This window comes from Cryptomeria japonica, chromosome 10, assembly GCF_030272615.1.
Source record: "Cryptomeria japonica chromosome 10, Sugi_1.0, whole genome shotgun sequence".
In the NCBI taxonomy this organism is placed as follows: Eukaryota; Viridiplantae; Streptophyta; class Pinopsida; order Cupressales; family Cupressaceae; genus Cryptomeria; species Cryptomeria japonica.
The window spans coordinates 823,982,040-824,054,128 of record NC_081414.1 but is presented as its reverse complement, the minus strand read 5'-3'; the positions used below and the strand labels follow the sequence as shown (position 1 = coordinate 824,054,128).

General features: G+C 35.2%; 1 protein-coding gene across 1 annotated transcript; it reads right to left on the bottom strand.

Moving 5' to 3' along the window:
- Positions 1–45,834: 45,834 nt before the first annotated feature.
- On the bottom strand, positions 45,835–62,964 carry LOC131859624 (glutathione hydrolase 1-like). The gene is made up of 7 exons (XM_059213592.1): positions 62,908–62,964; positions 61,686–62,041; positions 60,759–61,274; positions 60,427–60,662; positions 49,839–50,103; positions 46,335–46,472; positions 45,835–46,233 (listed from the first exon to the last, which is right to left on the bottom strand). Exons 1-7 carry the CDS (start codon positions 62,945–62,947, stop codon positions 45,976–45,978), a joined length of 1,809 nt encoding a protein of 602 aa, XP_059069575.1. The 5' UTR covers positions 62,948–62,964; the 3' UTR covers positions 45,835–45,975.
- Positions 62,965–72,089: the final 9,125 nt, after the last annotated feature.

The window sequence follows — 72,089 nt, the reverse complement described above, 5'->3', positions numbered from 1 at the left end:
ATACAAAGTGAGTCAATTCAGTTGCAGAGAAGATTCTTTCGAGCTAAAATCAGGTTTTCTTGTACTCTTGTGTGGTAATTGCTTTGTAGTGTTTTAATTAAGGTCTTGATTTATCGCTGAACCATTTGGGGGTAGTATTTTGATTGCTTGCATTTTCAAAATGGCACCTAAGAGAGAGTTCTCCAAGAAGGTTAATTATCAGGAGAGGGCCATTTGTGATGATTTTCTTGAACAGTTGATGTTGTCAACTAACCAGGCATCAAAAGTAAAAGAGTTAGTGCCTAGAACTCCTCATTTGAAGATAGGAGAAGGGCTATATGATAAGGGCAACTGGTTAAGAGATCCATAGGTCAGATTATCTGGGTTGGGGTTATTCAAGATTGGATTTGGAATGACGAATTCTCCAACCCCACAAAATAGCATCTGGGAGTTAGATGTAGGGAAGTTGGTAGTTCCAAGGGTATTCATGGACATGGATCTATTGACTCAAATTGCACTTAATTATGATCCAGTTACAAGAAGCATTAGGGATATAAATGGAAAAGCCCTTATTGAAATTAATACTGAAGAGTTCAGAAGTGCCTTTGGGCTCAATGAGTTTACAATTTTTTTTGAACCCATAAACGTCAAATCATTAGTTCAAATATACAGCGCACAAAGGAATCACCTTAGGAGTGGGCCTCTTAAGGAATGTTTTGTAAAGATAGGTGGGTTGACAGTTGTAGGACCCAACATAGAAGAGCCCTTCTCATTGAATCTGTTCACCCTCAGGGCTAAGGGAATGTATTGGTCACTCTGCCAAGTTTTGGGAGAAGATGCTGAAGCAAATATGCCCAATCACTACTTGCTAATGATTGCTCAAATTTTAAATCCTTCCCTTGCAGTAGCTTTTGATTATGCTTCTTTCATTGCTGATGTTATCCATGGAGGGTTAGTAGGAATAAAAAATGGAAAGGTGGATAGGCCTTTCAGATGGTATTCACTCCTTATGCATCTATTTCTATTCAAAGGAGGTCATTACTTTGCCCGTGGATTGGACCTCATCAAAGAGAAGGAAGGAGAAAATATGCAACTGCAACTATGGAGTACTATCTTGTCATGGGATAGAGAGGATGCCAGTTTCTTGAAATTTGATAAATATTTTGCATCCAAGATTAGGACTCTCCTCTGTTCAGAGAACCCAAGAATCCCCAAGGTTCTTTTGGAATTTATTAGACCAAAAGAATTTGCAGAGAATATAAAGATTGTTCATAATTGGGCTAACATTTATCTGTACCCAATCTCAACAGTTTTTAGAGTTTTTGGTTTTAAAGGCACTCCATTCTTGTTGCCCTATCAGGTCCCTCTCAAAGTGGGAATTGCAGAAGTCCTCAGGCAGATTGGTAGTGTACAAGAGGTAGAGCTGATAGGTAGGGGTAAAGGGACTATTTTCCCTACGGTTACCATAGCCCATGAATTTATAATAACCAAGGGAGGTTGGAATTGTTTTGAAGACTTTCTCAAACACTATCATTTGTCAACTGCAATATCCAGGTGTGTAGATCCTCAAGACTTCTTCAATGGCATATTCAGGAAGAGGGTAGTGTGCAGAGGAAGACCCCATCAATTTCAGTTTCCTGAGGACCTCACTAGAAATGAGTTTGATTTGGATGAACAGGAACTGAGGAAAGAAAAATGGGTGGATTATAAGAAAGCCTTAGACTTTGTGCATCATTTTGATGCCAACTATGACCCATTGTCTAGCTTTTTCCCTCTGGAGGAGAAAATAAAGTTTTTAATTGTTTGATTTGAGGATGTGATGCAAACCCTGAAGGAGAAAAGGGAAGTTGTGATTAAAAGCAACCCTGAAAAGGCAACAATGATTCTAAGTAGGTCTACCTCCACCAAAGCAATCCCTCTTGGTGATTACACACTATATAAGAAATCTAGTTATAGTGTGTTGATGCCTACAATAGGGGAGCCCTCTACCTCCAAAGGAAACAGGAAGATACAAGATGTCATTGACATCCAAGAGAGCCCTAAAAAGCAGAGAGTAGGAAAAGAAGTACAATTTGATACACCTTTTTACTCTCCATCCCAATCCCCTATCCACATAGGAGATGAGCAAGCAGCAGCTGAGCAACTTTTACAGTTGGGTAGTTTAGGGGAAATTGCCTACACATATGATGAGGTAGAGGAAGGAATGCCAGAAGAACCCCTTGCCATTGAAATGAATATTACTACCACTAAACTTAAAGGCCAGGAGTTGGATCCTGAGATAAAGCAAGCCAGTGATGACTTATTGGCTGACAACAATTTTGTTACTTCAGAAGCATTTATGCAGTTTGTATGGAAACAAAACATAGATAAATACAATGCAAGATGCGAGAAGAGTAAAGGTGAGCAGCCTAGCAAAGGTTCAACTCTTGTAGAGGAAGAAATAAAATACTAAATGATGGAAGAATTTAAGACCATCACTCTTGAGCAAGGAAGAGAAATGGTGGCACAAGATGGAGTGCTTATTCTCCTTGAATGGGACATAGCAGATGCCCTAGTACTAGAGGCTATGAGGAAAGAAACTAAGCCCATGGAGGGAATCACTTTCAGAAAGGATAATGCTGCACTAGTCATGTGGTCTCTCAAGAGAGATGAAAATAAGAAAAGCAAAGATACCCAAGGGTCAAGCTACCTTGGTGGAATGATAGTAAAGAGAGTGCAAAGCACAGGGGTAGTAGAAGCTACTAGCACTGTGCTAGAGACTGCAAAGTTTAGTGTTGCAGTCATAGAAAAGGAGGCCAAGGAGAAAGCAGACCTCCAAGTTAAGTTGGAGATAATTTTGAAGGCCTATAACAGTGTTAAGGAAAAGGTAAGAGGTAGAGATGGTATCATTGCTAAGCTGTAAAGCCAGTTGACAGGACAGTACCATCAAGGTGAGTCTTCAACACTGATGATCTCCTCTTCTCCTGCAAGACCTCCACCTAGAAGTCCTATCATTGACTTCCCACCATCTCTAGCACCCTCCAGCTCCCAGATGATTGAGATTACTCCTCAAGAGCTAGAGAATTTGAAACAGGCTCAGGCCCTGTGTGCCAAGAAATATGAGCATAAGGTAAGGGCTACTATTTCAAGTTTTGCAGATACAATGAGTGCCTCATTGCTATATAATAACATAAGCAAGATTTTGGATATGAAGAATGAGCTCAATGGAGATAAAGCCATTCTGACACCTATTTTTGACAAATGGAGGCCTAGAGAGCAGGACTTGGAGTCTATTTGTGCATCTTATGATGAAGCAGGGGCCAATCCTATCATCAAATCCACTTGTGATACCACCAAGGATCTAGTGAAATTAGCAGAAGGGGTGGATAATGCTGATAGGAAAATTAACTTGTACAAAAAGGAGTATACTGATCAGGTTTTTGAGTTGCTCCCAGTTGTTTTTGCTAGCCCAGATCAACTGAAGGACAAACAAGTGTGGCTCAAGGAATTAGAGGCCAAACTGTCAGCCAAGATTAAAGGAATTGTTGATCTAGATGATACTTCCTTCTTTGTTGTGACAATTCAAGAGATAGAGAAAATCAAGTCTCATTATGGTTTTCCCAATTCAAAAGTAAACAAGATGAGAAATTCCTGGAAAAGGTTGACCAAGGCTAAGACAAAAGTGATTAATTTCACATGGCCCACTGATGATGTGTACAATGAATGGACAACAAAATATGCCATGCAGGATGCAGAGCAGTTAGAGGGCACTCCTGAATAGTTACAAGAGGTTGCAACCGAACATCAAGTTGAAGAAGCTACAGAGGTTGAAAAGGACTTGTAACTATTTTTGCAAAAGGTTTTGTAACTTCTTCTTGAGAAGCAACAATTGTAACAAATTCTCCTAGGAAAGTCCGAAGCTATGTGCATCCATATTGTTATAAATGAATACCAAGACTAAGAGAAAGGAGATCGCAAAGAATTGTAAGAAAATGCTGCAGAAATTTATCTGAGCTTTTCTAAGTTTAATGGAGAATATTCAAAAGTTTTTGTAATACTTTCTTGAAAATATATCAATATACAGACCATCGGTTTTGAGTAAAACTTTGTGTCATCTTCAAATGTGCTTGTAGTTGTTTATTGTTTCATTTTGTATAATCCGGGGTTATTTTGTTTGAATGGGGATTGTAAGGCAATTTTCAGTAGATGTGCTTGTTAGCTTTTCTCTTTAGGAGGGAAATTAAATATGCAGGGATCGCCTCTGCCAGTAAATTCTTCATAGGATATTTTGAATCTTGATGAGCATAGTTTGATTTGGTGGGCATAAATTCTCATGTATGTTAGGCATATATAGGGATTAACAGAAGCCGAGCCAATGGGATGTGTAGAGATATTCTGTTTGAGGAGTATTGTTTGAATTTAGATGACTCTATGACCTTGGATAAGGCACTAATATATAATTTTCATTCCTTTGTTTCAGTTGGTTTCAAGGTGATTAGATCCGCTGGTTTTCTGGACTAGTTTGCTATGGATTTATCTTTTGAAAGTGTGAATTTAGTTCACAAAGATATACCCACCTAGGTTCTGAGTAAGTCCGAAGTGTAGAAGGTTAAATCAAACCTTGACATATGTTGTCCTAAGAGTTTCCTTCCCTTTAATATCTCTTTTGCACAGAGTTTAATCATTTTATTATAAGGATGTTGAGGTGAATTAGATTTTGAAGACAACAAAAGTGGTGACTCTACTGGGGAGAGTCACATTAAGGATCCAGACGTAGATTTGTGCTTAAGTTTGTAAATAAAATCATTGTGTTTGTGGATTTCCTTTGTATTATTATAAAAGATTGCTTTCATAATTCCCATAGTCTTGTGGGTGGCGACTCTGTTATATTGGAACCAGTCCTTGTGAACTGTAAATCTTTTCAAAAGAAGACAAGGATAATGCAAGGAGGAAAAAACACCAGGTCATTCATGAAGAAGCATCCTCATGAAACTTTGCAAGCAAGTTTACCAGAGTAGTCACGGAGTGGTCAGAAGAGATCAGTGCTACATGAGCCATCAAATGTTGCCTGGGTACAAAAGAAAAATAATACTGGTAAGATGCCTGATCAACCTGTTTATGCAAAGTCTAATTCATCTTCCAGAGATTTAGAACATGATATATTAGGTTTCCATTCAGGATTGTTTGGAAATGTTGATAATGCACCTGTTTTAAATCAGGATTTGTCCCATGTTAGTGTTTCTGCAAGAGATAGGACCAGTTCAAATGCAATTAGACATTTTGTGCCTAGAACAATAGATGGAAACATTAGCTTGATTGACATAGACCAAGTCTATATGTCAGACTCTGAGGAAAATTTCCCTGATGAGGATAAAGTGTCCCAAGAAATTGAACATCTGAATAAAAGAGTTCACCATCTAATTTCCCTAAGAGCCCAAAAGGAAGCAAATAGGGAGAAAGAGGTTAAAGCTAAATTAATGGAGAGAGATAGGCTTCTTAGACAGATAGCTGATCTTAAAGTACTGGCCAAAGAAAAAGAAAAAAGTGATGAAGAAGGCCCTATGATCAGAGAAAATCTTGATCCCCAAGCCAAGCAAGCATATAGGTTAGTAGTCCAACCTAACAGGGAAGTATTTAGTGATTCTCGGCTTCCTAGGACTAATATGGATAAAGGAAAATAGAAATGGGTGGATGATGGAACTGGATCTAAAACTGTAGAGGAGATTTCTCATAGGTTGTCAGCACATGAGAGAGAAATGGAAAGGATGAGGAAAGAAAAGGAGAATCTCCAAATGGAACTAGAGAAAGCTGAATTAGAAGCAGCAAATCAGGAAGTAAAAAGAAAAATTAGTTACCTAAAGGCTCCCCATATCACATTTCCATCAGAAGATCTAAATAAGCCTAATCCTCAACAAATTTCCCTTCCCCCTGTTAAAATTCAACCTGTAGTGCTTGCTAATGTAGCATCAGTGAGTCAAATCCTTGTGAATAATCATCACACCCAAATATCTCAGTCTCCAATTCCAAAAAATTAGAATGAACATGGCAAATAATAATGCTATTACCCCTTTTCAGAGGAGACCAATCAATTTAGAACAATATAGACAATTATTTTTCATGGGATCCCAGGATATCCAAATCATGTTCCTACTGAGTTAAGAGATAGACACCATAAATTTGCTAGGAACAATGCCATTAGTGCTGAGGAACATCTCAAATATTTTGGGGATCTAATAAATGATTATGAGATAGTGGATGAAGATGTCATCATGAAATTGTTTGTTCAATTCCCGGTTGATGATACAAGAGATTGGCTCAAAGGTCTTCCAGTTAATAACGTAGGGTCATGGGAGGATTTTAAAAATTGTTTTCAAGAATAGTATGGTGACAAGACTAATGTGAGATTCATGCTCAATGAATTCAATAATATCAGAAAGTCTTATAATGAAATGGTCACTGATTTCAATGCCAGATTCCAAAAGGCCATGCACAAATTGTATCAAGTGATGAGATTAGATGATAACATGTGTTTAAATACTTATTACAATGCATTTGATTCTAAGATGGCCTATATCCTAAGAGATAAGAATCCACATAACTTGAGAGATGCTTTTAGAATTGCCATAAATGTAGAAAGTAATAGAAAAGCATCCGGGAAGTTAGGAAGAAGAACAAATGGTAGATTATGGCAGGAAATAAAACAACCTAGTAAAGTTGCTAAGGAGGATGATAAGATAGAGAAATTGGTTATTGCAATGAAGGATCTGACTACCAAGGTAAACAAAAATGACAAACCTCATTATAACTAGCAAGATAGACCCCCTAGATTGCATGACATGCCATATAATACCAACTAGAAAGATGACAAACCCCAAAATGAGAAGCCCAAGATTGCCCAAAATCAGGACACTCCAGATACCTTGAAAGGGAACATTGTACATAATATAGAAAATAATCCATGGTGTATTGCTTGTGATGGACCACATTCTCCTCATCAGTGTGCAGTGGCTCAGGCTCTAGAAGAATCCATGAGACAAGAAGCTGAGCCTAACATCAATATGTTTGAAACCATCATAGAAAGTGATGAGGAGTCTATACAAAGTGAATACAGTGATGTATTAGATAATGAAAGGTCTGTTCAAGGACAACTAACCTTAGATTGGCATCCTACGTTGAATGTGGTGACAATTGAGGATGAAGAGGTTCATCTTAGAAGGCCTAGTGAGGAAGAAGTTAAAAATCTCACTAAAGTTGCCATTGCCAAAGCAAAACACAACTATAACTTGAGAAGCACCAAGAAGGACACTGATCAGGGTGAACCCAGTTCCATGTTCATAAAAGAGACCACCCAAAAGGGGGCAGCAAGTAGTACTACTATTGTTCCTAAGATTGGTCAAGAAAAGAAGGAACAGGTCAAAGAAGTACCCAAGAGTACAGATACTGGTGATGTACAAGGAGCTACCGCAATGAAAAAGGCAAGTCAGCTCAAGACAAAAAGAGTTAGAGCTAGTACTGAAACAAGTAATAGTTCTACATTTGACATGGCTCAAGATCTTACTCAGATGAAGGTCACTATCCCATTAGTAGAATTATTGAAGATTAAAGAACATAGGGATGCAGCCCTGTCTTTATTTTCTAGTATATCTGATAGTGACACGGTCTTACCCACTGGTTCACCTAGAATTGGAAAGGATCAAGAGTTCCAAACCCCAGAGGTTTATGTTGGAACCAGTATCACTCAAGAGCCTTCACACGTAGACCCTTTCTATGTTACTTTGTTAGTAAACAATCGGTTGATTAAAAACTACATGATAGGTTCAGGAGCTGCTACTAATGTAATGCCTTATGGTGTTCTGAAAGAATTAGGACTGTCAGTAACCACTGTGTATGGGAAATGCTATGCTATGGATAACAGATAAGTACTTGTGATAGGTACAATGAAAGATGTTGAGGTAAAAATAGTAGCATTCCCTGAGGCAACTTATAAAATGGATGTTATTGTTACTGATACCAAGCCCCATTATGGTATGTTACTTTCCAGGCAGTGGGCAGCAGCAGTAGGAGGAAATGTCCAGCTGGACTTGTCCTATGCCACCATTCCAATCAATGGAAATTAGGTCAAATTGTACAGAGAGCCATGAGCTCCTAGGGTGATTGAAAATGTAGACCCTAATATGCTCAATTGTATGATTGATGTAGATCTTGATAATTTTAGATTTCAACCAATTTTACCCCAATTGAAGAATACCGATCCCATTGTAGTCGAATTAGAAGCACAACAGTATGGGTTATGGCAGATGTATTTTGATGGAGCTTGCTCCAAAGAAGGATCTAGATCAGGGGTTCTTTTTGTATCCCCATCAGGTATAACTTTCAAGTATTCATTCTTATTGGCCTTCCAATGTGCAAATAACACTGTAGAGTATGAAGCTCTATTGCTAGGGCTTGAAGTTGCAAAGAAGCATGGAATCCAACTATTGACAGTGTTAGGGGATTCAGAATTGGTTGTATCTCAGGTAAGAGCCAAATATGCATCCAATAATGATAGATTAAAGAGATATAAACATGTAGTTTGGGATGTTATTGAGCATTTTAGTGCATTTTCTATTAATTGGATAGAGTGGTCAAAGAATATTATGGTAGATTTTTTAGCTAATGTTGCCTTGAAGAATGATGATGCAACATTAACCGGTATTTCCACTGTGGAAATAAAATCTAGGCCTGCTATTCCTAACAATGTGTACAATTGGCAAGTTTTTGCTGATGATGAAGACATTCTTAGGTTCATCCAATGTGTTGATGATTATGATGGACAGAAGATTGATTGCAATGCACTGGTGGAGGTGGTTGATAATAGAGAAACAGTGTTTGGAAATGAGTTGGTCCAGTTGGAAACTAATGAAATACCTAAACGGCTGGTAGAGCTGGAAAGCATGTTTAGTTATAATGGCAGTCACTTACATCAGCAGTCTACCACCAAATTGGAAGAGCTAGAGGAGGTAAACCTAGGGACTGAATCATCCCCTAAGTTAGTATACATTGGAAAGAAATTACCCCCTCATGTCAGGACTAACCTTATTAATTTATTGAAGAAGTATAAACATGTTTTTGCTTGGTCTTGTGAAGACCTAAAGGTGTATAGACAAGATCTTTTTCAGCATGAAGTTCCTCTACTTCCAAATGCTAAGCCTTTCAGACAGAAATAGAGGCCCATCAATCCCCTGTTAGAAACTAAAAAGCAGCAAGAGTTGACAAAATTGAGAGAGGGGGGGATTATCAAACCAATAAGGAATTCTTCATGGGTCTCCAATCTAGTCCCAGTAAGAAAGAAGAATGGGGACATTAGATTGTGTGTAGATTTCAAAAATCTAAATGTTGCTTCTTTAAAGGACAAATCCTCTTCTCCCAATATGGAAGCTATGTTGCAAAGGGTAACAAGTTGTGATCTTTTGTCCATGATGGATGGTTTCTCAGGATACAATCAAGTGTTAGTGAAGGAATTTGAATAGTTCAAAACTACTTTCACCACTCCATGGGGGACATATGTCTATGTGAGAATGCCATTCGGATTGAAGAATGCTGGAGCTACATTTCAGAGAGCAATGGATGTAGCTTTCAAGGAGTTCATTAATATTATCATGGTGGTCTATCAAGATGACCTAACCTATTTCTCCAAAAGGGCTGAAGATCACTGTGGACATTTGGAAAAGGTATTCAGTAAAGCCTTGGAATTTGGTGTGTCACTAAATCCCAAAAAATGTCATTTTGGAGTTACTGAAGGAAAACCATTGGGACACATTGTTTCCAAGGAAGGGGTAAGGATAGACCTTGAAAGAATTGAGGCAATAAATAAGGTGTCTAAACCTGAGAATGTAAAAGGTATTCATTCCTTTCTAGGCAAAGTTTTTTGTTAGGAGGTTCATTGCAAACTTTGCAAAGATAGTGAAGCCTATCGTCAAGTTGCTCAAGAAGGATACCAAATTTTATTGGGATCAAGAAGCCTCAAAGGCTTTTGCTGAAATTAAGAAAGCCATTCAAGAAGCACCAGTGCTAAAATCTCCTGATTATAGTAAGCCTTTTTCTTTGTTTTCCTTTGCTTCATATCATATAGTAGCTACAGTGTTATTACAAAAGGATAATGAGGGATATGAACATCCCATAGCCTTCTATAGCAAGTCTTTGCAAGTAGCGTAACTGAAATATGTGACCATGGAGAAACAAGCTTATGCTTTGGTTAAAGTCGTCAAGGTTTTTAGGCCATATCTGGTGAATGCAAATGTCATTGCCTATGTCCCACATGCTGCAGTTAAGGATATTCTGTCTCAGTCTGAAGTTACAGGGAAAAGATGCAAATGGATTAATAGAATCCAAGAATTTGACTTGGAGATAAAGATTACTAAATTGGTAAGAGGTCTAGGTTTGGCTAACCTTATGACTGAGTCTAATCTTATGAATGTTGAAATACACAATGTTGAAATCAAAGATACTTCGGTCACTAGTATTGAAAGACAACCTTGGTACTCAGAGATAGTCAGATTCTTAAGAGATGTTGCATTCTCAAAAGGAATGACACATAATCAGAAAAGAACTCTGAAACTCAAGTCCCAAAAGTATGTGCTTGTTCAAGGTGATCTGTTCTAGAGAAAAAGAGATGGAGAATTACTAATGTGTTTGGATGAGTTCCATGCTAAATGAGTATTGACTAAAATGCATGATGGATTATGTGGAGGCCATTACTCTGCTAAGACCACTACTGGTAAGATAATCCAGGCTGGATACTTTTGGCCTACTTTATTCAAAGATGCTCATGCATATGTCCGAAGATGTGACCCCTGTCAGAAGTTTTCATCCAAGCTGAAGTATGAAGGAGCCTTACCCCTAAATCCAGTCTCTATGGAAGCTCCTTTTGTCCAGTGGGGAATTGATTTATTTGGAGAGATTGTTGAGAGGTCAAGAAGAGGTCACAGATGGATCATAGTAGCCACTAACTATTTCACTAAATGGATAGAAGCTATCCCTACAAGAAGAGCAATGAGTAAGGTTGTCATTGATTTCTTGATGGATAATGTTGTAACCAGATTTGGAATACTTGCAAAATTGGTGATGGATAATGCCATGTGTTTCAGATCAGAAGAGTTTGTAGGCTTTTGTACTAGTCATGGAATACTCATGTCTTACTCTTCAACTTATCACCCTCAAGGGAATGGACAAGCAGAATCCAGCAATAAAAGTCTTTTGAACATCATCAAGAAAATCTTGGAAAAAAATAAAAGATCTTGGGATCAAAAATTGAAATTAGCTCTGTGGGTGGATAGAATAATAGTCAAGAAGGTCATTGGTATGTCCCCTTTTGAACTAGTTTATGGTGCTTAGGTCAGATTGCCAGTAAATAATCTTCTTCCAGTTTACAAGTTCTTGCAAGATGCGGATATGGAGCTATTTGAACCTATGGAAGACAGAATGATCCAAATTATGGAGGTGGAAGAGCTCAGGGCTTTAGCTCACAAAAAAAATCAGAAGATCCAATTGCAGTCCAAATACCTTTTTGATGAAAGGACATCATTAAGGGAGTTTAAAATTGATGACATGGTTCTTCAGTGGAATGTAAAAGGACAAGTCAAGGGAAAACATAAAAAATTTGAATCATTACGGATTGGCCCTTTTGTGGTCTGTGACTTAAATGGTAAGGATTCATATTTTGTGAAGAATATGAATGATGAAGTATAGAAATTTCCAGCGCATGGACAATTCCTGAAACATTATTTCTCTTGATGTCCATGCACAGTGGGTCCTTTGTTTGTACATATTTTGTTTCCTTCCTATTTTTTCTATTTGGGTCTATGTCTTGGTCTGTTTCTCCAGAGTTTCTAAGTTTTCTTGTATTGATCTTGCAATCAACCATCCCCAGTCAGAGCTATTGTTATCACTATTTAAAAAATGGGTTTTCCTTTCCCATAATTGGCTATGATTTTGAAATTTTGAATTAGACATGCTATCAATTGCTTCCGCTCTGTGTTAGGTCCTAAGGGTTTAGGGTTTTTTAGTTTCAAATCATTCAATGTTTTATCAAAAACCCTTTGGTTCTATTTCTTCGTTACTTTATCCACTTAAGTAATGGGTCCCAGGTTCGTCGGAAGTGTCCTCCCTTGTCATTTGCCTAGGCGGTCTTTTGAATTAAATCATAAAATTTTACGCCTCATATATTTCCCCCATAATGTTGTCAGGCCCAATAAGTGGTGTGCATCTATCAGGAAGATCTATGGTTTTCGCTATTTTGTTAGGTGAAGTTGCGCATGGTTTAAGACTCACTAAATGGCGAAAAGGCTTTGTGTTCTAAATGGCGATTTTGGTCCGGTCTAAAGAGGTCTCATCTTGTCCAAGATCCAATGGCTGGCATTATTTTGCAGCTTGAACTTGCAAGCGAAATACCTTTTGCAAAATGGCGAAAGAGTTTGGTGGCACCCTGCATGCGAGGATTTCCTGAGTGACTAAAAGGCGATCAAGTCCCATTTGATCTGACAGTTCACCTCGTTTCGCGGGATGAAAATGCTCGATAGTTATCTTTTGCAAAGTAGAGAAATGACGTGGCACTCCAAGTAGATAGTCCAACTAGCCTAGAAAGTGAGTGAAATGGTTGCACGTGGCAGAGGCCACAATAGTCAGCGACATGAGTCATGTCGTGGGATAAGAGGTGACATGGTAGATGCAGATGGTAAAAATTAATTGGAACCCAGTGTTTTCTCTTGGCTAATGAAAGACTGACATGTCAGCTCTGAAAGTGACTAGATGCCAGGTGTTTGAGGTTGAGTCGGAGGGCCCACGTCTGTCAAAGTCTATTCAGATGGTTAAGCATCGAGCAAGTAAAAAATAATCTAACGGCCTGCATGAATTCGCAAGGGTAAGGTGCTCGTGCTTTATGCCCTGCAAAATGGCGAAAAGGTTTTTCATCACCAAAGGCAGATAAAACATAGGTTAAAAGAGGATCGACTTTGTTTTGATCCAATGGTCGGCACTATTTCGTGGCTGTGAGATGCTTGAAGGATATGCTTCACGAAATAGCGAAGGTAAAAGAGGTTCATCTAGGTGTCAAGCTAGATGGTAACATGTCAGTGGACACGTGGTTTCAGAAGAAGCTGAGGGCTCACCAAGGTGTAACCGGCGGTAAAAGGGAGAGACACATGGCCAACATGGAACTAGGCTTGAACGGTTTTCTAAAACCAATGGTTGAGTGCCACGTGGTAATCAATAACCAAAAAAAGGCGATGTAAGTAAAGTAGAGATAAATGGTTTCCCTTAAAGGATGGTCATCTCCAATCTAATCCAACGCTTTGCATTATTTTGCAGCCCGAAGTTGATAGATGTTTAAGCTCTGTGAAATAGTAAAAAACCGCTAGCAGTTAAGGTAAAGGCACAGTTAGTAAAGATGTCGACGGTCCCGGTGAGAGTTAAATGCCGAGCAGTTAGAGTTCCATCTAACATCTGGCACTGTTTCGCGAAGGAGAAGTGCTTGAAAGATAAAGTCTGTGAAATAGCGAAAAGGAGGTGGGGCCTAGTGCGAAGGTAAGACTGTAAAGTCAGTATAACAGCCGATCAAGTTTCTTTTGATCGGATTGTTGGCGTGATTTTGCTTATCGAAATTGCCTAAAGGTTATGCTTCGTGAAACAGTGAAAGAGCGAAAGAAAAGAATTGTAGGAATGTTGTGGCCCGTTGGAGTGAAAAATACGAATTCTCTCATGAATTCAATTCTGAAGGGATGGCCGAAGCATGTGGAATCAATGTTGCAGTTAAGACCCTGGGTACCATATATGATCTCCTGTCGATTGAGTAAAGGTATTATTCAAAAGAATTGTTGCAAAAGAGTAGATACATAGCTTTTGCCTTCAAATACAAAGCGAGTCAATTCAGTTGCAGAGAAGATTATTTCAAGCTAAAATTAGGTTTTCTTATACTCTTGTGTGGTAATTGCTTTGTAGTGTTTTAATTAAGGTCTTGATTTATTGCTGAACCATTTGGTGGTAGTATTTTGATTGCTTGCATTTTCAAAATGGCACCTAAGAGAGAGTTCTCCGAGAAGGTTAATTATAAGGAGAGGGCCATTTGTGATGATTTTCTTGAACAATTGATGTTGTCAACTAACCAGGCATCAAAAGTAAAAGAGTTAGTGCCTAGAACTCCTCGTTTGAAGATAGGAGAAGGGCTATATGATAAGGGAAACTGGTTGAGAGATCCACAGGTCATATTACCTGGGTTGGGGTTATTCAAGGTTGGTTTTGGAATGAGGAATTCTCTGACCCCACAAAATAGCATCTAGGAGTTAGATGTAGGGAAGTTGGTAGTTCCAGGGGTATTCATGGACATGGATCTATTGACTCAAATTGCACTTAATTATGATCCAATTAAAAGAAGCATTAGTGCTATAAATAGAAAAACCCTTATTGAAATTAATACTGAAGAGTTCAGAAGTGCCTTTGGGCTCAATGAGTTTACAAATTTTCTTGAACCCATAAATGTCAAATCATTAGTTCAAATATACAGCGCACAAAGGAATCACCTTAGGAGTGGGCCTCTTAAGGAATTTTTTGTGAAGATAGGTGGGTTGACAGTTGTAGGACCCAACACAAAAGAGCCCTTCTCATTGAATATGTTCACCCTCAGGGCTAAGGGAATGTATTGGTCACTCTACCAAGTTTTGGGAGAAGATGCTAAAGCAAATATGCCCAATCACTACTTGCTAATGATTGCTCAGATTTTAAATCCTTCCCTTGCAGTAACTTTTGATTATGCTTCTTTCATTGCTGATACTATCCATGGAGGGTTAGTAGGAATAAAAAATGGAAAGGTGGATAGGCCTTTCGGATGGTATTCACTCCTTATGCATCTATTTATGTTCAAAGGAGGTGATTACTTTGCCAGTGGATTGGACCTCATCAAAGAGAAGGAAGGAGAAAAGATGTCAGTGCAACTATGGAGTACTATCTTGTCATGGGATAGAGAGGATGTCAGTTTCTTGAAATTTGATAAATATTTTGCATCCAAGATTAGGACTCTCCTCTATTCAGAGAACCCAAGAATCCCCAAGGTTCTTTTGGAATTTATTAGACCAAAAGAATTTGCAGAGAATATAAAGATTGTTCATAATTGGGCTGACATTTATCTGTACCTAGTCTCAACAGTTTTTAGAGTTTTTGGTTTTAAAGGCACTCCATTCTTGTTGCCCTATCAGGTCCCTCTCAAAGTGGAAATTGCAGAAGTCCTCAGACAGATTGGTAGTGTACAAGAGGCAAAGCTGACAGGCAAAGGTAAAGGGACTATTTTCCCTATGATTACCATAGCGCATCAATTTATAATAACCAAGGGAGGTTGGAATTGTTTTGAAGACTTTCTCAAACCCTATCATTTGTCAACTACAATATCCAAGTGTGCAGATCCTGAAGACTTCTTCAATGGCATATTCAGGAAGAGGGCAGTGTGTAGAGGAAGACCCCATCAATTTCAGCTTCCTGAGGACCTCATTAGAAATGAGTTTGACTTGGATGAATAGGAACTGAGGAAAGAAAAATGGGTGGCTTATAAGAAAGCCTTAGACTTTGTGCATCAGTTTAATGCCAGCTATGACCCATTGTCTAGCTTTTTCCCTCTGGAGGAGAAAATAAAGTTTTTAATTGTTTGCTTTGAGAATGTGATGCAAACCCTGAAGGAGAAAGGGAAGTTGTGATTAAAAGCAACCCTAAAAAGGCAAGAATGATTCTAAGTAGGTCTGCCTCCACCAAAGCAATCCCTCCTGGTGATTACACACTACATAATAAATCTAGTTATAGTGTGTTGATGCCTACAATAGGGGAGCCCTCTACCTCCAAAGGAAAGAGGAAGATACAAGATGTCATTGACATCCAAGAGAGCCCTAAAAATTAGAGAGTAGGAAAAGAAGTACAATCTGATACACCTTTGTACTCTCCATCCCAATCCCCTATCCACATAGGAGATGAGCAAGCAGCAGCTGAGCAACTTTTACAGTTGGGTAGTTTAGGGGAAATTGCCTACACATATGATAAGTGAGAGGAAGGAATGCTAGAAGAACCCCTTGCCGCTGAAATGAATATTACTACAACTGAACTTAAATGCTAGGAGTTTGAACCTGAGATAAAGCAAGCCAGTGATGACTTCTTGGCTGACAACAATTTTGTTACTTCCGGAGCATTTATGCAGTTTTTATGGAAACAAAACATAGATAAATACAATGCAAGATGTGAGAAGAGAAAAGGTGAGCAGCCTAGCAAAGGTCCAGCTCTTGTAGAGGAAGAAATAAAATAGGAAATGATGGAATAATTTAAGACCATCACTCCTGAGCAAGGAAGAGATATGGTGGCACAAGCTGGAGTGCTTATTCTCCCTGAATGGGACATAGCAGATGCCCTGGTACTAGAGGCCATGAGGAAAGAAACTAAGCCCATGGAGGGAATCACTTTCAGCAAGGATAATGCTGCACTCGTCATGTGGTCTCTCAAGAGAGATGAAAATAAGAAAAGCAAAGATACCCAAGGGTCAAGCTACCTTGGTGGAATGATAGTAAAGAGAGTGCAAAGCACAGGGGTAGTAGAAGTTGCTAGCACTGTGCTAGAGACTGCAAAGTTTAGTGTTGCAATCATAGAAAAGGAGGCCAAGGAGAAAGCAGACCTCCAAGTCAAGTTGGAGACAATTTTGAAGGCCTATAACAGTGTTAAGGAAGAGGTAAGAGGTAGAGATAGCATCATTGCTAAGCTGGAAAGCCAGTTGACAGGACAGTACCATCAAGGTGAGTCTTCAACACTGATGATCTCCTCTTCTCTTGCAAGACCTCCACCTAGCAGTCCATCATTGAGTTCCCACCATCTCAAGCTCCCAGATGATTGAGATTACTCCTCAAGAGCTAGAGAATTTGAAACAGGCTCATGCCATGTGTGCCAAGAAATATGAGGATAAAGTAAGAGCTACTATTTCAAGTTTTGCAGATGCAATGAGTGCCTCATTTCTATATAATAACATAAGCAAGATTTTGGATATGAGGAATGAGCTCAATGGAGATAAAGCCATTGTGACACCTATTTTTGACAAATGGAGGCCTAGAGAGAAGGACTTGGAGTCTATTTGTGCATCTTATGATGAAGCAGGGGCCAATCCTATCATCAAATCCACTTGTGATACCACCAAGGATCTAGTGAAATTAGCAGAAGGGGTGGATAATGCTGATAGGAAAATTAACTTGTACAAAAATGAATATACTGATCAGGTTTTTGAGTTGCTCCCAGGAGTTTTTGCTAGCCCAGATCAACTAAAGGACAACAAGTGTGTCTCAAGGAATTAGAGGCCAAATTGTCGACCAGGATTAAAGGAATTGTTGATCTAGATGATGCTTCCTTCTTTGTTGTGACAATTCAAGAGATAGAGAAAATCAAGTCTCATTATGGTTTTCTCAATTCAGAAGTCAACAAGATGAGAAATTCCTGGAAAAGGTTGACCAAGGCTAAGACAAAAGTGATTAATTTCACATGGCCCACTGATGATGTGTACAATGAATGGACAACAAAATATGCCATCCAGGATGCAGAGCAGTTAGAGGGCACTCTTGAATAGTTAGAAGAGGTTGCAACCGAACAGCAAGTTGAAGAAGCTGCAGAGGTTGAAAAGGACTTGTAACTATTTTTGCAAAAGGTTTTGTAACTTCTTCTTGAGAAGGAACAATTGTAACAAATTCTCCTAGGAAAGTCCATAGCTATGTGCATCCATATTGTTATAAATGGATACCAGGACTAAGAGAAAGGAGATCACAAAGAATTGTAAGAAAACACTGCAGAAATTTATCTGATCTTTTCTAAGTTTAATGGAGAATATTCAAAAGTTTTTTGTAATACTTTCTTGAAAATATATCAATATACAGACCATCAGTTTTGAATAAAACTTTGTGTGATCTTAAAATGTGCTTGCAATTGTTTATTGTTTCATTCTGAATAATCCAGGGTTATTTTGTTTGAATGGGGATTGTAAGGCAATTTTTAGTAGATGTGCTCGTTAGCTTTTCTCTTTAGGAGGGAAATTAAATATGCAGAGATCACCTCTACCAGTAAATTCTTCATAGGATATTTTGAATCTTGATGAGCATAGTTTGATTTGGAGTGCATAGATTCTCATGTATGGCAGGCATATATAGGGATTAACAGAAGCCGAGCCAATGGGATGTGTAGAGATATTCTGTTTGGGGAGTATTGTTTGAATTTAGATGACTCTATGACCTTGGAAAGGCATTGATATAGATCAAGGTTGTCTATTGCATGTCTTGCAGATCAAAATACTAAATATGAGTATAATTTTCATTCCTTTGTTTCAGTTGGTTTCAAGGTGATTAGATCCACTGGTTTTCTGGATTGGTTTGTTATGGATTTATCTTTTGAAAGTGTGAATTTAGTTCACAAAGGTATACCCACCTAGGCTCTGAGTAAGTCTGAAGTGTAGAAGGTTAAATCAAACCTTGTCATATGTTGTCCTAAGAGTTTCCTTCCCTTTAATATCTCTTTTGCATAGAGTTTAATCATTTTATTATAAGGATGTTGAGGTGAATCAGATTTTGAAGACAACAATCTGGAAGACAACTATGAGCCAACTAAGAGATATTGAGAAGATTGAGGCGATGAAGGAAATAGCCCGACAGATCTTTTGTGACTAACGGAAGGATTCACTGAGAAGTTAAAAAGCAAATCACCAAGATTAAAGGGCTTGATCAAGGAAACGTGACTCTGGCTTGATCAAGGAAACGTGACTCTGGCAGAGATATGCGAGATCTGATTGGATTTGATTTGTGTTGAGGATGGTGAAGAAACCCTAACTGCCTGAGCTTTTGAATTTGCATTTGGCAGGAAATCTGGGCTAAAAGTAAAATGGCCTAAGAGATTGTTTGTTGCTGTTGAATAGAGAGAATATTTTGTTATTGCAAAGTTGTATACTTTTGTAAGTAGAGACAAGAACAGTCGAGTGCTCAACGAGAAAGAGAGGGAAAGTGAACCTAGTTGAAGCTTTCAACTGGTTGGAGAGAAGAACCGGTAGTGTTTATACCAGCAAAGTGTGAAACCGGTGATGTGCAGAGAGTGAGGTGAAAATCCAGCAAAGAAGCAATAGGTGCAGAGCAAGAAGAAGAGTGAGTCATTAGAAGAGAGAAGTACTTCACCGACAGAGTGAAACAATTGATAAGGTTGAAAAATTCACTTGTAACATGATAATAACTTATCTATTTAAAGTTTACATTGTGAACATTGAGTTGTAGCTTGGTGGTGGGGTTGGTGCTCCTTTAGGTTGTAGCCCATAAATCTATTAGGGGTTGTAGCTCCTTGGGTTGGTGCCTTAAACTGTGTAACTATATTTTACAGTGAGGTTGGATTGGAGTAGTATAATCCAACAACATTGCTCACTAAGGTTTTTCCCACATTGGGTTTTCCTTGTATATACTGGTGTTATGTGATGTCTCCTTATGTGTGTGTGTATTTGAGTTAGTTTTAGTACTAACTGGTAAGTCTTCCTTGTGCTTGATTTACAAACTGGTGTCACCCACAAAGGAAAGCCAAAAGGAAAAGTTTTGAGAACCACTGATTCACCCCCTCCCCCTCTCAGTGGTGCATTGTGTCTAACAAGAACAACATTAAAGTTGTTAAGAACACCTTCTCTACTGCAATGAATAGATATTTCAGTGAATTTCAGAAGAAAATGAGTATGAGGTTAAGGTTACCTGAGGATGTAGTGAAACAGTTTGCTAAGGACATCATTTTCACTATCACCACTAAGTTTTGTCTAATGCAAGCTATTGAACCTAGAGAGGAAGAAATGGAAGACATGAGCTATGAAGTCAACTATTACTTATTGATTAGTTATGCCAATAACCTATTAGCATCTAATGTAGACAAGAAGAAGAAATGGTTGGATATTGTTGAGGAGCAAACTGAAATCAGTATTGTTCCAGTCAGTAGTAATAAAGGGAAGAGGTTGAGCAAGTGCCTCCAGTGACAAAAAGTACAAGAGTGACACAAAGTGTCCAAACCAAGAAGGAACTGATACCACAGGTAAAAGTCTCTAAGCAGCCTACAACAAAGAAAAGAAGTCGCCAACTGATTCTGCAAGCAAAATCTAATGAAACGGATAGTGATGAAGAACCTAAGAAGGTAAAGGAAACTAGGAAGAAGTCCAAACCAGTTGAATCTATTCCTATTAGTGCTTTAACTTACAAGCCTATGTCTCATTTTGAGATAACGGTAAAGACATTGAGAAGGAACAGATTTGGCAATGTCAAATTATATTTTGATTCATTTGTTGAAGATCAGAAGGAACAAATTGTTCAACATGTAATCAGCTATGTATGTCATTAAAATCGGTTACCTCATGATCTTGAAAAAGACATTTATGATTCTTTATATACTATTCTTTTAAATAAATAGGAGGAAGTTGTGCAGAATGAGAAATAAATTATTGATAATGTGTTTTTACAATATTTTCGTGATATGTCTAAGGGTGAGCTAATTGCATTGCTTGATAAGCATAAAGCTCTATTTTCTTTCAAATCAAGAAGATTGAAACTACTCAGTGGAAAGGTACAACTTGTTGAATATGATACTCAATAGATAGCAAAAGAAATTTAGAATATGCGTAAGGTGATTGAGTCTCGACAGGATATTGAACAAGATAATGTGAACTTACCGAAAATAGATGAGGAAGAGATTGTGCAAGTAGATATTGTCTATCATGTTAAGAAGAAGGATGACACTACTTCCCAACCAGTCATTTTCATTGATGATATTCAGGATACAATAGATCGATCTGGAAACATCATTGTGCTAGATATTCGGCCACCTAAAATCATTGTCTCACAAGTTGATACTGTAACGCTATCGAGTGTGGATATTCCACCCACATGGGTATTTGAACAGCATGTGAAACCTCAACTCCCACCAATTTCCCAGACAACACAGGAGTAACCTATCATGAAATTTGTTGCACAGGTCTCTGGATAGGAGAAGGAAAATGAACAAAAAGAAGAGAACATCGAGAAGATGAAATCTGTTGAACCAGAAAAGGCATTAATCAAACAGTAGAATAATGATGATGATGACTCATTTTGTATCAAAGGGCCAATAAATGTTGATACCATGAGTGCATCAGAATTGCTAGAATTTGCAAATGTGATGCAATCCAAAGCTCAAAAGAAGAGGCTTAAGGAACAAAGAATGGAAGCTAAAACCATTCAAAATGTTGTTGATATTCTGTCAAGCCTTCTACTAGAAACTTCTATAAGGAAATTTTCAACTCCCATTGGCAAGCTTGGCTAGTTGGTTGTTGATGCCTCTGACCAGCTCAAGTCCCTTGAGGAAGCAGTGCAAACATATGCTGAAAAGAGTTACAGGAAGAAGCGAGGAGAAAAAATCATGAAGGACATTGATACAGGGAGAATAGCCCTATCTCTAAATAAGGATTTGTTAAGAAAATTTATTGAAATAGGAGGAAAAATTCTTGCCTTGTCATCTAATGTTTCATTCTTTTATACAGATATCAGTCAAAGGCATACAGAGACTAAGAAAGAACTAGAAAGGATATGTAATGCCTACATACCTTTACAGGATTCTATCTTAGCCTTTGGCAAATTTGTGGATGATTTGCACAACCGGTTAGACGTGTGATTTTGAACAGGCAAAAAGACTACGTTCCTTGAAGGAATTGAAGAATTCACTTAGACCTAAAGTGAACATGCTACATAGAGCATACAAGAATGTAGAAGCCAGTTTGGCTACTCCAGAGACGTGTACCCTTTGATTCAATGGAAGAATTCTATACACAGGTCATGACTACAATTGAGCTCACTGAAAACCTACTGGAAATATGGGAGAATGACTTTTCTCAAATGAAGCATACTTTTAGTGATATTTTTCTAAGAATTGCAATGCACAATCCTTGATATTTTTATGTATATGTAAACTATTACTACAAATTTTTACTATATATATATTTTTTACTTTTCAATTTGGCATTGTTGTCAAAGGGGGAGTAGTAATATGTATGTGTGTTGTGAACATTTTGTACATGTTTAGGGGGAGTATATATTGTGATATGTGTGATATTTCCTTTTTTTTAGAAAACTTAGTTGTATAGCTAAAAAAAATTCTAAGTGTTGCTATTAATGCCAAAGGGGGAGATTGTTGTCTTGATGATGATTGTGATGAATGACTTCATATGTTGTCATTGATGGAACTTGTACTCACACACATATGTTTATATTATCTACCTGTACTACTTCAAAAGACAACTTGTATTGCAACTAGTTCTAGAAGTTTAGCTTATGGTAATGTCCAACCGGTACATGGCGTCAATCGGTTTATGCTGGAAATTACTCGACATCAACCTAGAGATCCAGTGGAGATTATTAGAGATGCAATGAAGGACAATTGGTTTATATGTTGACAGTGAATAACTCTAACTGGTATTGATGTTCCAACCAGTATTCGTTGATTATGTGATGAGTTATCACCGGTCGTGATGAGTTATCCTAATCAACAATTTTGGTGGTATTTGTGATGAGTTATGTTTGATTGTCCAGATACACTGCACCTAGGAAATTATGATTTAATTTCCAAGTCGACATGATATCTAGATGTCTATATAATGACATTATGATGAACTATTTTGTATGATGAAAAAGGAGATATGTTTGATGCGAAGATCAAAGTATTGAGAAGCAGAATATGTTGGTAATGCAATTGTGAGTGCGCATAAGAGAATCTATTCAAGCAAGATTGTGCTAATTCTAGATCACACCACCTGTTGTTTTCCAATCACTACAACAATTAAATCCCCTAACCAGGTAAGCTCTAACAAGCTTCATTGTACAAATCCTCTAACCAGGTGATCCATTAGTTTGGATTCAGAAATCCTCTATCGGGGTTACTCCTAACAGGGTACTACCTTTAACAGAGTATAGCTCCTTACAAATCTTTGGAATCTCTAACAAGATTCGCTCCTAGCAGAGCATCTATGTAGACCTTAACAGGACAGTTACCTATTATTGCAGATAGTTAACTTGTGAGTCCCATATCACTGTGGTTTTTCCCATTTGGGTTTTCCACATATAAACACTTGTGTTATGGTGGATGTTTTACTTGTTGTGGATGCATTTATATCATTTTGGATTACATGCATATTGTTTGATAAACTTGTTAATTATATCTACTGGTCAGTGTTTAAAATAGTATTGTTTTCGATGTCACTAATTCACCCCTCCTCTGAGTGATCTAGAAGTCTATCAATTAATACCCCTACTAAATCCCACATCTATCTATCTAAGGCCAAACCTGCATATTCCCCATCATCCAAATCCATTTTGGGTCCTCATATCCCAAAATAAAACCCTTCATCCCTTCCATCCATCATGGGTCCGTACATTCCTCCATCCACTAGCTCTCCATACACATATCATGTCACAAATCAAGATCAGCAAAGACACACCTCTATGAGAACCTTCCCACCATCTACTTGCATCCACCCATCTGAAATAGCTTCACATCATCCCTATCCGCCCATAAATTTCATTCCTCTTCCAAGCAATTTGGATGCCAAGCACGAAATCTATAAATCCAACAATCCATTGGTATTTAAGGATCAACATGTCTTGTTGGCATTTGCATGAAGATTGGGGAGATTGCATTAATGATATATTATTGCTGTCATTGATGTCAATTAACCGGTGATAATAATGTTAATGTTATTTTTTGATATTGTTATTATGATGCTTTGTAACTGGTAGGAAGAGCTAATGAAGGAAACTATAACCGGTAGAAAGAGTTTGTAGTGGGAACCGGAATTGCTATGTATTGGAGAGTTGAACTGGTAAACCCTACGTGTTGTTTTGATAAACCCTAACCGATTAGGTTTCATGAATTGGTTATATTAGTTTATGATCTGATGATGAGTGGTAATGATTATGACATGTATGATTACTGATTGAAAGAGAGTTTCAAGTGATTTGGATCGGTTGATGAAATAGTTTTGTCTAGGGAATGAGCAAAGTATATTGCATGTAATGCAAAGCGCGTGATGAGTTACTGAGTTCGAGGAAGCAGTGATCAAGGAGAAGTTGAGGATTTCTAGATTGATGTGCAGAGATTGTTATGTAATCCAACGGTCATACTTGAACCAATTTATTTGTAATCTCTATGAGAATTAGGTTTTTATTGTGTTACCAACCTGATTGATTTTTTTATAAGGTCGATGAATTGTTTAGTTTCAGAGCTTGAAAAGTTTTAGTTGAGTGTGTGGTTGCCAAACTGGATGATGTATCTGTAGTTTGAGTAAAGGCGGATAGGAGCATGAAAAGGATCTAAACCAGCAAATGTAGGGCTATTCAAATAGATCAGCAAACTCATGTTGTTTTCTAACAATTACAGTAGACTGAAATCCCTTAACCGGGTAAGTTCTAACAAGCTTGGTGCTATTCAAATCCACTAACAAGGTGATCCATTAGCTTGGATTTTCAAATCCTCCACTAAGGTTACTCCTTACAAGGTATTATTTTTAACAAGGCATTTATAGTCAATCCCTTAACCAGGTGGTCCCTAATAGGATCTGTTCTTAACAGGACTTTTGTAAAAGCTTTAACAGGCTTGGCTCCTAATAGGGCGAACTTCAAAAGAGTTTAGATAGTTATCTTGTGAGTCTCATCTCACCATGGTTTTTCCCATTTGGGTTTCCATGTCAAAAAATATTGTGTCAAGTGGTGAATGTTTTTGTGGTTATGATCTTATGGTTGATTTTCTTAACTACTTTATCCACTTTGATATGACATGATAACTAGAAGCATTGAGAAATGAAGTTTTACTTATGTTGGTGAAAGTATTTGAATGTTTATAATTTTGAAGTTGTTTACTATTAGTTGTGGTAATAGTCAACCGGTTTATTTTGAAAGTTTTTATCTTGACAATGGTATTGCATTGATAGTTCTTAATTTTACTTTGAGATATTGATTTTGAGGTTGGTGAAGTTTGTATCAATTTTTCTATCTACCGATTCACCCCCCCCCTCCCAATAGTTGACCGGATTCTTATTCTTTCATCATACCATCAATTGGTATTAGAGCATTTCAGGTCCTCTAAGATCTAAGCCTAATAGCTTGAGGGGAAATATCTTGTAGATCATGATGAAGAAGGAAGGTTTGAATTTTAATAGAGAGAACTATAGGATATGGAGTGATAGAATGAAAATTTATATCAAGAGTATTAGAAATCAATATTGGGATCTTGACTGATGATCAAAAGAAAGAACAATAAGAAAACAATCAAGCATTAGAGACTATTGTTAGTTCTTTGTCTGATCCTGAATATGTAGATGTTCATGGTTTAGAGACTGCATATGAGGTATGGAAGAAACTTGAAGAGATTTCTAACGGTGATGAACATGTTAAGATTGCTAAAGAAGAGAGTCTAAGAGGAAATTTTGATGACATGCGGATGGTTGATGGTGAGAATATCTAGCAGTATGGTCAAAGGATAAAAGAGATAGTCGGTGAAATTAAGAGTGCAGGAGTTAAAGTGGAAGATGTCGTAGTGATTAGTAAAGTACTAAGAACCCTATTACTGGTCTACGCTATCCAAGTTGCAGCCATTCAGGAGCTGAAGTCTATTGACAAAACTAAGGTAGCCCTTGACCCCATCATTGGAAAGCTTACTGCTTTTGAATTAAATGGTTATGATGGTAGTGTATAGAAATCTGAGTCTGCATTTAGAGCTTATGTTTCTAATCCATCTATGAGGAAAAGTAGAGATGTCAGTCACAGCAGAGATGTTGATGATGAAGACAGTTTAGTTGAGCTTGAAGCATTGTTGGCCAAGTGGTTGCCCAGATGCACTGGAAAATATAGAGGTAAGTTACCTTTGAAATGTTTTGCATGCAACAAGATTGGACACATAGCTACTAACTGTCCTAATGGTGATAACGAGCACAAAAGAGAGAAATTCAAGAAGTATAAGGGTAAAGGCAAAAGAGATTGTCTTATTGTTGTTGATGGTGGTATCACTGATGAAGATATTATGTTTTTATCCATTAAAGAGGAGATATCTGACTAGAAGGCGTTAGTATCTAGAATGGATAACTTTGATGATTGGATCATTGATAGTGGTTGTTCACATCACATGACCAGTGATCGGAGCAAATTTCTTTCCTGGAAGGAATTTGATGGTGGTGTTGTAATATTTGGTAATGACTCACCCTACATGGTTAAAGGTAAGGGAACTATTTCTCTTAATGGTAAGAGTAGTGCAGATGATGTCTACTGGGTTGAAGGTTTAAAGTACAATATTTTGAGTGTGGCACAACTCAATGATAGAGGATACCCATTGGAGTTTAAAGATGGTATGTGCAAAATCTATGGGAACAAAGGTGAACTAATCACAACCGGTAAGCAAACTAAAGGTAATCTGTTCCACCATAATCCTAAAGTCAACAATTGTTTAATTGCAAAGATAGATGATAGTTGATTTTGGCATAGGAGATTTTATCATATAAAATTTGATAACATTGTTAAAGTGAGTAATTCCAAGACAGTGAGAGGTTTACCTCATTTGGACAAACTGGTTAATGCTCTGTGCAAAGAATGTCAGTTGGGAAAGATGACATCCTCAACTTTCAAGAGAAAATCTTTTTCAATGGAACATTTGTTAGATTTGGTTCATACAAATCTTTGTGGACCAATAAGAACAAGAAGTATTAAAGGTGACAGATATTTTATGATCTTCACTGATGATTGCTCAAGGATGATTTGGGTCACATTCTTGAAGGATAAGACTAAAGCTTTCAGTAAGTTAAATGCTTTCAGGGCTTTAGCTAAGAAGGAGAGCGGTAAGAAGATTAAGTGTCTAAGGACAAATCAAGGCGGTGAATTTACTTCTATGGAATTCACTAGATATTGTGAAGAAAATGTTATCAAACGGCAACTTTCTACACCAAGGACTCCAAAGCAAAACGGTATTGTAGAAAGAAACAATTGGTCAGTTGTTGAAGCTACTACGATGACATTAATACAAGGTGGTGTAGCAAAAACTTTTTGGAGAGAAGTTGTCAGTACAACTCTCTACACTATGAACCGGATTCTAGTAAAGAGAGGTAAGGACAAGACTCCTTATGAATATTGGTATGGTAGATCACCTAATGTTAGTTATTTCCAGATATTTGGAAGCAAATGTTTTATTAAGAGAGGTGATTATGTTAGCAAATTTGAGGCTAAAAGTGACAAAGGTATATTTCTTGGTTATTCCACCAAGAGTAAGGCATACAAGTGTTTTAACAACCAGACACAGAGAATTATTGAGAGTGCTCATGTTCGAGTGGCTGAATATCCTAAAATCTCAGAGGGAACTAGTTCAAAGAACAAGGATGAGGATCCTTGTATTTTATTTTTGGAACCAAAAACTGTGAAACCTGAAACTGGTAAAGCAAGTACTGATGAACCAGTTCAACCAATACAGATAAATTCAGAAGAAGATGATGATAATGAAGAAGATGAACCTGAAGATAATGATCATGTTATTCCAAGATGCGTGAGACTTAATCACAATCCTGAATAGATTATTGGAGATAAGGATGCTGGAGTACTAACCAGAAGAAGAATCAGAGAAAACTATTGCATGATCACCATTGAACCAAAAACTACTAAGGAAGCATTCGCTGATGATCATTGGGTAAAAGCTATGGAGGAGGAACTAGGTCAAATTGAGAAGAACAACCCATGGACCCTAGTACCCTGACCGGTAAATAAAAATGTGATAGGCACTAAGTGGGTATTCAAGCACAAGTTGAATGAAGATGGTGTTGTAGTTCGCAACAAAGCTAGGTTGGTATGCAAAGGTTATGCACAAGAGGAAGGAGAATATTATGGAGAGACTTTTGCACCAATAGAAAGACTGGAAGATGTCAGAAATTTACTTGCATTTGTAGCACATAAGAAATTCAAGGTATACCAGATGGATGTAAAGTCAGCGTTTTTGAATGGTATACTGGAAGAAGAAGTATATATTGAGCAGCCAGATGTTTATGCTTTAACTAATGAGAAAGACATGGTATGTAGATGCCATAAAGCTTTATATGGATCAAAGAAGGCACTGAGAGCATGGTATGAAAGGCTTCATACACATCTAATGAAGATAGGTTTTCTAAGAACCAGTGATGATAGCAACATATATCTCAAATTTGAAGGAGATAAAATACTGGTGAGTGAAGTATTTGTAGATGATATCATATTTGGAGGTAATGATGATATGATCAATGATTTTGCTGATGAAATAAAAAATGAGTTTGAAATGTCTTTAGTTGGGGAAATAAAAAATTTCATAGGCTTGCAAATACAACAAATGAAGAATGGTATTTTCATCACATAGTCTAAGTATGTGAAGGAATTTTTGAAGACATTTGGCATGAGTGATTGTAAACCAGTTGGGACACCAATGGTTATAGGTTGCAAGTTGTCTAAGGAAGATGAATCCATATTTGTTGATGAGAAGGAATATAGGTCAATGATTGGAAAATTGCACTATGTTTTTCATAGTAGACCAGATATAGCTCATATAGTTGGCCTAGTTGCTAGATTCCAGAAGAATCCTAAGGAAACACATCTGATAGCAACCAAGAGAATTTTTAGATATTTGAAAGGTATTGTTGATTATGGGTTATGGTATCCATACAGAGGAAATTTTGATTTGAAGGTTTATACTATTGCAGATTAGGTAGGAAATGTTGATGACTGGAAAAGCACAACCGGTGGAGCATTTTTTCTTGGAGGAAGACTTGTTTCATGGAGTAGTAAAAAGAAGAGTTGTACTTGACAATCTACTGCTGAAGCTGAGTATGTTGTAGCTTACATGAATTGTACCTAGGCTATCTGGATGAGGCACATTTTGGAAGGTTTTAAGATGAAGATCTCAGAACTGGTAAAGACCTTATGTGATAATACAAGTGCCATAAATATTTCCAAGAACCTTGTTTTGCATGCAAGAACCAAGTACATTGAATTGAAGTATCATTTCTTAAGAGAAAAGGTGCAGAGTAAAGATGTGATCTTAGAGCATGTTTCTACCAAGGAGCAGCTTGCAGATATCTTTACTAAACCTCTGCCTAAGACTACTTTTGAATATCTTAGAAGTCAGTTAGGGGTTGTACCATTTCATGAGGTCAGTTGATTATGATGTAGATTACATCAGTCCTAGAGCTACTTGCAGAATTTTATAGTAGGATTGGAGTAGAAGTGGAGTTATTCCACAAGGGAGCATTAAGTTGTAGGTTGTTGATACTAAATAGTGAAATTTGGCATTGCATGTTTTACTTTCAATTTGTCATTGTTGTCAAAGGGTGAGAAGAACTATGTGATTTGTATGGTTGATAGAGAGAAGGAAGAAAAAGCAAAAGGAAGGTGAATACTTGGTAATGTAAACCAGGATTCCTATTCACAATCACAGCAATCAATGATATTGATATTTATATTGCCATCAATGCCAAAGTGGGAGATTGTTGGCATTTGCATGAAGATTGGGGAGATTGCATTAATGATATATTATTGTTGTCATTGATGTCAATTAACCGGTGATAATGATATTTGTTGATATTGTTATTATGATGCTTTGTAACTAGTAGGAAGAGCTAATGAAGGAAACTATAACTGGTAGGAAGAGTTTGTAGTGGGAACCAGTATTGCTATGTATTGGAGAGTTGAACCGGTAAACCCTACCTATTTTTTTGATAAACCCTAACTAATTAAGTTTGGCAAATTGGTTATATTGGTTTATGATCTGATGATGAGCGGTAATGATTATGACACGTATGATTACTGATTGAAAGAGAGTTTCAAGTGATTTTGGTGCGGTTGATGAAATGGTTTTTGTCTAGAGAATGAACAAAGTATATTGCATGTAATGCAAAGCGCATGATGAGTTACTGAGTTCAAGGAAGTGGTGATCAAGGAGCGATCGAGGCTTTCTAGATTGATGTGCAGAGATTGTTATGTAATCCAATAGTCATACTTGAACTGATTTGTTTATAATCTCTACGAGAATTAGGTTTTTGTTGTGTTACCGACCTAATTGATTTGTTTATAAGGTTGATGAATTTTTTAGTTTCAGAGTTGGAAATGTTTTAGTTGAGTGTGTGATTATTGAACCGGATGATGTATCTGTAGTTTGAGTAAAGGTAGATAGGAACATGAATAGGATCTGAACCAGCAAGTGTAGTGCTATTCAAACAGATCAACAAACTCCTATTTTTTTCTAACAATTACAACAGACTGAAATCCCCTAACTGGGTAATCTCTAACAAGCTTGGTGCTATTCAAATCCTCTAACAAGGTGATCCATTAGCTTGGATTTTTAAATCCTCCAGTGAGGTTACTCCTTACAGGGTATTGCTTCTAACAAGGCATTTGTAGTCAATCCCTTAACCGGGTGGTCCCTAACAGGGTCTGTTCTTAACAGGACTTTTGTAAAAGCTTTAACAGGCTCGGCTCCTAATGGGGTGAACTTCAAAAGAGTCTAGATAGTTATGTTGTGAGTCTTATCTCACTATGGTTTTTCTCATTTGGGTTTCCACGTCAAAAAATATTGTGTCAAGTGGTGAATTTTTTGTAGTTATGATTTATGGTTGATTTTCTTAACTACTTTATCCACTTTGATATGTCATGATAACTGGAAGCATTGAGAAATGAAGTTTTACTTATGTTTTGTAAAATCATTTGAATATATATATGTTTGAAGTTGTTTACTATTAGTTGTGGTAACAGTCAACTGGTTTATTCTGAATTTTTTTATCTTGACAGTGGTATTGCATTGATAGTTAATAAGTTTACTTTGAGAGATTGGTTTTGAGGTTGGTGATGTTTGTATCAGTTTTTCTATCTACTAATTCACCCCCCCTCTTAGTAGTTGACCAGATTCTTATCTTTCATCATACCATCATGTCCAATCTAATCGACATGTAAAAACAAAGCATCATAAGATCCAAAAAGAAAAAGAAAAAGAAGCATTTAAAAGGCCACAAAATCCCATTGCAAAAAAGAAAGGAAAGTCAAAAGGCATATGGATTCCTCAATCCATTTTAGAAGAAATGCGTTCCAAGGAACTACAAAATAAAGAAAAGTAAAAAACTATGTGGATTCCCAAGTAGCTCCTCGAAGCATGACATCCTAAAGCAAAATCAAAGTTGGAATCCAAAATTTCTATCCCTCCGTCAAAATGCCTTTCAACTCCATTTTGGGTCCTTATGTCCCAAAATCTATAGCTATTTCTCCATTCAAATGTCCAAATCCAAAATTCACTTTTCCTCCACTACTCCACTACCCCTCAAGGTGTGTGCCAATGTCGATCTTGCAAGCATTTTCCTCTACTCATGCACTAGTCTCCCAACACCCAATCCATTACACAACACTTGTTTTCCATCCTTCCATCCCTCATATCCAATCTTTTGCATAAATCCCTATCCCATTTCATCCAATCATCCATTTCATTACCCTATCAACATCTTTGAGCATAACTTCATGGCTATGGTCTATTGCAGCACAAGTTTCAAGGTTACCATCCAAATAACAAGACTCTTGAGTCCTTCTATGTCATATCATGCATCCATTGTCTTCAATGAAAATGTCAAAAAAAATAATCCTAAAAAACGTACAAAAAAGTTGAAAAAGGGATCTAAAAAAAAGAAAGTTCGTCCATTGGTGGAAACCTGGAAAATAGGCATCATGCATACTCCTTCATACTATTGCATTCCATAATTGGGGGCAAGTTCTATTCATGATATCCTATCACATCCTATTCTATTGTCTTTCATTGTCCTTCATCCTTATCTGCGTCCATATTCCTTTTTCCACCTTTGATCTTGACAAGGATAAGGATCTTCCTAAACACCATATGTCCTATTTTCTTCACCTTGTCCACACCCTTCAATCCATGTCTATTATCCTATTCATATCTTTTATCCATTATTAATATTGCTTATAATTTCCATGTCCCATTATCATCTATATTCAAAATCTATTCCTGGATCTTGATCAAAGCTAAGGACAAATGCACAAAATAAAATATGTTCAAAAATCTCTTGACATGTCCAGTCTATGGAACACATGCCATCTAATGCACCATGCTATTGCCTTAGCTTGTCATATCCAATCCCTTATCTTGGCAATGGCAAAAATATGTTATCCTATCGTCAGATAGTCCTTGACAACCAAAGTAGCTTCAATGCCATGATAAGCTCCCATTATCTTTTCTCTATCCACTTTCAACCTGTCAATCCATTCATCCATCCATAATATCCCTACCATTGCTAGACACTAGCGACATCTCCTTTATCATGATCAATTGATGGAATTCTTCTTGCTGCAAGATTGGAGAATGACAATTGTATATAGCTAAAAGTCCTAAAAAAAATCTGAAAAATTAAAAAATGTCCTAAAAAAATCCTAAAAATTAGAAAAAAGAGTTCTAAAAAAATCCTAAAAATAAGAAAATTGTCAACAAATACCAAGAACAGTCAAATACAATCCAAAAAAAACAAAAAACATCAAAAACTCAAAAAAAAATTAAAATTAAAAAACATCAAAAACTTGTAATAAAATGTCTTGCAAGACTCAAACACCCTAGCAGATATCCAACAAATACTTCGCATGAAGTTCACAAAGGATTAAACTATCTTATCAACATCTACAATCAACTGATCAAATTGTCTTATCAATCATATCAATATCATATCAATTATCCAAATCACATGATCATTATCTTGTCTTAAATAGAAGAGGATACACTCAAAACCAAATAGGTTAGTCTTAAATGGGGTCCAAACTTTCTGAAACTAGACATTATCAACCATCACATCAAGCAATCAAAACAAAGACATAGATTTGTATGGCTTTTGGATTTTGTCCTAGTTCATCTTTATCTTTTTTATCATTTGGTGAAAGGTCATATTCCTATGGTACTCAAGGATGTCCACAAGTGACTAGAGGAGTCATGATGAACATAATCTTTTTCTTTGTTTGCTATTTGTGGTGTGAACCAATGAAGTTCTAGGGAAATGATACCTTAGGTGTCTGTGTTGGTACATTCATTTAGCAAGTATCTTATGCAAACTAACAAAGTCAAGGATATCTATTCTTGTGACTATCAAACATAGCTCAACCCTTGGTGCTATTCCCAAAATGGAAGGGTTCACTCCTTGTCTACTACGTGTTTGTTTCTATAACGGGATATCACGTGCACCTTGGTTCCTCATACCCTGGTGTACAAGGCTCCATTGATACATAACAAGGATCAATGATGAAAATGTTGTGCTAAAAAATAAAGGCACAAGTTCGTGGATTTATCATCGTCCATCTTTTCTTTTCATTCTCTCATCTTCTCATTTCTCCTAATTCCATCTCAAATAGTTTCATCACATCAACTATTCTATCCATCTATCAATTCTATTTCCTAACATTCTTCACTTCTTACTAGTCATTCTTTCATCTCTCATCTAACATTCTTCTCTTCTTTTGAGAGATCATTCATGCCTTTAATGTACAAACAATCTCTTGAGGGGACATCCTACCTCCATCTCTCAACATACTAGGGTATGTTTTTCACATGATGGGGCATAAATTTCTCTTTTTTCATATGTTGGGGCAGATTTCTTTTTCATTTTGTTTGAAACAACATTGTTCCAACATTGTATCAAAGAGGGGCAAATGTAGACACTTAAAAATGTCGCATGATCATACTAATTATTCCTCTTGTTGATTAAATATTTATTTAATTATTTAATTAACCTAATTATCTTTCTTCTTAATTAATTTAATCCATTTTCATCATTTTCATTCTTTACTAATTATTCTTCCTTAATCATTTCCTCTAATATTAATTAAATAATTGCATTATTTAATTAATTGTAATATCTGCACTTTAACTAAATAATCTTTTATTATTTAATTAAATTATTCAATTTCAGTTTTCTCATAATTGAATATTTTATTCAATTAGCTAATTATGATTTCAAAATTAAATGAATATCTTTATTTGTTTAATTTTGTAATTTCTAATTCCTCATTATCTTCAAAAATGGCAAATTTCCCTCTTGCAATATCTTTGATTTCAAAAATCTTTAATATCTTCTAATATCCTATTTTTTAATTCAAAATTAAAATATGGATCCTCAAAAATCTACGTTTCGTAGTGTCAATAATGTTTCCTCTTTCTTCTTCACTCTTCCCTGAATGGCAACTTTGTTGTGTATGCAATCTTGATCATCCAATCAATCAAAAGTCTTTTCAATCTCGATCATCCATTCATCTTATTCAAAGTCTATAAATTGGACATTTATCCTTCTCAATTTATGAATCACTATTCTTTGAAGTTATCGTGCCTTATCTATGTAGGAATCCCAACACAATATTAAGAGCCATGCAACACTATTATGTAGAAGAGAAATGGATGCAATGGATCAAAGCAACAAAGGGGGCTTTAGATAGATTTCTTTGTTTCTTTGTTGTTTTATTCCAATTTTCATTGTTACTACGGAGTTACTTAATTAGATTAGAGTTTGTGATTTGCTCATTAAATCTAGTTCATTGACTGTGTAATTTTCCCATGAAATAAATGGTGAACCTGATGTGAATGTAACACACAACCTTTTGACCGTATTATCTAATTAACATGTGTGATTCATTATTTTGGGTATAGTTTGCATTGCTTATTTTGTGTAGTCATGTTGCTTTGCTCTCAATATTGTGTTGGGAATCCTACATAGATATGACACGATAACTTCGAAGAATCATGATTAAGAAATTTGTGAGGATTGGATTCTCAATTTATAGATTTTGGAAGCAAAGAATCAATGATTGAGATTGAAATGATTTTTGATTGGTCAAACAGTCAAGATTAGGTGCACAACAAAGCTTCCATTCGTGGAAGAGTGAAGAAGAGAGAGGGAAAATCAGTGACACTACAAAAAGAAGTTTTTTGAGGATCCATATCTCAATTTTGAATTAAAAATTAATATTATTGAGATATTACAAATTTTCAAAAATCAAAGATATTTATGAAATCAAAAAGTTGTCATTTTTGAGGATATTGAGGAATTACAAATTAGAAAATTAAACAAATAAAGATATTCATTTAATTTTGAAATAATAATTAGCTAATTGAATAAAATATTCGATTATGAGAAATATAAATTGAATAATTTAATTAAATGACAAAAGAATATTTAATTAAAGTGAAATTTGAAATTGATTAAATAATGTAATTATTTAATTAATATTAGAGGAAATGATTAATTGATGAAATGATTAAGAAAGAATAATTAGTAAAGTATGAAATGTGATGAAAATGGAGATTAAATTAATTAAGAAGAAAAAGAATTAATTAGTTTAATTAAATAATTATTTAATTAAAAAGAGGAATAGTTACTGTGGAATCAATGAGACATTTTAAGGTGTCTACACGTGCATCATTACCTACATGACTAGCCAAAGTTGCAATGAATGCATCACCGCATTCCTTCTCAAACTCATAATCAAATTGTACTTGTTCTTTTATTTGCAATCCTTATGGATGTGTCCTGGTTTATCACAATTCTACCAGATGACTTTGGACTTTCCGAGAGATTTTGATCTCCCTTTGGACTTGGATTTATTATGCTTCTCATTATTCTTGCCCTTTTCCTTAGGTCTTCCAAAAATAGTTAGGGCTTCCTTTGAAATGATATATACCTTCCTTCGCATCTCTTCACCAAGAAAGACACCCACCACATCTTCAGACTTAAAAACAACAGAAGTGCTACCTATAGCCAAAACAAGACAATCCCACAAATCAGACAAAGAACTAACTAAGATCTGTTGGTATTTTGGTATGGTTTTTTCATTGATGTCAACACCTACCAAAACTCTAGCACTTTGGAGATCTAGCAACATTCACCAGCAAGCAGGTGACTTTTGCACAGTCACTAGTATATGGTCCACCGGCAGGAAATAATGATCATCGGCACCTCGAATGACTAGGAAAACACTTGGTAATGTCGAAGACATTGGTTGGACATCTTATCTTGGAGAATTGTTTATTGGCATATTCATATTTGCATATTTGTTGTTACCGGCAAATAGGTCCAAGGTTACACTGGCAGGTTTATCTTTTCCAGATCAGTATGGCACGCTATGGAGATGATTAATTATTGTTGTAAATGCATTAAGCCAACATGTTCAATCGGTTATTGCATCGAATATTTGTTTTAAAATATTTTATTGTAATATCTTGTAGAGTCAACCTACTAAAATTGGTCTTAGGTTATGGTATAAATGTAAGATTGGTGAGGGAATGTGAAAAAGGTTTTGTGTGAAGGTATATGCGAGATTAAGCAGAGCTACACACGCAGACATCATTTGAAGATGAAGCTAGGTTTTTGTGAAAGCATATCAAAACTACACCGGTACTAAATCTAGCATATAAAGATGTTATTTTGAGCAGTACATTCTTATTGGATTTAACCATCCAACTGTAAGTCAGTGTGACTTCCCATTTGTGATTGAGCAGTGAGCTCTAGGCGCTTGGCCTTTCTGCATGTGCAGACCCCATTTATGTACACTTACTATCTGCAGTAGTATCATCTGATTGTGGGTAAGGTTTCCCACCATGGTTTTTCCCCTCACAGGGTTTCCATGTACAAATATTGGTGTTATGTGTTGTGGATGACTTTGTCTTTTAATTTCATGCATTAATCTTCACCGGTATTGCATTTATCTATTAAATCTGTCCATCGGTATAACAGACTATCTCACCGGTATTAAGCAGTAATTTGATTAAGTTGTTTTTGGTTAATATTATTAAGACAACTGATTCAACCCCCCCCCCCTCTCAGTTGTCCCTGGGACCTAACAATTGGTATTAGAGCCTAGTCCTCTTTTGCAAAATTTTAACAACTTGAGGAGATCCAATGTCTATTAACTATTTCAGGAAGGACAGTCCTAAACTTGATGGAACCAACAATGGCATATGGAAGATTAGGATGGAGACACATCTGAATTGCATTGGAAAGGACATCTGGGATGTAACAAAGAATGGATACACTGATCCTATTGTAAGTCAGCCTAATCCACCAAATTTGACTAAAGATGAGGAGAATGATTACAAGGCAAGAGAAGCACTCTTAAGTGCTCTATCAGATCAGCAAATCATGGGATTATCAAATAGGTCTACTGCTAAAGCTATTTGGGACCACTTGGAAACACTGAATGAAGGAGATTCCACAGTCAAAATTGCAAAACTTGAAAGCTTCCGGGTCAGGTATGAAAGTCTGAAAATGGAAGAGGATGAAAGAATCTCTGCTTTTATGGAAAGAGTAAATGAAATTGTTTTGGGTATTAAATGTTGTGGAGGAACCTTAAGTGAATATGAAATTGTTTCAAAAGTTTTAAGAGGATTGCCACCGGCATATAAAATGAAAGTTACTGCAATAAATGAACTTAGAACAATGCCTAACACATCAGTAACTAGGGATACATTGATTGGTAAACTATCAGCCTTTGAAATTGAGGAATTTGGTCCTGCTGCTACTATAAAAATAGACTTAGCAGTACATTCTTATTGGATTTAACCATCCAACTGTAAGTCAGTGTGATTTCCCATTTGTGATTAAGCAATGAGCTCTAGGTGCTTGGCCTTTCTGCATTTGCAGACCCCATTTATGTACACTTACTATCTGCAGTAGTATCATCTGATTGTGGGTAAGGTTTCCCACCATGGTTTTTCCCCTTACAGGGTTTCCACGTACAAATATTGGTGTTATGTGTTGTGGATGACTTTTTCTTTTAATTTCATGCATTAATCTTCACCGCTATTGCATTTATCTGTTAAATATGTCCACCGGTATAACAAACTGTCTCACCGGTATTAAGCAATAATTTGATTAAGTTGTTTTTAGTTAATATTATTAAGACAACTGATTCACCCCACCCCCCTCAGTTGTCCCTGAGACCTAACAAGATCTAGCATTTCTTCTCCTCATCCATCTTAACACCAACAAATCCTAATTGAGCCACCAACATATCAAATTCTTCCAAGTGGTTTGTAACTCATCCACCCTCTTCCATTCTCAAGGAATACAATTTCTTCCTCAACAAAATCTTATTTAATAAGGATTTCACTTGATACATTTCACCAAGCTTAGTCCATAGCTTTTGTGCATAGTTCTCTTCATGGACATTGATCAAAACAGAGTCTGCCAAGCACAATTTGATTAGACCCTTAGCTTTTCGATCCATAAAAACATATTGAGTAGTCGCAATAAGATCTGTGGGTCTAGAGACATTCACATCAACAACATCCCATAGATCTTGATCTATTAGCAGATCTTCCATCTTCACCTTCCACATCTCAAAATTACTTCCATTAAATTTATCCATCTCTATTCTCCCTTATGAACTTGCCATCTAAAAATTCTTGCAACAAGATCAAAAAGTGTCTTCTACATAAGCTCCCACTCAAATTTGGATTAGCTCAAAAAACCCACCAACCCACAACTGAAACCAAAGGTGATCATGCTCTGATACCACTTGTAAGAAAGTTAAGTAGTAGAACAACTTCCTACACTAACCTTGAGACGAGGGTAATGCAAAAAAAATTCAGATCGTTACAACAGTTATAGAAACTTAACATAAATACACATAATATCATGCATACCATAACACAGTGATTTATGCGGGGAAAACCCTTTTAGGAGAAAAACACCACACTCCAAAAGAAGCTCAATATATTATTCAACAATCAATAATAGATTACAATATACTTGCAAAGAAAGATCTTCATAAGAGTACCACTAATCAACTATTCAGAGGTAACTCAATAGCCATAAGACTCTTACACACAACCTCTATCTCATGCACCTCATATATAGGAGATACAATACAAGAAACTATCAAACAATATTACAAAACCATAGGGTAAAAGAACCCAATAAAGTAGAGTCGACCTTATCTCCAATCTAGATGCCCTATGACTATTGATTAGGTTGAAATCATTAGAATACTTAGAGGGGGGGGCGAATCAGTATTCCCACATATTTAAAAAAAAATCTTTTAACTTTAATCTTTCGCTAAAATATCAAACAAAATTAACTGATATAAAATAACAAATGTAGAATAAGCATGAAGAGCACAACCACAAGACAAACACCAAATTTTATGCGTGGAAAACCCAAATGGGAAAAACCATGGAGAGTGTTAACTCTCAGGAAAATATAACTAGTTATATGGTGTTTACAAAAAGGGTGGCTCATTGCTAGTTGGCTTACTATCAAATTACAAAAGCAACTCACTGTTAGACTGCTCACTGTAAAGATACAAAGGGATAGCTTACTATTGGAATGCTCACTACAACAGAAAAGAAAATGTTGAAGTGAAAAGGATTGCATTTCCAAATGCATGAGATCAATTCTAAGACTAAGCTCAGATTACAATTCACAAACCCTACAGTAGATCTAGTTAGAGATCTTTGTAAAACTATCATGTAGTAGTTATGGTGAAGGACTACTGCACCACTGCTACACTATTTGTTTTTGCTTTCTAAAACTCACACTTCACACACTGCTCCTTTCATTGCTAACTCTCTTTTGCATATCTCATGTACTTCCTTAAACTCTTTCTTAGACACACCTTCCATACCATGCTCATACTACTACATATGTATATGTATATGTATACCAGAGGACACAAATACAAAATAGTGTGTCAGCCAAGCCCAACATGTTATCAAGACACTCATGTCGACCTCCGCAAGATTTATAAACGCTTCCTTTTAAATACTTCATTTGTCAATGCATATAGTGAGATTACTGGAATGGTTCAGGGTTATCCGGACCCAAGAATACTGAACCATTATTAAAAGATTAAGCATAATATCTCCAAAATAAAGACTCCACACATACCAAGAATACTGCAACACAAAACTCGAAGAGATACTACTAATATTGACCAAAGCAACTAATACCGAAACACATAATTGAAATGAGAACTCAAAATTCTAGAACAAGAACTTCCAAAGATTTCCACATCACATTACTTTCAACATACTACATCATAAAATCTGACCATAACAACAACATTTGTCCATAACAAGAGAACTATACATTCTGACTGTATACAACATCCAAACCAATATTCAGACCAATCCGGACCACATACATTGTCCGGTCCAAACCGATAGTTGGTTTGACATCAATTACAACAATATTCACACGTCTAACAATGACATGTCAAAGCACACATCAACACGTGTTCCTCCCTTTTATAGCTCATTTATGTGTCTGATGCATTTTATATTTCCCGTTTTAGGAGTCCAAACTTCTAGAGGCCATAACTTGTGAACCAAGTGTTCAATTGACGAATCGTTTGAAGCGCCATAAAGCTCATGAAGTGATCTATCACCTTGTAACTTTCTATGCTAGTTACACACACTTCTTAAGGTGTTTCAAAGGGTATAAAGTTATCAATTAAATTTAAACTTTTCATCGCACCTTCCAAAATGAAAACTTTAATATCTTCAAGAATCAAAACTAGTTGTGATCTTGAGATGAAAATGTATGGGCATGCTTTTCTAGCCAATCCGAAGCTTTGGGGAGAATTTTGCACCATTTCGTGCTCAAATAAAAACTTATTATAAATAATAACCTCATGTAATATGCAAGGTTGAGACACCATTTTCCCAATAGGGCACACCTAGAATTATGGGGCCAAGTAAGAGTGTGATGATGTAATAAAGTGGAATAAGACCCATAATATTGAATTAAATATTATTTAATTACAATAAAGGTCCTATAATACATAGAGGAAATAGAAATACTAAAATGAGTGCTAGGAGAGTATGAAATTGTACACACTAATGAAGGTATACAATTTATGACACTACAATATGTATAAAGAGAGGGAGAGGGGAGATATATATGAGTAGAGATAGAAGGGGAGGGAGAGGAGGGAAGAAGATATGTGTAGAAAAGTAGAGGGAGTGAGAGGGAGGTATGTAGAGAGAGAGAAAGATATGTCTAGATATTGGGGTGGAGAGGAGAGAGATAGTAAGAAGTAGAGAGAGGGGAGAGAGGGAGAGTGATAGGGAAAGATATAGGTACATAGAACTTGGGGGAGACAAAGATAGTGAGATGAAGAGAAATAGAAATGGAAGGAGGGAGAGAGGGAGTGGGAGAGTGGAGAGAGGGAAATTTGTGTAGATAAATAGAGGTGGGGAGAGAGGGAGGTAGAGGTATGTAAAGAGAGGGAGAGGGGAGATAGAGGTTAGTACAAAGTGAAATATTGAGAGTGATAAGTAGAGATGGAGCATGAGAGAGTGGGTCAAAGAGAAAGAGAAAGAGGGAGAGGAAGAGGTATGTAGAGAAGTAAAGGTAGGAAGGGAGTGAGGGGAGGTATGTTGGGAGAGGGAGAGGACATAGAGATAAGTAGAGAGAGGAAAGGAGAGAGAAAGTTAGGGAGGGGGAGAGAGAGATGAGATAGAGAGGAGATAATAAATGTGAGGTAGGTAGAAAAGAGAGGGGAGATATAGAGTAGAAGGGTGAGAGAGATAGTTTTAGATATTGAGAGAGAAAAGAGGACGATAAAGAGAGATGGGGGAGAGACAAGGAGAGGGAGACTGATAGGAAGAGAGATAGGTCTAGAGATTGAGGGAGTCAAAGAGAGTGAATTGGAGAGAGAAAGAGAGAATTATAGTAGGAGCTTAGTGATTATTGAAATTTGACTAAGTCTAATAAATTATACGATCTATAGCTTAGGAAGAGAGGAGAGAGTGAGATGGAGAGAAGTAGAGATGGAGGAAAAGGATAGAGATATTGAAATGGATAGATCTAGATATTGGGGAGACAAAGAGTGTGAGATAGCAAGAGAATGATGATAGAGCCTTCTGATCTTTTTAACCATATGATTTTTTCTAGATTTGAACAACATTAACATTTTATTTTTTTATTTATTTTGCCAATGTCTCTAGAGTTCTTAAAGACATATGTGTACCATTTTTTAATAAATTTTGAGCTACTTGTCTAAATTTGAAACAGATTATATATTATTATTCTACACTTCATTCTTTACACTTTAAAAAAAATGAATTTTTGATTTTTTTGGTGCAAGTTATGTGACACGCACAAACAAGTACCTAATTTTTAGGATGCGTCTACTTCAAAAAATCATTTAAAAAAAATACTCAACAATAAATTACAAAAAGAAAATTCTAGTACTCACTCTTAACTATCTTTCTACTAAAGGGTTTTTCAAAATACTAAATGCAACTATAACTTTTTTCACACATACACCAAATACTATGTTATGTTTTTCTAAAAAAAAACAAGAACACTTTTGTGTGCGAGAAAGATTTGACCCTCTTAATCCTATCTAATTTTTAAAAACTTTAGCTTGGAAACTAGATTTAGAGTACTACAATTCTTGTTCTTTTGGTATCTTCAAATTTTGATTAGACAAATTTCAATGTGCTCTTCCAAGTTTAGGTTTAGCTGATTTTAGGAAGAAAAAAAAAGTGGTCACTTATACCCCCTTTTTGTCCACCATCTTGGTGCACTTACCCCAAGCTCCATTTTTTTTTAAAAGGAGGTAGAATCTCTAATTTATCTTGTTCAAAAGTCAACCAAACTAGAACAACTACTAGAATAGAATTCACCTAGTGACTGAAGATGTATATTTATTTCAAATGTGAACATTCATGAACCTATACAAACACTTTAGGTATTTATGATGTATTATACATGGATAGTAACACTTTAAAAAATGATATATTAGATTTGATACATTTCCTCGAAGGGCACAAACCAATTGGTTGTAAATGGGTAGTCAAGAAGAAATTGGCTTTCATTGGAAATATTTAAAAGTACAAGACACAAAAGATTGCAAAAGATTACTCAAATTAAAGAGATGGATTAAAAAAATGGCATCAATTATCTTCTTCCTTTTCATCACTATAGCATATGATTTAGAGATCAAAGAAATAGACATGAAAAATTCGTGGTGATTTGGAGGAAAAAATCTACATGACATAGCAAAGGCACTTCATGGTGAAAAGTAAAGAAATTTTGGTTTGTAAATTAAAGAAAAGTTTGAAACTTTAGGGTGATTTGAAAGAAGAAATCTTCATGAAATAGCTAGAGCACTTCAAGGTGAAAGGTAAGGGAATTTTGATCTATAATTAAAGAAATCTTTGTAATAGATTCTTATGATGTAGTACCTAAAATTTGATTATTTAAATTTAGTTTAGGATATGAATATTCTAAATTGGATCACTATGTTTACTATAAATATGATGGTAATAATTTCTTATTATTTCACTATATGTTGATGATATATTATTTACTAGAAAAGAAATATAATTAATTTTTAAACTAAAGTCTCAACTTGTAGTTGGTTTTTAAATGAAAGACTTAGGTGAAGTTAAACACATTTTTGGTATGGGGATAACAAGAGAGATCAAATACAAATCTATGTCTTGGCTAGAGTAAGCATGTGAATTCAATTTTGCAAAGGTTTAACATGTAAGATCCTATACTATTATACATTCATATTACTTTACAAATGAAATTACTCATTACACAATGTCCTACATACCTATTAGAGTTTAAAGACATAAGTGAGGTACCTTATTAGAGTGTAATTGGAAGTTTGATATATGCTATGATACGTATTAGACCAAACATTTCCCAATAAATGGGAGTGCTTAGAAAGTTTATATCTGATCCTAGACAAATTCATTTAGGATGCAATTAAAAGAGTATTTAGATATACTTGTAGGATACCTTAGAATATTTCTTTTGTTATCATGGTAATTTTATAGAAATACATTCCCTAGATATTTAGTTATGTGGACTCAAATTGGGTTGGAGATGTCAATAATAAAATATTCACTAATGCATATGTGTTTACTTTATATGGTGGTACAATAAGCTAGATGAGAAAACAATGGATTGTAGTTACTTTGCCCAATATTAAGATAGAGTATATGACAACAACTTGTGCCTCTAAAAAATTAATTTGGTTGAAATTCTTGTGTTCAAATGTTGGGCCTTATTGGGTTACAATTACTTTTTATTGTAATAATTAAAGAGTGATATGTTTAGCAAAGAATCCAAACTTGCATGCAAGGACCTAAGAGATGTGTAGTACTATTTGATTAAAGACATGATCAATGATGGAAGGGTAAAAATATAGAAAGTTTAAATTTTGACGAATGTTGTAAATACTCTAACTAAATTTTGAAGAAGAAAAAGATTTGATGGCATTTGGAGTCTTTTTTTCACCCCAATAATAAGATTTTAGAGATGATGGATTTCCCTTGGCTCTTCAAGGTCGTTGACAAGTGGAAAAATGTTGGGAATTAAAGTGCCTAAACCTTGAAGAAATTCTTGACTTTGTTTATTAATTGCTTAGCGTTTTCCCACATTATTATTAGTTAGTTAGAATCATATGAAAAATGGGGCAATGAATTTTGAGTCGGCATTATGTGCCACATGTCAATACTTTGTAAGGTGTTGTGAGATGTCATTAAGGTGTTTATATTTAGCAAATATGGATTGCCCTATTTAAAAAAATCTACTATGGAATCATATAATGTGAAGAGCTTGTAAGAGGGAGGTTAATTTGCAATCTTCAGTAGACAAGTGCATATTTTGAGATGAAAAATAATGACAAGTTGGGCACTCATGTTGGGTGCATAAATTTAGTTAGTAGTGATAGTTGTAAGAGCATAAGAGAATATGCTATTTTTAACATATAGTGGAAATCTCCAAGGTGGCATTGGAAAATAGGTCAAAACTAAGCACTATCTTTGTGGGAATTTTAACACAGTATTTTAAATTGCAGTTTCCAATTTGTTCAGTTGTAAATAAATTGGGTACTTTAGGAGTTGCACATGCATGTTAAATTTGTAGGCATTAGACTATAAATTGAGTACTCAAGGAGTTGCATGCATGTTAAATTTGTAGGGCATTAGACTATTGCAAAAATTACTCCTAAATTGTATGATTGTGAAATGCTTACAAAGGCTTGCTTTGCAAGTTTATTGGTAATGTTCTATTGAATTTAAATTGTGCATTCAAAAAGCTTTGGACTGGATTTTTTCTTTCAAAAGAATTTTCCCTGCACAAAATATATTTATCCTTGCATTAGTCTAATTTATTTTATTCACATTATTGATTTTTAAATTTTTTAAGATGTATAATATGACTCATGTGTTGTAATTATGCCTTAATTAAAATAATTTTTTCTAGACACCTTTTGAGGTGTGTTACTTTCATCTTCCCTTCCATTAGTTTGTAGCTTACTATAACATTGAATATTTCGTAAGCTAGATTTTATTAGTTATTGGAGTAAGACAAAGTAATGCTGTATTGGTGAATTGATATGTTTAGAAATGGTGGATGGCTTGAACATGAAAAAGTGACAATGATGATGATTCGATGGATGTTCTGCTACTAAAGATATTGACAATATTGTTCTCATTGTAGACATGCTTGATAATATTTGTCATTTTTAAACGTATTTCATAGCCACTCCAGATTGTCAAGGTTCTCAATTGTGTTGCAATCTGAGATTTTAATAGCAGTGGGGATATGGAAGAAGACCCAGAGCATATCTGGAAATAACTCAGAAAAATAATGTGTATTGTTTTTTTAAGAATCTTTAAATTTTGGTAGTATATGAAGATTATGATTGATAGTATGTTAAACAAATGTAAGCAACGCAATTCGTATTTTTAGTACTTTAACTTATTGTTGTTACTGTTGTTTCTCCTTTAGCAAACTATTATCAGCCTTTTAGGTCATATTGGAACATGTTCTTGTTGACTATTATTTTTTAGAAAAAATTGTTGCTGGAAAAGATAACTCAAATTAGAATGCAGCCTCTAAATTGATCTAAGCATAACTTAAACTAGTAAATTAGATGTTTGTATAAAGTGGAACCATCAAAACCCAGCAGGAAAACCACCTTTTCTTGGATCACTGACTGCGATGAGCTTTCCATGCACAACATTCTTGGGTAAATTTTGAACCCTTGTATGACTATGGAGGTCATGAACAATCATTTGGCAAATTGATCCACCAATCACTCCACGTAGTTTGTGACCTTGTTTTTCTAATCCTGTTACTATCTTTTCTGAGAGTTCGATATGGTCTCCAAGAACAGTTGTCCACTTCTCATAGTCAACAAAATTCGGAATCAGCTGTGATTTATCACAAAAAATTAGTCATTTGTAGCCTCGTGGAAAGTACAGAAAGTTCCTTGAGAATCACATTCATGAAGTGAAAAACAAAAAGGGAATACCTGATGATAAACTCGAGGCTCCATGATGGATGCCAATGGTTCCATTTTTTTAATGAAGTAATTCGAAAATAACTGAGTAATTGCAGCAATTATCTTGATTCCCCCACTTGCCCCAAGCACTGCCCTTAATTGTCCATCCTGCTAGCAAGTATTGTGAAGACACAAAACAACAAATGTAAGATCTGATGATCTTGCATGTTGCTTCATTGGAAAGTGACAATTGATGCAATTATTTATAAAAAAAATACTATATTGATCAAGATATCAAATTCAAGATTTAACATTGAATGCATACTTTCTTTTAAGTTCTTTGAATTTTGTTTGGCGTGTATGGTAATTTAGGGCTTTTTTTATTTTGAAAAGATTTGAATTCGACATTATCTAGGTGTCTACAACATGACTATGTCATTACAATATGATAAGTTGTTAAATAAAAATAAAATCTTGATAGATCTTCAAGATTTTCAAAAAAAACAAAAACATTGATGAGTGCTGGAAGGATCTTTGTCATAGCAACATCATTAACACTGGTAAATTCAAGACACCCAAATCATTCTTCCTTAGAATTCAAATCTAATGACAAGCATTGAATATTTTTCTTGTCTGCTAATAAAAATAATAATTACACAATTTTCTATTGCATTTTCTGTTCTTTGTCCGGGATTTTCAAAGTGAATACTAAGAATCATTGACTTGCGCTTCCACCCTTTGGTTGGATCTTTCTACTAGCATTTCACAAGGTATAGATGCTTTCCCTTCCTTTTACCACCCAATGGCGATGACAAGTTTTGCTAGTGCTATGAGAGATATAATTTAGTGGTGTAATTTGTTAGCAAAGTTACTTATCTAAGATACTTGAGAGTCCGATGGTCTGAAACTTGTTGGTATCTAATATTCAACAAAAGGATTTATGAGGTTAAGTTTTCTAAGCGGGGATAAAAATATCCAACCTGATCTACAACTAGTATAAACCATGGAAGACAAATTTTAAATGTGTTTTAGAAGTCTTTTTTCAATTGGACTAGTGTTTTATTGTTTCATACTTTACCAATCTTTAATTCATGTTTTGGTTGCGTTTCATAAGACCCCACACTACTTTTAGATTTAATCGCTAGTTTTAAATTAAGCCAATTGTGCATATTCTTTGTATAGAAGTCGATAGAATTTCCTCAATTGTACAAGAAAAAGGTTCATAGAAACTAACGTTAGATTGATCTTCATATTTATATTGGCCATTGAATTTTTGGGTATCTACGATACATCTAGCGTGTTCAGCATTTTTCTTTCTATAAATTAAATCATTAGATTTTGGGTTCACAAATAAATAAAATATAACAAAGTTCAATTCCAATCAATCAAAGAGGATTTGTAGACTATAAAGACCAAGCATCTCTTTGTCTAACTCAAGACCAACTTGCAATCATCTCCACCATACCAACACGCAGGCATAAGTTCAAAAATTTCAGATTTGAACTCAAAACTAAAGTGCAATAACAAAAATTTAGATGTTAAAGATTTTAGAATGTCCTAATGTTTTGAAGTACAGAATGAGTTATTTACTTTAAGTTCGTGGTGTTCTAAACAATGTATAAAAACATCAAGCTATCACATACTTTCTTTTGTGGTTCTCATATATGAATGCAACTATGTTTCTTTTGTGGTTCTCACATATGAATGCAACTATGTTGCCCTTATTGATTATTTCAAAACATCTTTTATATGTCAACCTTGCGGCTCAATTACTTGTAAAAGAAATATGAATGCATGATATCAAACCTGATTGAAGAATTGAAACCAAGAAAGTTTAAGCATTTAGTTTTGACAAGGGTAAAATAATATTAGAAATATTACCAAATAAAGATGCATTCTCCAAATAAAATGCATAAGGATGAGAGTTAACATATAGTGACGATTTTGAAGACAAAGGAAAGTAGGATAGCCAAAATATGAAGATCACTACTGGTGATAGGTGATTTGTAGTATATAAATTGATTGATGATATGGTAGTTTCATGTGTGGAATTATGAAAAAAAATCTTAAACATTCTATGGACCAGCCAGGATTCAAATCTAGGGCCTCACATTTGTTGCTGTGGTGACACTACCAGTAAGTTACTGGTCCGTTTTGTGATTAGTCCTTTCATGGTTCAGGTGTGGCTCATTTCTTGAACACCCATTTGAACCACATTATGGTTGTGGGGCTCCTAGCCTTAGCTATAATATCATACTAAACTTTCCATGAACTAGCTAGGACTCTAATGTAGGAACTCCTATTCATAATTGGGATGCTCTGCCACTAAGCTACCAGACCAATATGTTACCAGCCCTTTTATGATTTGGATGTGGCTCATTTCTCTATTAAAAAAAACACTCCTTGTGTATGACATTGAGTGTTAATTGCAATGAACAAGGAATAGAAGAAAGTATAAACAAGTAGAGAGCATTCAACACACATAGGAATGAAAGCAACAACGTAGTCTTGGAGAAACCCAGAAAGGGAGAAAAGTCCAAATAAGTGAAGGATCTCCTTCTCATGCCACTATTTCGTATGCTATTGCAATGGTTGACGACCTTTCAAAGGCATTCATGTACTTCTCTTGCACAAGACTAGTAATGTTCAAACACCATAGAAGCCTTGCAATTGCTCACACTAATCGCACTATCACTCCTCTAAGACTCCTTATATGCTAAAACAGCAATAACCTAACTCAACCAATTTTCTAAGAAAAATCAAGAAAAGACTCAGAATGTTACAATGACTCACATGGAGGTATATAAAGAAAAAGAAGAAAACTAATGTTGGAGACGAGCCCAACAGCCTTCTGTACCCGACAAAAAAAAACTGGGATGGGTTCAGCTGCCACCAGACTTGTCTCGGAAACCCCAAATGAATTCAACTGGTGTTGAATCAGTTACCCATACTTGTTTTATATGTAACATTAACCCTCTGAGTGTCTGGATCACTCAGCGTAGGTCTCTGCTCTACCCTGAGAATCTGATCTTTGCAACTCAGTTATATTCCTTGCCTTGCTAGAATGAATCATTTAGAGTGTGAAGTACAAGTCTTCGTGAGAACATCATGTAACTAAGTAGAGATAATTTCACTAACTTAACTGATCCAATTTCGGCATGCCTAACCATTTCTTAATAGTTGATGAACATGTGACAATCTTTGTTTCTAATGTTTGCATATAGGACTATTTTCTATTTAGATTTGTCATTTTATAAATATATCAATCCAAAAGTGGAAAATAGTATGTTGAATTTCTTTGAGACCTTGGTGGTTAGGTTAATAGATGTTATATAAGTACACAGCCATCTTGCATGTCAGTGCATAGCAATCAGGGAACAATACACCTTAAATTATCAAGCTGCTATATTGGTAAATTACAGGAAAATAATGGGGTAAATGATTGATGGATTATCTTGCTTGAATTACCTTATCTTTCACTATTTATTGGAAAATAAATCAAAATCTTAACATGAAGGAAAAAGCTGTCATCACCTGCAAAAGAATTGTGGGAGCCATAGAAGATAGTGGACGTTTGAATGGTCTTATAAAGTTTGGAGGAGCTGGTGGAAGAGAAGAGCCAGAGCTGTTGCTTTCAATAGAGAAGTCATCCATTTCATTGTTTAGCACTATACCTGTCTTCTGAGAAAGCAACTTAGCCCCAAAGTATGCATTTATAGTGCTGGTGATGGAAACAGCATTACGATCTACATCAACAATGGAAAAATGGCTGGTGCCATGGTCATCAATTTCATTCCACCTGTAAAAGAAAATTAGATCTTGTCAGGAACTTTACAAGGTACAATAGAGATCCAATTTCTCTTGCCAAAATGTTATGAAATGTATAATTTAGAGTTGCAGTGTATGTATTATATCCCAATTTGGCTAAATACAATACATGTCTAGGTTTGTAAATGTATAAAAGTGAACATCTTAATCCATGAACCAATGAGAAAATATCCTTTTAGGTGAGAAATAAAAGTATATGTTGCATGTAACATTGAGTAAATATCAACTTTTGAATATTGACCCATTTGCTGAACTTATTAAACAGTCTCTTTGCCATTCTGTCTATGGCACTCACTCATGAGAAGTTGATAAGAGGATAAGGAAGCCCACAATTTTGTTTGCAACATCAAACTACTTGAGAGAAGGATTATCTTTATTTTCAATCATTGCTTGATGTGTGATGTGTCTTGCAATCATGGAAAACATATTTTTGGCAGAAGAAAGCACTTGAAAATGCAGATTGTCTTAGAGAAACACTCTTTAAAGGAAATATCAATAAAAGAGCACATGAAGTCTGACTATAACAATTGGAGGCCTTTCCTACCCTAAGAAAAAAAATAATATCTTTTCATTGCACACTATTTTGCACCAAGTACCACATCTTATAAGGAAGTTTCCTAAAAAGCACCAAGAAGGGATCAATTGTTATCCAAAAGTTTCTTATTAGCTATTTGTCTTGGAGATCACCACACTATAATGTCCCCATTTTCATGAGGATCAATCCGTAGAGGGGTTTGGCCTATTACTTGACCCTTGTAGGTCAAGGAGTTGATGAGAGGATCGCTTGGGCAGCTGCTTGTGGCTTCACATCCTATTTTTATATGATTTTTGGTGAGATAATGTATTGTTGTTAATTGCACTTTATAAGTTTATATTATAATGATATTTTAATTATCTAAAATGCAATTAAATAATTAGATCAAATAATATTATTTTTTTAGGGGTCACTTCTAGAAGTTCAATTAAATATTAGTTTATTCCTCCTAGAAGGAGACCGACCTCTTGAAGGAAAAGAATAAATGGAGGGGGCAGCCTCATTATTGGGCATCCAGTTGTTGAATATTTCTTTGTTTGATAGCTTGTGGAGCCAAGGGTTTCTGCAGTTAATCTTCAGCCATTGGGAGCGGAAACTCTCAATTGGTAATGCGATTTTGAGATTGTGAAAGATCTTCCGAATTATCGCTGGTTGTGAGCTCTACCTCAGGAGTTCAACTTGGAGCTTATTGTGTTTTTTCAGCTGAGAAGAAGACATTTCAGTCTTTCTAATTGAGCTTCATTGGTGACCATGGGCCAAATTTTTTGAAGTCATCTTGCATAGCAGATTGGAGATCGAATGGGGAGAGTGCTTCAAATTCATGATCAATTGGTATCTGCACTTTAATCAGGAGTTAGGTGATTTCTTGGAGGTATTTTTGGTGGTGGTTTGGAGGAGTTTGAAGGTGATTTTCAGTCCAAATCGTGGTCTGCCATGGAGGGCGACCTACTAGTCACATATTTTCACTCATTACTCATTACTAGTTGCTCAGAATTTTGTGGGCATTTGTTCATTAAACTCGGTTGGCCTTGGCAATCATTTCAATCATTATTTGGAAGGGAGAGAGTGCTGTATTTATTTGTTATTACATCTGCAACTCAAGGGCATATGGCATCATACTCCTAGTGGGGCAATTTCACTATTGAAGCCTTCAAAAATTCATGTGACAGCTCCTACATGGTCACTAGAATGTACTCTTCCTTGTGGCATCAAATAACCAGGTTCTTGATCATTATTTGCCTATGTAATGTCTAATTTTCTGAGTACCTTATGTTCAGAAAAGTAGGGCAGCATGTGAATACCTCATAAGTCAATTAGGTTTGAGAAATCAGTGCTATTGTGTCATTTGTAACAGTCTGAAATTGTAATCAGATCTTAATGACAGCAGTATTGGATATTTAGTTTGTTATTCTGAAGCATGTATGACAAGTGTTTGCTAAAATGTCCATCTCATATTTGAGTTGCATTTGGGATGTATTTTTTCTTTTTAGTTTGTTGTGTCTCTTCTACATCATTTGCAAATGTGTATCGATATCAATAACACACAAAGTTATGCAAAGTTTTCCCAGTGTCAATAACACTTAACAGTCTGAAACACAGAACAATAAGTCTGAAGTCTGAACGTGAATTGTTTGATATAATACCTTGGCCGAAAACATCAGGAAAGCAATCAGATTTTAATAACAGCAGGTTTGAAGGGGAAGAACAACTGTTTGACAATATTCCTTGAGCCTATCTTCAGCATTTTAAGGTCATAATCAGCAAGGGATATTACACACACATCATGCCTACGCAGGTAATTGTCGGAAGTGAATTTATACGAAGGGCATAGAATTGGCTGCAGAATAAACAAAGATGGATTTCTGTAGTAGTCAATTGCCTTTTGAGCTTGTGACCTTGTTTTATTAGTGATATTGAAAGATATCAAATCATATCCAAGCTGAAGTTTTCCCACTCTAGGTTTCTCCAATGCATATCTTTTGTCCCTTTTGCTATGACGCTCTTTGTGTTTTCTATTTATTCAATTATTTATTTCATTTGTAATGCTTTCATTTCTAGCAATTAGGCAAATATCATAGATTCATGATAAGTTTTTCTTAAACATAGTTTCTGATTTACAAAAACAAGTGGAATTCAAAAGTCACATACAAGTTAAAGTGTCAAATACTTGTCATGTTACACCATCAAATTTGTGTATGAGAAGATTCACACATCAATAGTAGCATAAAGGTATATGAAATATGGTTTATAGCATCAAGATGTTGATGGTAGCCTATAGCTGTACCACACATCAGTTTTCTGCCTTACATCTCTTGGTTTCAATAGAAAATTGAATTGAAACAGGACACAAGTAAATTAGAATGCACACTCGTCAATTGAACATTGGTATAACTAGTTATATAAGGATCAAAATATGACACCATGAGTTGGAAAGATATTTTTGTTGATGCTTTCAAGGACCTCACTATAGTCACTGAAAAAGCAGAAATAGACATCCTTTTTACGTTCTAAGACAGATGCTGCATGTGGACTCCAATCATGTAGGCTTATATATTTGAAATTTCTAATTAATGATGTTAAGAAAGAAAACAGTAGATCCCTCATAAGATCTAATGCAACACTATGAACAACTTAGGATAAGAGCCTTGGACAAATGTGCTTATACTTTTACAGGAAATCCAAAACTCTAGATTTTGTGAGACTGGATTGAGGAGCAAGTTAGGTAAACCAAAAGTGGAAAATGAAAAGAAGTGATCATTCTTGAGAAGTTATGTTTTATGTTTGGAATTAATAATTTGGACATAGAAATATTGATTTGCTCTAATAGCATACCTTTGATAAATTAAAGGAAGAAGTTTTCTCTACGATTGGTAGAATAACCCTTAGAAACAATACAATATTTGGATCTCTAAAAAAGCCTCAGCCAAAAATATTTACTTTGACGATACAATCACCCTCTTTTGAGTCTCTCTTCATACAAAATATTTTGATGATCAGAATTGCTAACAGAAAAATATTGGGAAATATCTAGATGAAGTTTATATTGTTAGGATTAGAGGTTATACACTTTGCAAATAAGAGGAACATTGAGTTATTTAATGTTTTTAATGTGCTGAGATATAGACCCACATGGGAAAGGGCACCCAATCTAGAGGAATCTCAAGATTTCTTGGATGACACCTTACGACACTTGATGTTTGTAATACGGTATGTGTAAGATGTGTAAGAGCATGTATGTCATATAAGATATGCCAGAGCATCTATAACATTGTAAGATGTGCAATAAAATCTATGATGTGTGTAAGAACTTGTAAGACATTTCAATAGACCAAATGGGAGCACCCAAGTTTGGTGAGTGGCATGTTTGACCTTGGGAATTATATACTATTCTCAAAAGTTGAACTCATCATGAGGCAAATTAGAATTTGGGGAAAACAATTTGGGCACACAAATTGGATCCCTTGGTTTCACCCATATTTTGGAAACCATTTATAGTTTCTTGGTTTGCCTTGGTCTATATATTGGATGCTTGAGATAAAGTTAGTGATTTCAAAGCAAGGCTATGTTGTAGGATTGACCCTAGACACTATGTTGAAGATTTCGTGTATCTCTAATTGAGTCCATGAATAGTATAAGTGTATCATAATTTTATTACTGTTGGTTAATAGATTGATTGTGCTTTGGAGGCTAGGGAGGCTAGGTATGTCTTGTTGTGTGTTGTTTCTTTACTAAGTATTGTGTAGATCTAGACTTATTTTCTTTGCTTCTCACATTTTATTAGTGTAGACATTTTATTAGTGTAGACATGGAAATGTCTAGTGTCTTTTCATTTGGTATTAGATCCTAGTCTTGGTTTGGAAAGGGGTATGCTATCCTTGTGTTGTACTAATCCTTATTTAAATGGAATCTCCACATAGGTGCTCTAGTTTTTCAGTTATAGAAAATGGCAAGCGCACAAAGATGGAGATCAAGAAGTTCGATGGTCAAAACATCAAGCTACAAAAGCTCAAAATGGAGGATTTGCTTGTAGATCACAACTAGTGGATTCTAATCATTGGTTAGAAACCTACTATAATGAAAGATGATTGAAACAAATCCGATCAAAAGGCTAGGTTCACTATCTACCTACGCCTTTCAAATATAGTTCTCCTATACGTGTCTATAGAAAATGCTACCAAGGATTTGGGATAAGATTGGTACCTTCTACCAATCTAAATCCTTAGCAAACAATTTTTCATGCGAGAGAGGTTGTATTTCTTGTCAGTGCTGGAGAATTAGTGATAGAGCACTTTAAGAGTTCACAATTGTTATTGGTTAGTTGGTATAACATATTGCTTTGTCATGTTCATTGCCAGATTCATGGGACAACCTTGTGATGGAAATCAGTAGTGTAGTCTCAAAGTTGAAGCTTGAGGACTTAGTTGGGAACATGTTGTTGGAATAAATGAGAGAAAAAACTTATGAACCCATTAAATATACATTGATCATTAGAAGGGCATTCGATGGTACTATAAGGAGACTAGACACATTAAGACAGATTGCAAGAAAGTTGAGAAAGAGAAAGAAAAGAAATTTGATGAGACTCCGTCCATGGAATAAGATTCCTCTAATGAAGGTGAAGATGTGTTTTTTGCTTCATCATGTATGAAGCATGCATGGTTGATTGATTGTGGAGCATCTTGTCACATGAATCCTTACAAGGAGTGATTCTCTAAGTATCAAAATTTTGTTGGAAGTGACGTCTTCTTAAGAGATAAATTTTCTTATAAGGTTATAAGTGAAGGCAAGGTCAAGATGATGTTTAGATATGTGAGAGTGAAGTCAATCTCTAGATTCTTGCATGTTCCTAGGCTAACTAGATATGTATTTTTTTTAGCAAGATTGTCAATGCAAATGTGTAGATAGCTTTTGGGAAGAAGAGATACAAAATTATCAGAGGTGGAAAAATGTTACCAAGAAGAGTGAAAGATAAAATTATACAAGTTGTATGCTAGCATCATATTTGGCCATGGTTTGCACGTTAATGACAAACCCATTGGCCTCAAATGAATATCTTAATCAAGTATTAGATCTAAGGGTGCTAAGCAAACCATGTTACCATGGGAATTTTGAATCACATGTCGTGGGAGTTTTGGTACAACATAGTTGAGTTTGACTTTATTGGTTGCACGTCAATGGTCTTCAAGGTTTTGAGTATATGAACTATGTTGCCATGATATATAGTAGGAGCTTTGTGCAGTGACATAGTTGGTTGTAGATCTATCAATCGAAGACAGTTGATATTCTATCTTTGAAGATGTTAACCATTGTACCATGGTAGACTCGTGATTTGTAGCCGTAGTGTCGGCTTGAGATGGCTGTTCATCATTTTTTTAATTGGAGATGGATGGTCTTTTGACAATGAGGATATTGTTAATTTTCGCATGGGAAACTCATGGATCTTGCACTGTTACAATTGGAGTGTTTTGGAATGAGATAATTGTTTTTGTATTTGTTGGTTTCAGAGATGTTTCAAGGTGAGCCTGAAGATCTCCTAGTTGTTGGAGATGGAAAGGTAGGTGTCTTGGAAATGATATTGATTTTAGCTATAAAAAAATTCCTGAGCTAGAGGTTGTGTTGTCCCTAGCTAGGAGTGAGGGGACTTGCAATTAACTTGTAGCATTCAATGGATTTGTGGGAGTCCCTCAACAATCTTGTTGTAGTCTTGTAGGATTCCCTTAGTAGTCATGTTGTAGTCTTCCAAGAGTCCTTAGTGGCCCTATAGTAGTCTTGTAAGAATTCCTCAACAGTCATATACCATTCTTGCAAGAATCCCTCAACAGTCCTATAGCAATCTGCAATAGCCACTTAACAATCCTATAGGATTATTTCATCAATCCATCGTCATGGAGGATCTAGTGTGAGTGAGACAATAGATATGCAAGGATTCATTGATGTAGACTGAGTTGGAGGTGTGGATAGCTAAAGACATATCATAGTAATTGTTCTAACCAAGTTGGTAGTGTTGTGAGTTGGATGAGAATGCAACAAGTTGTGGCATAGTTGGTAAAAGTTAGCTATGCACATTTTAGCCCCTAGGAATTGGTTTATTTTTTGGACTTTTTTTATTTATTTTGTAATGTAAAACAAGAGGCAGAATATTAGGATTAGGTGTTGTATATCTTGCAATTTTAGTATATTTATTTAATATTTTTAGTATATTGCACATATGGGGCCACATGAAAGAGAATTCCCCATTTGGAAGGAATGTCAAAATTCCCTGGATACACATTATACCACTTGGCATTTGTATTATGATGTGTAAAACCATCTATGACATTGTAAGATGCATAAGAGAATCTATGACTTGTGTAAAAGCATATAAGAGGGGGTTACATAGTGGACTAAGTGAAGCATCTTTAATTGGCTAATAATTTCATGTGTAAGAGAATCTTGTAAGAGGTTTAAATGAACCAGATTGGAGCGTCCAAGTTTGGTGAGTGGACTAATTGACCTTGGGGGTTGCCTTCTATTCCTACAATGTGGACTCATGATAAGGGGCATTGGAATTTAAAGAGAACAGTTTGCGTGCCCAAATTGGGTCCCTTGGTTTAAGCCATGGCTGTGGAAACCACTTATAGTTTCTTGGTTTGCCTTATACTTGGGATAAAATTTGTAAGTTGATGATATCAAATCCAGGTTACACTACAGATCTGACTCCAAACACAAGATTGAAGATCTCATGTATTATTTCCTATTGAAAGCACAAATACCCCGAGTTTATTGTTAGCCTATTTTTGTTGATTAATACATTGAGTATGTTTTGGAGATCTTGAGTTTTTCTCGAAAGGGCTTTCCGAGGACATATCTTGTATTGTGCATTGACTCTTTGTTGAATAGTGTGTAGATTTGAAACTATTTGCATTCAATTAGTGTAGGAATTGTCTAGCTTTCTTTCAATAACGAGAGCACTTTTGGATAAATTATGAAGATGATCATGCTCCCTTTTAATATAGGTTACTAGGTGTACAAATCCAATCATGGCTAGTAAGGCTGCTCGTAAGTGGTGGGTTGGGGGAGAGCTAAGTTCTTAGTTTTAGGCTTGATTGTATGTCAATTCGTCAATATATCAATGTTGGAGCCACTATTCAAGGGATATCTATTTAGCCATATAGAGCTTCTAGAGGTGATACAAGTGACCCTTAGATCAGGACTGGGAATATTTACTTCAAGGGTTTAAAGATCTGCAACACAATCTCTTGATTTTAATTTACTTTATTTTTAGAAACAATACAAATGGGAAAAAGAAGCTGCTTCGAAAGAGCATGCATTTTTACTTTTGTTCTTTAGGTAACTTAATGGTTTTTTGAATTTTCAAATGTATTGTGCTCTCACGCATGGCTTTGCATGATGTCAGATCTCAGGTAGGAGATGAAGATATCTCAGATCAAATCAATATGATCATTCATCCCAGGTTCTGCTTATAAATTTCAAAAATATTAATGTTTCTTTGACAGCCATATAGTTCTAGCATAAATACATTGGCTAAACATTGTATGGTTTCTCCCCATTATGGTAAATTCTTTATACTGGTATCTTCTTGAAGTCATTAAATCTTTTTTTCGGCTCCTTGTTAATCCCAGGCATGATGTATGTGTAAGTTGAGTATTCTATAATCTAGACGAACAAGTAATACTATGTTTTGTTGTAGCCATTATATGCTGGTTGTGGCAAATATAGAATTTGACATCTCCTCCGAAGTTGACCTGAGGGAGTTTCATCTAAACATTGTAGGACATTTTGCTAGTGATGTTAGCATCTCGACCAAATCTTAAAGAGGTGGAAAAAGCTTAAATTGGGCCAAAATGATTGTCCACTACTGGAAATCTACCAATAGTGGATATCCTTAAGTCAAAGTTCTAATCACCCAGAAAAATAGATATCCCAGACCAATTTTGCAATGATGGAAAATGCCAGGTTTGTAGATATTCTGTGTCCTTTCTCTGGGGGAAGAGGAGCGATTCTCCTTGCCCAAGTCAGCCTACTGGGACAATTTTATCACACCATTTAATCACTCTATCCCCTCCTGATTTTACCAGTACATCTAAATCCCTTATTGCAACTGAAATTTGGACTAGCAAATAATAATAATTCAATATCAGATACCATTTGGAAGCTCTTAGTCGTACCTTCTAAAAACGTCAATATACCAGTTTAAGGTCTTTTGTAATCGATCCATGTTTTAGAATCACTTCTAGCCTTCTCACCCTTCTTCATTACTCATTCACATATCCACATACCAATGGACTTACTTTGTCATTTTGAACGACATTATTCATTTCATTTGCATTTAATATATATTTAAAATTTTATTTCAATGTATGATTTGTGGGATGTAACGGGATTCATTCCTTATAAATACCATGGAGTACACCACCTGATCTTGCACGGGTTTGTTGCAGTTCATATTTGGTCAACGCAAAGCACGTAGGTCTCAATGAAAAAGAACTTAGTTTATAGCGAGGATGTCTCAGGCACTCTAAGACTCTGTTTATGCAATAAGATATCAATATATAATTATATTGTTTTGTTATTTTTCTTAGTTCTCCCAATAGTTGAACTAACTGCCATGTTTGAAATTATTGTGCTTTCGATTACCTCTACATGAAATAGATGAGCATCCATATAAGCCAGAAATCAAATTGCGAACAAAAATAGGCTTTACAAGTACGATGTCTAGTAAATGAAGTATTATAACCTCTGTAGTACGGGGACATATATCCCCTGCATTTTTAGTACCTGTCCCCTACAGTGAACGTTTTAGTGACATGAGGACAAGTTGGAAATGTCCCCTCATCATTCTCAATTTGCATAAATTTTAGAAAATATTCACAGGATACCTTTTTCTTGGGATCTGTAGGTTAACTCAAAAAAAAAAAAAATAATATTTAAAACATAAATTTCAAAAAGAGATATTTCACTGAATGGATATCCCTCAATCTTTGGTTCTTAGTCGAAAAGGTTTCAGCCTAAAATTTTTGTTCCTGCATCTGAACTAACAACATTGTAGATGAAAAACCCTTCATAAAAAGAAAATAATGAAATTTTGTTAATTTGTCTGTTGACTAATGAAATCTCAAATTGAAATCTATTCTAAATTTTTGTATTAGATTTTATAATATATATGATGAATACCTTATCAATATTATTATATTTAAAAGTTCTTATATATTAAAGATTTCCCTTTTATTTAATAATTGGCCGTGCATTCTCCAAAATCCATCCTAGAAATGGAAATATCTCCACCAATTCCCTTCCTTTCCCATCCTGAAAACCAGGTGTAACATAAATTTTAAAAACAACTCTAGCACACTTGATAAGAACTGTATTCAAGGCTTGTCAATGTGTGTTATAATTCCTGGTTATTACTAGTAAAATAACTGAAAATTATGGACCCAGAATTCATTACAAAACAATGTAATGATCACAAAGAATGAAAACTCCGGTAGAAAGCTACATCTCCACTACCAAAATGAAAGAAAATATTTCCTGCAGACAATATATCATATGTATCTGGCAGGCTTGCTATAAATTGCATTTAAAGTATGTAAGTGTGTTATATTTCCTGGTCATGAGTGGAAAAGTTACTGAATATAAATATGGACAGAAATTTCTTGCAAAACAACGAAATGACCACAAAGAAAGTAAGTTTCTACAAAAAGCAACACACATAAAAATCTGCATCTGTGCGAGAACTACCGAATTGTTAAAATAACTTACTTGCCCCCATAGTGAGACGGACCAAAGGTCATATTGTCATAAATAGTTTTCTTCAGCTCTGCAGCAAACTTTGGAGACAGCATGTCAGCTAGAACATTTGTAACATTAACAAAGTCTGGATCACCAAGATTCATCCTCACGGCAAACATATGCTTAAATGCTTCAATCATTCGATGCAGGCCCAGCACTCCATAGGATGCTGAAGGAACTCCATAGCTTGCAAGTATGTTCAGAATCTGAAATCCAAGCCAGAAATCAGCAAGGATTCCAAGAAATTATAGTTAATTTAAAACTACATATGGTGACCACTAAAATGGACATAGTGCACTCACTAATATCATTCCTGCACCACCAGAAGATGGGGGTGGCATACCCAATATCTTATATCCCATGATGTCTGCAGAAAGAGGCTTTTGTACTCTAATTTTGTAATTTTGTAGATCCTTAAAAGTCAGGATGCCTCCTGCTTTTCGCACATCTTTTACCAGATTAACTCCAACAGTGCCATTATAGTAAACTTTTGGTCCATACTCAGCAATGGCTTTTAAGGTCTTTGCCAGCATAAAATTGTGGCATTTATCACCAGCTTGCAAGAGCTTTCCATTAGATGTAAAAACATTACGAAGTCCTTTGTCTGCAAATATTGCTGCTTTTGAATCGTTCATCTGAAATGCAAGGTAAGGAGAGATAAAAAAGCTCTCTGCAAGATGAGCTGCAGGAAGGACGAGTCTCTTCCATGGAATTCTACCATATTTCTGCCATGCTTGATAAAGGCCAACAAGCTCACCTGGAACAGCTACCGCACGAGCACCGCTTGATTTTGAAAGAGGGTTGTTAGCATACATATTCTGCAAAAGAATAGATTTGCCACAAAAAATTATGGTTTGACTTTGTGGCTTGTGCCTACCTTATCCTACTTCCAAAATTTGTGACGCCCTTTCAAGAATCAATGTTTCCCATCTTGCAAAGAAATCAAAAGATTAGCAAAACAATCTTCACACATTCCTGATACTATACTTAGGACTTGAGAAATAATACTTGAGGAAGCTCAGCATTCACCATAATTTTTCAGGCAAAACAACATTACAGTTGCAATTTACAGCAAAACTTCAAGCAATTCCAGATTCATAAAAATATCCTCAGCAAACAAATTTAAGCAAATTCTTGAAAAATAGAGAATTTAACTTCTCATACCACAACAGAATGCTGCTGACTACTAATATTTTTGCTGAATTTCACTAGGAAGAAGAAAAATTTACCTCCGAGGCTGATGCAGGGGCTGTCTCTCGTGAATCATAAGCTTCTGCTTCACCAGATGCCAATCTTACGAGCATAAAAGCACCTCCACCAATACCACTTGAGGCTGGGCTCACCACACCCAAACATAGAGCAGTTGCAACTGCAGCATCTACTGCATGGCCATCTTCCTTGAGCACATCCCTTCCAATTCTAGAACAACGGCCATCATCCGCAGCAACTGCTCCTTTATGTGCTTCAACTACCTCCCGTCTTCCAGATGAAGTATGCTTGTACACATTGACACTGGCTTGGCATGGTTCCAAACCCCAAAGTACAACTGATAAGATGGCTATATAGGTCAAAGATTCGAGGAGTTCTGCAATTAGATGGAGTCAAGTTAAAAACAGTACAAAGAGGTTTTGAATTTGTGAGGAAATTCAATTTGTAAAATGTGATTCATGGTTATAGTAAAAGTTTAGCACATTCTCAGAAGTAATCGCAGATTAAAATCACCCAATTTATATATGTTCTGATTAAATTCTGGTCCACTATAAGCATGATATTTCTGTGTGATCTGGAAACAAATAACTCAGATTTACAATTTCAAACATGAACAGTGTATTTTTAAAGGATATCATTGATTGCGTCAAAATTTACACACATTTATGTCATTATATGCAAAAGGGAATGATATCAGCAGGAATACAAGTTATGTAAATAGATATCATCATACAGTGAAAATATATAATTAAATTCTTGCCATTCCTTTTAAGGTAGACAATACTGTAAGCTCAAAAATATGGAGGCCGTGTTATCTGTCGGAAGTGCCATCAACGTCAATGGGGTCTTTCATATATTGAGATCAAATATCTTCGGGTGTAGTCCAAATAATTCGCCACACAGTTTGCACAATTTAGAATTCCATGGACTAAAGTCATAGACACGGTATGAAATTTTTCTCCTCATTTTTTAAATGATCTTAATCCACCCATTTTCAGCGAAAATTTATTGGTCAATTATTATATTTTCCAGAAATTTTGCCAAAACTATTATGAATTAACTCGTAGGGACTACCCCCATCTGGAGGCACCAAAATAAGGGATAAAGTGAGTTGCCAACCGTAATAAACTCTAGCAGAACAGATTACCCTCAAGCCTTAATTGTAAAATACAAGAAAGCACAAATGGTGTATCTATATGCATCACATACCAAGGTTCCAGAAAAGCAAGCTGGGTGCCATACCTGGGTATGTTAATAGGAGGTTGGTCACAGGGTTCTGCATTTATAAAATTTCCATGTATATGCTATTGAACAGTGTGTGATGAAGATTTCTAATTTATCAGAACATAGAAACTTTTGTTTTATTGTAATTGCATAGAATTAGACTGTTGACATGTTATTTCAAACTTTTCTAAAGCTCCTGTTAGTTTGTAGATTTCTCACATGTTAGGACTCCACTTAGTCTTTTTGATCTCTATTGTCTGGTTTGACCTCTTCTATCAATTCAGGCAGGAATCTTTTATTTTTGCTATGTTGTTAAAACTACTTTCTTTTATTAATCGACCTAGACCCTTTATCTAGGAATCTTTTATTTTTGCTATGTTGTTAAAATTATTTTCTTTTATTAATAGATCTAGACCCTTGTCCAGAAGTAAAAAAGAAAAAGAAAATCTAATGTCAGATAAATAAAATCAAATGATGAAATGTCAGTATCTCCCTACTTTTGAAATCATCATAATATAACTTTTATATTATTATTAATGAAAACCATGAATTATTTTTAAATGGAAAAAGTCACATCATAAATTAAAAAGGATCAGCATCTTTGAAATGGTATGCACTGATGCATAATTCACATAGATGCATCTTAAAAATTTAATAACTGTTTCTGCATGTGAAAAATACATAAAAATTAATTATTTCTATCTATTAAACTGTTAAAAAAAATCACACCATGAAAAGAAGCCACGTCAAAAGTAGATCAATATTAACTACTGTATATTGAACTGTTTTTTAAAATAAATCACATCATAAATCAAAGAGTGACCGGCATCTTCCATTAAACTGTTTGGAGAAATAAATCACACCATAAACCAAAAAGGAGCCAACATCTCAAGAGTAGATCATTACTGATCTATACAGAATAACATTACTTATTATCCAAAAAATAGTTAGAAAAGATCTAACTAAATAAAAAGTGAAATTAAAGCATGCACAAAAGTGTGCAGTAGCACCAATCAACGATTCTACAATGCAAATCATATAAACAAGAATTGAAGGTTCAGAAAACTCACTTGTCATGGTAATTCTCCCGAAGTTGAATCTGTTTGTGAGTAATTCTCCTGATCAGTTGCCTTTTATAGTGGGCTTTAACATTCATGGAGATTTGTAGCAGAAAACTTTTAATCAAAATCTCTGACGATAATGCGAAAAACCAGGCAAGCACATGGATTGACACAAAATTCAATGCAGAAAACCAGGCAAAAACATGAATTTACACTAAATTCAAAGCAAAACATATGGGCTAACAAACACAACTGAATTTATTTGACTTCCTCACCTGTACATCAGATGCAAATATTTTATATGTTTTTAACATGGTTTTGTAAGCGTTGCCCATTTTGGACATATTAACCAGAACGGATTTCTTATTTGCTGTTGCCTAGAATTGTTGAACCTAAATAATGTATCGTATAAGTAAATTTTGCGTGTGATCATTGTATCACTTTGTCCAAATCTATTAAACAGCGTTTGCATTGTCTCATATGCTTTCAAGTTGAATCTTTCTTAGTCTGTAATATAAGAAATGATCTCCATTTGCCCACTGTAAAGATTTTAGTTTCGTGAAGTGTTGAAAAGATTTATAGTAGGTTGTTTTTGTTTTTTGTTTTTTGTTTTTTGTTTTTTGTTTTTTGTTTTTTGTTTTTTTGTTTGTTTTTTTAATTTTTTTAATTTTTTTTCGGTTTTGTTTTTTGTTTTTTTGTTTTTTAATTGGGCAAGCATATTTTTTAGAGTTAGTTTTGTTAGAGGTTTTGTCACTTTTTCATGTCGTGGTTTGAATAAGCATACTTTTTAGAGTTAGTTTTGTCATTTTTTCATGTGGTGGTTTGAATAAGCATGCTTTTTAGAGTTAGTTTTGTCTCTCGCTTTTTCATGTGGTGGTTTGAATGGTTAAATTTTTTATAAGTTGAATGTTCAAAATTAAAATCTAAGGACAACTTTGACAATGTCTATTATGTAGGCACCAAAAGGTCTATGATAAGACAATTTTTTGAATTTCATAATTAAATTAAAAATCAGAACACAATTATTTTTTTATTTTTAATTTAATTAGTAAATTAAAAAAACTATTTTATCACAGATCACATTAATTAATTATTTTGTTTAATCTTCAATATCAAAAAAAAAATTATTTTCTTTGACTGGTCTTTAAATATAAAGAATAAGAAAGTTATATATTTCTTATTACTTCGTACTATAAAATAGAACTATAAGGCAATTACCTAAATAATGTTTATTATTATTATTTCTATTTTATATCCATTAGATTTTTAAATTTTATTATATAATTTTTTTATAAATCATTTTTCCTTTCATATTTATTTTTTAAATAAAGATAAACTATTTCATTCATATATATATATATATATATATATATATATATATATATATATATATATATATATATAAAGTTGAAGCCATATAGATGGATTTGTAGAGAATTTTATTCATGTTTTCTCTTTATTTATTTTTACCAAGCTTTTCTTTCCATTTTCATAGTTACGTTTTCCCCTACTTTTTTTAAAAGGAAAAGTAGTAGAGTAGAATGAGCAACCAATAGAACATTTTTTTATTTATTTCCCCCTTTTCATACATGGATTGTATTTGGGTAGTTTTCAATTCATTTTATATTACACACATAATAATATAAGATTGGAATTTGTGAGTTGCAACAAATTAGATATCATATATTTATCTTATTCAAAATATATTAATCTTATTTATTTTTTAAAAAAAAATTCAATTTTCTTTGTTGAGAAATTTTACCCAATATAGATGATTATTAGGATAATGAAAATGGATAAAAAATTAAATTGACTTAATTTCTAAATTCATATATAAAAAATAGAATATGACAAGTTTCTAAATTCGTTTGAAATATTATAAAATTAGAAACAATTATATCCTTCCATTTCAAAATATTCTAAATTAATTTATATTTTTATAATAAACATTCTAAACTAATATATATCAATATTATAAGTTATAATATTCTATGATATATATTACCTACTATAAGTTTTTATGGTTTATTTATAATTTGAAGTGTCACATATACGATTTTAGAAAATAAAACAAGTGCCACCTAGTGGCCAGTACTTGCCTTTGTACTATTTTGTAATAAAAATATTTGTTGTAATTATTAATTATAATTTTGAATGATTGTTAATTTAAAATTATATTATTATTTTAATTATATTTTTGTAATATTAACTATAAATATCACTTCAATAAAATAATATTAATAATTATAATAAAACACAAATATTATAGTAAAAATATAACTAATTCAACTCATTAATGGCTCAAATTAATCTACAATCCAAGATCAAGTGAATTTTGATAGGGCTTTGAAGGGTGATTGTCACAACCCTCCTTTATCACTTTTTGATTTGATACAAATCTATTATATTTTTGGTTGAGCTATTGAAAATGATTCAATAAATATTATAAAAGAATAAAAATGGACACACACACACTTGGAGAATATTATTATTTTTATTTTTTTTTATTTTTCCACTCCCAATTATGACACATGTTGTAGGAGGAATTAGAAGCTTCTAGAGGAATCTTCAATGCCTTGCATGTAACTCCCCCACTAGGTTTTTAATCAATTTGCATGAGTCCAATATTAGAAAAGAATCTCATTTTTTAATTAATTTCTCTAGATAGTGGAATTGAGGGATTTTTCCTATATATTGTATGCAAGATTTCAAAAAAGGGAGTTGATTATGTTTTGAAGAAATTTTTCAAGTTTCCTTGTTGTTGGTAGTACGATCTTCTTTGGTAGTCTCATCTTCGTTGTAGGAATGTTAAGTTGTTTTTGAAGATTTCTCTCAAGTTGCAAGGAAGGATCTAAAAGGGATAGCTAGAAGATTGGAGAGGATTCAACATCGAGCTTCGATAAGCCAGGTTCTCTTCTTTTGTCATCTCTCATTTACATATGAGAAATTTGTGTTATCAAAATATATATATATATATATAGATTCTAAATTAATAGATTGTCATTAGTCTGATTAATAAAAGTCATTTTCCTCACCTTAATAATATTGAAATATGGGACCTAAATGTTACTACTTGGCAAAATTTCCTTAAAACCATTGGCCAGAAAAGAGCCAAAGACTATAGACGCATTGAGAAGACCCTCTCTGCTAATCTTCAGGTTGCTGAATCTCACATTCAAGCCAACCCCTCTGACTATAATCTTACTGCCCAGGTCATTTATGCTAAGAATGCTCTTAGCCGACATCTTCAGGCCAAAGCCCATGGTGCAAAAATTAGATCTCGAGCTAATTGGCTGCAGTTCGGTGACAGGGGTTCCAAATTCTTCTTCAATCTTTTGAAGCATAAACAGACTAATGAATCTATTGATAGAATTGTCATTGATAATCAGGACATCACCAACCCTGATTTGATAAAGGAAGCCTTTGCGAAATACTACCAGAATCTCTTTACTTCTGAGGATTCTGTGGAAGCTAATAACATTAGAAACCAATGTCTCTCCATTATTCCTAAAAAGATCACTGATCATGATGTTGTTATCCTTTCTGCCGAGATCACCTTGGGAGAAATCGAGAAGGCAATCCTCTCCCTCCAAAAAGACAAGGCCCCCGGGCCCGATGGCTTGCCTGCTGAATTCTATAAAACCAACATTGGATGGATCTGTCATGAACTTCTTAAAGTTTATTTTGATGCATTAGAAAGAGGTTCCTTAGGAAGAAACATCAATAGGGGTATCATCAAACTTATCCCCAAAGAGGGAGATAAAGCTCTTATTAAAAATTGGAGACCAATTACTCTTCTTAATGTGTCCTATAAAATCTTAGCCAAAATCCTTGCACTTAGGCTTCAGGATATTCTCCCTAAGATTATTAGTTCAACACAGACTGGATTCATTAAGGGAAGATACATTTTAGAAAATGTTATAACTAGTTGGGAGGCTATGAATTGGGCAAAGCTCTCCCAGCAAAATTGTGCCATGTTACTGTTAGACTTCGAGAAGGCCTACGATCGTGTAGAATGGAATTTCATCTCCATGACTCTCGAAGCTTTTGGTTTTCCCACCAGATTTTGTAATCTTGTTAAAATGATGATGAATGATGTCTTTGCCCATATTGATATCAACGGATCCTTGTCTGATGCTTTCCCGCTTGGGAGATCCATCAGACAGGGCTGCCCTTTAGCCCCTGCCCTCTTCGTGATCTCCTCCGAAGCTTTCCACTATATTCTCAGAGATCACTCTATGTCCCCTGCTGTTAGAGGTATCCGGCTCCCTAATAATGAGGAGCTCATCACCAGTCAGTTTGCTGATGACACCACTGTTTTCTTTGAGGCTCGTGACAATAATTTTGAAGCTCTCCAATGCAAACTTAAAACTTTCTACAGTATATCCGGAGCAAAGATCTCCTACTCGAAATTTGTTTGCCTTGGGTGGGATGAGACCCCTCCTGACTGGAGCAATAGGTTCCATTATCAATGGGGAGGTCCCCATTTGGTTGTTCGGTATCTTGGTATTCCTTTTTCTGTTGACCCCTCTCTTAAGGCCATGTGGAATTGGATCAAGGACAAAATTAACATCAAACTCAATAAATGGCATAACCGGTTCCTTTCTCTTGCTGGCAGAGTACAGGTTTGCCAAAAGATTCTCTCATCTTATAACATATATTACTCTTCGGCCTGGATGTTTAACAACTACCAGATCTTAGAGATCCAAAAGGCTATTAGGAACTTCTTATGGTCCGATGGCAGAGGATCGAAAAAACTTCATGTTGTTAAGTGGCAATGGTGCCATACGGACAGCTTACTTGGGGGGTTGGGCTTGAAAGATCTTAGAACTCAGGGGGTTGCTCTTGCCACCAAGTGGATCTTCCACTCTATGGAGGGTGATTCCCCATGGAAAATCCTCATTAGAAACAACATTGAATTGGGTTTCCCTAAACATGCTAAAACTTGGAAAGGCCTGCCCCTCTCTGATCTTATCATGGGGAACTTTCCCATTAAGGTCCATGGCTCTGCTGTCTTTTGCTCCATTTGGAAAGCTTGGGAACAAGTTAGAAAGTTTGTGTACAACAAAGACTTCCATGATAGTCAAACTCTGTATGGTGAAAGATCTATATGGTGGAATTTGCAACTCTCTGGTAAGCCCTTAGCCCTCTCACAAGGTTGCTCTGCTAAAATTTGGAATAAAAAAGGGATTTCCCAATTGGTTGACTTATTTGAGCATAATCAACTTATACTCTGGAATGATCTTAAAATTAAATTCAACATTCCTGACTCGCAAAAAACAACCTACAATATGATTGTCAAAGCCACCAAAGATCTCCCTGTGACTTGCAATGTGGATTCCAATAGAGTCCTTCGGTGCAAGTGGCCTGGTGGTAGCATCTTTAGCAAACTTAAGGCAAAAAACATATATAATGTTATTAATCACAACGAATCCATTATTGATCATATTAATGCTCTCTGGTATACCTCCCTTGATAGCTGCTCCTGCAAGAAACTCCTCAATCACCTTTGGAAAGGACCCATTGAACCAAAAATCAAATATTTTAGATGGTTGCTGTTGCTGAACAGACTCCCTGTCAGAAACTTGGAAGCTAAAACTGATTACTGCAACATCTGTAAGATGCCTGAAACCAGTAGGCATATTTTTTTCGATTGTACTTTTGCAAGAAGGATCTGGCAAATGTTTGATATATCTTATCCACTTGATTACACTATTATGAATATTGTAACTGGTCATATTTATGGGATTAAAAAGGATACTAATCTTTTTTGGTATATTTTATCTTCTAAAATCCTTTGGCAGCTCTGGAAGTGCAGGAATGAGGAAAGGTATCAGGACAACCCCCAGTCCCTTACTGAGTTTTTCTGTAAACTCACATATTTTAAAATCCTTTTGCAGGTCCGTATCATGATGCTGATTGATAAGGACAAGCTTAGGAGATTCCTGAAGACCGGTCACGCCACTTTTTTAGTATATGAGATGCAGCATGGTTACGAGTGGAGGAGGAACATGGAGGACATTAAAGCTTTTGAGAAGACCCTAAACAAAATGAACCAAGAAGTCAGAAAGAACAAGAATACCAAAAAAGAGGTGATGGCTATGCTGAGACAGATACAGGAAAGGAAGAAGGTTGTCTGGATTGAAGGGGAAAAGGGGTGGACAACCTGGGTTGATGCCATTGATGGCATCCTACTATAAGCTATATTAATTTTGTTGCTGGCCCCTTTTTTGTCATGTATATTCTGGTTACTATCTCTTGATTTCTTGTCGGGAGGCCATGCCTCGTACTCTCTTTTTGCTGCCTCTATGAGGCTCGGACTCGTTCTTGTATAATTGTAACTTTTTGAAATCCTTATTATTAATACAAAAAAATTAATAGATTGTAAATCTTTTCTTCTTATTTAGGGATAAATATTGATAAAAGTATTTTTCATATAATGAATGTAAAAGATAGCTTTATCATTTATTTAATTTTTCTTTAGAAATTATATATCAGATCTTGCTTTTGCTTTTCCAAAAATTCTTAGATCTGTGCAAAAATCATATTTCCCCTTATTTAAAATTCTTTTTCTGAGATTAAAATCTTCTCTGTCCTTGTTATTCTTCTCTTAAATTCATTATTGGATTGGGAATTTAAATATAAATCTCTTTCTTACATTCAATCTTCCTTTCCTGTGAAAAATCTCACCTCTGTGTGAATACAAAATGATATTCTGTATATGAAATTATTTAAACCTCATTGTATTCATTACTCTCTATGAAAAATGAAGTATAAATCTCTCTGTGAAAAAAAAATAAAGTATAAATCTCTCTGTACAAAATGAAGTATAAATCTCTCTGTAAAAAAACGATGAAGCATAAATATCTCTGGGAATACTAGTTCTCTCTAGGAATACTAGTTCTGTACATTGCTGAACAATTTAGTCCTCTGTGTTATTCATCCCTAAGAATAAAATCTTATTCTCATTTGTTTTACATTAATATTTCTACTTCACATATATCTGTTTATTTATTTCTCTCTATGTTTAAATAAATTGAAAATGAAAACTATATATATGTGTGTGTGTGTGTGTGTGTGTGTGTGTGTGTGTGTGTGTGTGTGTGTGTGTGTGTGTGTGTGTGTGTGTGTGTGTGTGTGTGTGTGTGTACATATGTATATACATATGTACATATATATATACATATACATGTATATGTACATATATATATACATATACATGTATATGTACATACATGTATATGTACATATATATACATATATATATATACATATACATATACATACATACATACATATATGTGTGTGTGTGTGTGTGTGTGTGTGTGTGTAAAGTATTTATATTATCGTTAAAATTTATACCAAAACGAAAAAAGGAACATGAAAAATATCGCAAAGTTATTATTACAAAAAGGGGGGTCTTCGAAATTTATTTCAAAGAAGCAATATTGGGCATCGTGCAGGGAGAGGTGGCTATAAGGTAACCATCGGGGGTAGTGGTACCCTCCACTACCCCTATGGTCACTGTCACGATAGTGGCCGCAGGGGGAGTGGAGGGGCCCACGGTGTCCCCTCACCTCTGCGGGCCTGCACCTGCAGGTCTGCAGGGTGACAGGACCCGTGGGTCCCCACTCCCCATTTACATTTAAAACAAGATTCGGTTTTTTTTGTTATTTTTAGTTTTATATATATATATAATAAATTGAAAATTAAAAAAATTGTTAATTATTTATTTAATTAGTTTTATATATATATATATATATATAATAAATTGTAAATTAAAAATTGTTAATAATTACTTTAAGGTAAATTTAAGTTAGTAAATTAAACTTAGGAAAATTTATAAATAATTAGGATATTGGGTAATAAATTTGTAATTTTAAATTAATGTATATAATTGGAGTTTCTCAAGCTATTTGAGATTTATTGGGTTACTTGGTCAGAAAATTTAGGTTCATTTAAACAATTAAGTCATATTATTGTGAATCGATCCAAAATTGCCAAAAGTCTAAACTAATTGCTCATTTTGAACTAGTAATTCTATAATCATTTATTCTCGTAATGGAAGTAAACATTTCATAATTTTGCATGTAAATGACACTATTTTTGTATCATACAAAATTCTTATTTATTACTTTG

What these genes read in the sequence shown, in the direction of transcription:
- LOC131859624 (XM_059213592.1), bottom strand. Translation starts at nt 62,947, where the DNA reads ATGCAGAACCCTGTGACCAACCTCCTATTAACATACCCAG. An exon ending in GTGGTGCAGGAATGATATTA is followed by an intron (nt 60,663 to 60,758) that starts GTGAGTGCACTA and finishes CTTGGATTTCAG; the next exon opens with ATTCTGAACATACTTGCAAG. An exon ending in CTCCCACAATTCTTTTGCAG is followed by an intron (nt 46,473 to 49,838) that starts GTGATGACAGCT and finishes ACTTGCTAGCAG; the next exon opens with GATGGACAATTAAGGGCAGT.